This window comes from Bubalus kerabau, chromosome 4 (genome assembly GCF_029407905.1).
Source record: "Bubalus kerabau isolate K-KA32 ecotype Philippines breed swamp buffalo chromosome 4, PCC_UOA_SB_1v2, whole genome shotgun sequence".
Taxonomy (NCBI): domain Eukaryota; kingdom Metazoa; phylum Chordata; class Mammalia; order Artiodactyla; family Bovidae; genus Bubalus; species Bubalus kerabau.
In genome coordinates this window covers 157381513-157452819 of record NC_073627.1, presented here as the reverse complement: position 1 = coordinate 157452819, position 71307 = coordinate 157381513, and the positions used below count along the sequence as shown (strand labels likewise).

The 71307-nt window shown below is 44.5% G+C and overlaps 2 protein-coding genes, 1 long non-coding RNA gene and 1 other non-coding gene across 6 annotated transcripts in view; 1 reads left to right on the top strand and 3 right to left on the bottom strand.

Annotated features, from left to right (window-relative positions):
* Positions 1–15208: 15208 nt before the first annotated feature.
* Positions 15209–51686, bottom strand: FBXW12 (F-box and WD repeat domain containing 12). The gene is made up of 10 exons (XM_055579155.1): positions 51547–51686; positions 46907–46944; positions 42834–42994; positions 42294–42412; positions 38400–38609; positions 23022–23180; positions 21435–21645; positions 20206–20384; positions 19987–20114; positions 15209–15745 (listed from the first exon to the last, which is right to left on the bottom strand). The coding sequence occupies exons 1-10, from the start codon at positions 51634–51636 to the stop codon at positions 15637–15639; spliced, it is 1404 nt and encodes a 467-aa protein (XP_055435130.1). The 5' UTR covers positions 51637–51686; the 3' UTR covers positions 15209–15636.
* TRNAW-CCA (transfer RNA tryptophan (anticodon CCA)) lies at positions 36840–36911 on the bottom strand. Its single transcript has one exon. It is a non-coding gene; the product is annotated as a tRNA-Trp (tRNA).
* A 2628-nt stretch (positions 51687–54314) lies between the features above and the next one.
* On the bottom strand, positions 54315–63239 carry CDK20 (cyclin dependent kinase 20). 3 transcript variants are annotated; one of them, XM_055579151.1, is made up of 8 exons: positions 62827–63239; positions 62355–62468; positions 59658–59846; positions 59302–59423; positions 59041–59103; positions 57791–57914; positions 57175–57330; positions 54315–55303 (listed from the first exon to the last, which is right to left on the bottom strand). In XM_055579151.1, the coding sequence occupies exons 1-8, from the start codon at positions 62899–62901 to the stop codon at positions 55106–55108; spliced, it is 1041 nt and encodes a 346-aa protein (XP_055435126.1). In that variant the 5' UTR covers positions 62902–63239; the 3' UTR covers positions 54315–55105. The 3 variants fall into 3 exon arrangements, with proteins under 3 accessions (XP_055435126.1, XP_055435128.1, XP_055435127.1); XM_055579153.1 differs by lacking the exon at positions 57175–57330; XM_055579152.1 differs by lacking the exon at positions 59041–59103.
* A 6699-nt stretch (positions 63240–69938) lies between these two features.
* Positions 69939–71307, top strand: part of LOC129650540 (uncharacterized) — a 2755-nt gene continuing 1386 nt past the window's right edge. Inside the window, exons 1-2 of the long non-coding RNA XR_008713811.1 lie at positions 69939–70183; positions 71019–71307. The exon at positions 71019–71307 is cut by the window's right edge and continues 103 nt beyond it. This is a non-coding gene — a long non-coding RNA (uncharacterized LOC129650540). The remainder of the gene's footprint in view (positions 70184–71018) is intronic.

The window sequence follows — 71307 nt, the reverse complement described above, 5'->3', positions numbered from 1 at the left end:
TTGGTAAAGAAGTACGTCCAGGCTTTATATTGTCACCCTGCTTATTTAACATATGCAGAGTACATCATGAGAAATCCTGGGCTGGATGAAGCACAAGCTGGGATCAAGATTGCCAGGAGAAATATCAATAACCTCAGATGTGCAGATGACATCACCCTTATGGCAGAAAGCAAAGAGGAATTAAAGAGCCTCTTGATGAAAGTGAAAGAAGAGAGTGAAAAAGTTGGCTTAAAACTCAACATTCAAAAAACAAAGATCATGTCAGCCAGTCTCAGAACTTCATGGCAAATAGATGGGGAAACAATGAAAACAGTGAGACTTTATTTTTTTGGGCTCCAAAATCACTGCAGGTGGTGACTGCAGCCATAAATTAAAAGATGCTTGCTCCTTGGAAGAAAAGCTATGACCAACCTAGACAGCATGCTAAAAAGCAGAGACATTACTTTGCCAACAAAGGTTGGTCTTGTCAAAGCTATGGTTTTTCCAGTAGTCATGTATGGATGTGACAGTTGGACCATAAACAAAGCTGAGTGCCAAAGAACTGATGCTTTTGAACTGCAGTGTTGGAGAAGACTCTTGAGACTCCCTTGGACTGCAAGGAGATCCAACCAGTCAATCCTAAAGGAAATTAGTCCTGAATATTCATTGGAAGGACTGGTGCTGAAGCTGAAACTCCAATACTTTGTCCACCTGATGCGAAGAACTGACTCATTGGAAAAGACCCTGATGCTGGGCAAGATTGAGGGCAGGGGGGGAAGAGGGTGACAGAGGATGAGATGGTTGGATGGCATTACCAACTGAATGGACATGAGTTTGAGCAAGCTCCAGGAGTTCGTGATGGACAGGGAAGGCTGGCATGCTGCAGTCCATGGGGTCACAAAGAGTCAGACAGAACTGAGCAACTGAACTGAACTGAAGTCATTTGAGACTACTGCTGCTGCTATGTCACTTCAGTCGCATCTGACTCTGTGTGACCCCATTGATGTCAGCCCACCAATCTCTCCTGCCCCTGGGATTCTCCAGGCAAGAACACTGGAGTGGGTTGCCATTTCCTTCTCCCTTTTGACTATTGAGACTACTGGATGGACCTTTTGTTAAATGAAGTAAGTCAGAGAAAGACAAATACTATAAAATATCACTTATATGTGGAATCTAAAAATGATACAATACAAAAACAAAAACTGAGCACATAAATTCAGTTCAGTTCAGTGCAGTCACTCAGTCATGTCTGACTCTTTGCGACCCTGTGGACTGAAGCACACCAGGCTTTCTGTCCTTCCCCATTTGCCAGAGCTTGCTCAAACTCATGTTCATTCAGTTGGTGATGATATCCATCCATCTCATCCTTGGTCATCCCCTTCTCCTCCTGCCTGCAATATTTCCCAGCATCAGGATGATCCAAGTATTGGAGCTTCAGCTTCAGCATCAGTCCTTCCAATGAATATTCAGGACTGATTTCCTTTAGGATTGACTGGCTTGATCTCCTTGCAGTCCGAGGGAGTCTCAAGAGTCTTCTTCAACACTACAGTTCAAAAGCATCAGTTTTTTGGGCTCAGCTTTGTTCATGGTCCAACTCTCACATCCATACATGACTACTGGAAAAACCATAGCTTTGACAAGACCAACCTTTGTTGGCAAAGTAATGTCTCTGCTTTTTAGCATGCTGTCTAGGTTGATCATAGCTTTTCTTCCAAGGAGCAAGCATCTTTTAATTTATGGCTGCAGTCACCATCTGCAGTGATTTTGGAGCTCAAAAAAATAAAGTCTCTCACTGTTTTCATTGTTTCCCCATCTATTTGCCATGAAGTTCTGAGACTGGCTGACATGATCTTTGTTTTTTGAATGTTGAGTTTTAAGCCAACTTTTTCACTCTCTTCTTTCACTTTCATCAAGAGGCTCTTTAGTTCTTCTTTGCTTTCTGCCATAAGGGTGGTGGTGTCATTTGCATATCTAAGGTTATTCATATTTCTCCTGGCAATCTTGATCTCAGCTTGTGCTTCATCCAGCCCAGCATTTCTCATGATGTATTCTGTATATAAGTTAAATAAGCAGGGTGACAATATACAGCTTTGATGGACTCCTTTCCTGATTTGGAACCAGTCTGTTGTTCCATGTCTGGTTCTAACTGTTACTTCTTGACCTGCATACAGATTTCTCAGGAGGCAAGTCAGGTGGTCTGGTATTCCCATCTCTTTTTCCACAGTTTTCCACAGTTTGTTGTGATCCACAAAGAACTTGGTGTAATCAATAAAAGCAAAAATAGATATTTTTCTGGAATTCTCTTGCTTTTTCTATGATCCAATGGGTGTTGGCAGTTTGATCTCTGGTTCCTCTGCCTTTTCTAAATTCAGCTTGACCATCTGGAAGTTGTTGGTTCATGTATTGTTGAAGCCTCGCTTGGAGAATTTTGAGCATTACTTTGCTAGCATGTGAGATGAGTGCAATTGTGCAGTAGTTTGAACATTGTTTGGCATTGCTTTTCCTTGGGATTGGAATGAAAACTGACCTTTTCCAATCCAGTAACCACTGCTGAATCTTCCAAATTGCTGGCATACTGAGTTCAGCACCTTAACAGCATCATTTTTTAGGATTTGAAATAGATCAACTGGAATTCCATCACCTCTACTAGCTTTGTTCATAGTGATGCTTCCTCAGGCCCACTTGATTTCACATTCCACGATGTCTGGCTCTGGGTGAGTGGTCACACCATCATGGTTATCTGGGTCCTTAAGATATTTTTTGCACATAAATACAGAACAAAAAATGGTGGCTGGCAGAGTCAGGAAGTTACAGGAGTGAAACTGGTGAAGGGGATCAGAATGTGCAAACCACAGTTATTTAATAAATCATGGGCTTATAACGTTCAGCATGGTGACTATAGTTAATAATACTGTATTGCATATTGGAAAGTTGGTAAGAGAGTAGGTCTTAAAAGTCCTCATCACAAGAGAAAAATATTGTAACTAGTATGGGGATGGATATTAACTAGACTTTTATTGTGTTTCAGTATACACCAATATGAAGTCATTATGTTGTACATCTGAAACTAGTATAATGTTATATGTCAATTATACCTCAATTTTAAAAAGAAAACTAGTAAAATTTTCCTGTTGGGAAAAAATGTGCTTTCTTACTTAGGACCATTCCACATTGTTCAGGTTTTCTGCTCTTGACTAAACAAGTCTGGAAGAATTATGCATGTGTCTGCTCATAACAAGGTTAAAAAGAATAAAATAGTTTATCAAGTCTTAGGTAAAAATCACAGCTAAAACAGAAAGAGAAGGGACATGTAACCTGTTATCTGCAAATTCCAGAATTTTGAGGCTAGGGATAAATGAGGCTCAAGTCATTTTGGAGAGGGTCACAAAGTCCCAAGTCTCTAAGACATGTTTGGAGACCAGAGTTTTTCTACCATGAATTCAGCTAATTCATCAAACCATGAATTCATACTGACAAACAGAAGCATGGATTCATCTGATTCATAGGATCATAAATTCAAACTGAGTGATAGAACCATAATTTTATACTGCCATCTCTAATTCTTAATCCAGCATCACAGAGTACATTATAGCCTTCTTCCCTTATTTTTAGTTTCTCCTACGGAGAGAATGAGGGTTTCTTTATCCATAACATATTCACTTCTTACTCACTCCTAGAATACACATATGTTGGCACCACCCCCAATCCTTTTTAAATTATTTCTGAACACATAAAGTTAACACATTTCTAAATGTAAGAACAATTAAACATATTTAAAGTGCCTCTCTTCCTACTCCTATTCCTCTATTACCATTTCCCCATCCTTTCCACTTACCCCTTCCCATCTCTGTCGCCTCGTTCACTTTTAGTTTATATTTTCTGTGGGGTTTTTTTGTGGCACATATGTATATTTTGCTGTTTCCTGTCCTTATATTAAAAGTAGACAGTTCTTGAGGAAGTTCTTGTCTTTAAGTCTACTCTAATACCTAAACAAATGATAAAATCTCAGTTATTTAGCAACTTCAAGTGGGTATATAAAGAAATGACAAATAGCTTCAGAAACTAAACTGAATTATTGAGTTTTCCTTTTTTTCTTTGTCCATGAACATTATGGTCCTGATGGCGTGTGTGCTAAGTTGCTTCCATTGTGTCTGACTCTGCGACCCTATGGACTGTAGCCCTCAAGGCTCCTCTGTCCATGGGATTCTCCAGGCAAAAATATTATAGTAGGTTGTCATGCCCTCCTCTAGGGACTCTTCCTGACCCAGGGATTGAACCCATGTTTCCTGTAGCTCCTGCATTGGAGAAGGGTTCTTTACCACTGAGCTACTGGGGAAGCCCTAAAGTCCTAATTAGGAAACACCTAATGAGATGGTTCAGAGAAGGCAATGGCACCCCACTCCAGTACTCTTGCCTGGAAAATCCCATGCATGGAGGAGCCTGGTAGGCTGCAGTCCATGGGGTCTCGAAGAGTCGGACACGACTGAAGCAACTTAGCAGCAGCAGCAATGAGATGGTTGGATGGCATCACCAACTCAATGAACATGAGTTTGGGTAAACTCCGGGAGTGGTGATGGACAGGGAAGCCTGGTGTGCTGCAGTCCATGGGATCACAGAGTCAGACACGATGGAGCGACTGAACTGAACTGAACTAAAAGGCACTTACCATTCAACCTAAGTGTAAGCGCAAAATAACAGCAGCCATCCTGTTGCCATTCTGGTCTACTGAAGTATTCATTTGTATTTCTAAATTAAGAATATATGCAAGCTTAAAAACTTATGATCAATAAATATAAGGTTTGAGCTAAGTGTATCTCTGATGCCACTCAGCTCCAAGATTCTGTGAGCCTCTGTTCCCATGGTGCCATGGTTCTAATATTCCAAACCAGAGGAGAATCAATTTACTGAGACATTAACAGGCAGTCCTACTCTCTTGTTTTGGACTTCTTCTACCAAAGTTTGAACATGGGTGGAATGAGCTACACAGTGAAGAAGGGCACAGTAAAAACAGGAGATCCTGTATGCCTGCGGAAGGCCCTTGTGTACAACCTCGGAGAGGAGAAGAGAACCAGGATCCACATTCTAAAACTTCAGCAGGCTTTAAATATGCGGTTCAGGGAGATCGATAAAGAGAAAGCAGCCTTGAAGAAGTTTTTGGTTAAGCTTCAGAAGACAACTGGGTATTTTTCTCAAATGCCCTTCTGGTGACCAATGCCACTGTAGGTGAGGAGTTCCATGAAAAGTCCAATACAAAACACACCTGTGTCTCCTTCTGTTATCGCTGTGACCCAAGAAAGCATTATAAAAAACCACTGGGACAAGTAAAAAAAAAAAAGACTGTACAATTGAACATAAAAATGAAATGCCTAGAAGAAAATCAACAAATATCTCCTACAAAAGAGAGAGACTAGAGCATTATTTTTCCCAGATGATTCCATATATTTACAACTTGAAGTGGTAATATGCAGTGCATATATTATTTCCGTTCAAACTTTTCCTTGAGACCAGAATAAAGCTTAGCCATTGTAGAGATCTTACTGATATTGATGGTAGCATGCATATATTTGTCTTAATTCTGTTTTTTTCTCATTGATGTCATTTTCAATTGTTTTTCTATAGTTTTAATAGCATGAATAAAAGTTAGTTTGAGGAACTTCCTTGATGGACTGCATGCTTCCAATGCAGGGGATGCAGGTTTGATCCCTGGGCACCCCACTCCAGTACTCTTGCCTGGAAAATCCCATGGACAGAGGAGCCTGGTGGGCTGTAGTCCATGGGGTCGTGAAGAGTCGGACACGACTGACCAACTTCACTTTCACTTTTCACTTTCATGCATTGGAGAAGGAAATGGCAACCCACTCCAGTGCTGTTGCCTGGAGAATCCCAGGGACGGCGGAGCCTGGTGGGCTGCCGTCTGTGGGTCACACAGAGTCGGACACGACTGAAGTGACTTAGCAGCAGCAGCAGCAGGGAACTAAGATCCCACATACCACGTGGCAGGGTCAGAAAATAAAATTAAATATGAACAATAAAACAATTTTTTAAAATAATGATATAGTAGGAAAAACTTAGAATCTTGATTCTTTAGTTGTTTGTTGTTCAGTCACTCAGTCATGTTCAGCTCTTTGTGACCCCATGGACTGTAGTAGACCAGGCTTTTTGTCCTTCACCATCTCCTGGAGCTTGCTCAAACTTATATCCATTCAGTTGGTGATGCCATCCAACCATCTCATCCTCTGTCACCTCTTTTCTTCCTGCCTTCAATCTTTCCCACATCAGAGTCTGCTCTTTGCATCAGGTGGCCAAAGTACTGGAGCTTCAGCTTCAGCATCAGTCTTTCCAGTGAATATTCAGAACTGATTTCCTTTAGGATGGACTGGTTTGATCTCCTTGCAGTCCAAGGGACTCTCAAGTGTCTTCTCCAACATCACAGTTTGAAAGCATCAATTCTTCAGTGCTAAGCCTTCTTTATGGTCCAACTTTCACATCCATACATGACTACTGGAAAAGCCATAACTTTGATTACATGGATCTTTGTTGGTAAGGTTTGGCCATGCATTACCTGTGTAATCCTGGATTTAGAAACTTTTCTTGTACCCAAGATAGAGATAATAACACTTATATTAAAACACTGCTTTAAAAAGACAATCTATATATAGGTTAAATAAGACGATATATGTACAGAGGATATTGCAGACACCCCCAAGTGGTAATATATGGCATTGTAGTTAATTTTAAATATTATTTTATGACTATATAATAATTAAATTTGTTTAAATTATTACTCAGATTCTCTTCTTAGCTCTTCTAACATCCTAGGTCTCCAAACAAGTCCGTTTCCATTCCTAGGCCTTGGTTTTTGCAAGGCTATAATGTGAAAACTGGACTAAATCATCTCTAAGGTCCATTTCAACTTTAAATTCTTTGAAACTAAAACTCCATAGTTCTACTTTGAAATGTGCTTATGGGACAGAAAAAGGATCCAGCAATCAGAAAACATATCAAGATGACTTCATGACCTTGGATCTATTTTCCTATTTAACCCTGACTTATCTACCAATCCTATGTTTAAAGATACATGCTATTCAAATGTGATATATTCACTGGGTGAGGGCAGAGCAAATGCACCTCACTTCTTGAAAGCTCTTGGGGTTAAGTTGCATGTCTTTATTACTTCTTTAGGCTCTACAGTGAAATAGACATAGATTCTGCCAGATATTACTGTTTAATACTAGGCAAATTCAGTTCAGTTGTTCAGTCATGTCCGACTCTTTACGACCCCATGAACCACTGCATGCCAGGCCTCCCTGTCCATCACCAACTGCTGGAGTCTACCCAAACCCATGTCTATTGAGTCGGTGATCCCATCCAACCATCTCATCCTCTGTTGTCCCCTTCTTCTCCTGCCCTCAATCATTCACAGCATCAGGATCTTTTCAAATGAGTCAGCTCTTTGCATCAGGTGGCCAAAGTATTGGAGTTTCAGCTTCAACATCAATCCTTCCAATGAACACCAAGGATTGATCTCCCTTAGGATGGACTGGTTGGATCTCCTTGAAGTCCAAGGGACTCTCAAGAGTCTTCTCCACTACCACAGTTCAAAAGCATCAGTTCTTCAGCGCTCAGCCTTCTTTATAGTCCAACTCTCACATCCATACATGACTACTGGAAAAACCATAGCCTTGACTAAATGGAACTTTGTTGACAAAGTAATGTCTCTGCTTTTTAATATGCCGTCTAGGTTGGCCATAACTTAAGGAGTAAGCGTCTCTTAATTTCATGGCTGCAATCACCATTTGCAGTGTTTTTGGAGCCCCCCAAAATAAAGTCTGACGTGTTTCCCCATCTATTTGCCATGAAGGGATGGGACCCGATGCCATGATCTTAGTTTTCTGAATGTTGAGCTTTAAGCCAACTTTTTCACTCTCCTCTTTCACTTTCATAAAGAGGCTCTTTAGTTCTTCTTCACTTTCTGCCATAAGGGTGGTGTCACCTGCATATCTGAGGTGATTGATATTTCTCCGGCAATCTTGATTCCAGCTCGTGCTTCCCCCAGCCCAGCGTTTCTCATGATGTACTCTGCATATCAATTAAATAAGCAGGGTGACAATATACGCCTTGACGTACTCCTTTACCAACTTGGAACCAGTCTGTTTTTCCATGTCCAGTTCTAACTGTTGCTTCCTGACCTGCATACAGGTTTCTCAAGAGGCAGGTCATGTGGTCTGGTATTCCCATCTCTGAGAATTTCCCAGTTTATGGTGATCCACACAGTCAAAGGCTTTGGCATAGTCAATAAAGCAGAAATAGATGTTTTTCTGGAAATCTCTTGTGTTTTCAATGATCCAGCAGATGTTGGCAATTTGATCTTGGGTTCCTCTGCCTTTTCTAAAACCAGATTGAACATCTGAAAGTTCACGGTTCATGTATTGGTGAAGCCCGGCTTGGAGAATTTTGAGCATCACCTTACTAGCGTGTGAGATGAGTGCAATTGTGCGGTAGTTTGAGCATTCTTTGGCATTGCCTTTCTTTGGGATTGGAATGAAAACTGACCTTTTCCAGTTCTGTGGCCACTGCTGAGTTTTCCATTTGCTGGCATATTGAGTGCAGCACTTTCACCTCACCATCTTTCAGGATTTGAAATAGCTCAACTGGAATTCCATCACCTCCACTAGCTTTGTCTGTAGTGATACTTCCTAAGGCCCACTTTTCACATTCCAGGATGTCTGGCTCTAGGTGAGTTTGAGTGATCCACCATCGTGATTATCTGGGTTGTGAAGATCTTTTTTGTACAGTTCTTCTGTGTATTCTTGCCACCTTTTCTTAAATCTTCTGCTTCTGTTAGGTCCATACCATTTCTGTCCTTTATTGAGCCTATCTTTGCATGAAATGTTCCCTTGGTATCTCTAATTTTCTTGAAGAGATTCTCTAGTCTTTCCCATTCTGTTGTTTTCCTCTATTTCTGTGCACTGATCACTGAGGAATGCTTTCTTATCTCTCCTTGCTATTCTCTGGAACTCTGCATTCAAATGGGTATATCCTTCCTTTTCTCCTTTGCTTTTCACTTCTCTTCTTTTCACAGCTATTTGTAAGGCCTCCCGACAGCCATTTTGCTTTTTTCCATTTCTTTTTCTTTTGGGGATAGTCTTGATTCCTGTCTCCTGTACAATGTCACAAACCTCCGTCCATAGTTCATCAGGCACTCTGTCTATCAGATCTAGTCCCTTAAGTCTATTTCTCACTTCCACTGTATAATCATAAGGGATTTGATGTAGGTCATACCTGAATGGTCTAGTGATTTTCCCCACTTTCTTCAATTTAAGTCTGAATTTGGCAATAAGGAGTTTATGATCTGAGCCACAGTCAGCTATTTGTATACCTTCATGTATACTTTAAGTTGCTTATATTTTTAAGTTGTACCTATGTCCATGGGGTCGTAGAGTCGGACACGACTGAAATGAGTTAGCACACATCTTTCCTCCATTTTACTGCCTTTGTATTTCATCAAGATCAGTGATATTTTCACAGAAATACAGTGATATTTATGTGAGTCTCTTTCAGGGTTCTTGATTCTGTTCCAATTATCTATATGACCGTTTTTTCATCCAATACCACACTTGGTTACTGTAGCTTTATTTTAAGTCATGAAGTCAGGCAGTGTCAGTCCTCCAACGTCAGTACTGGCAATTCTGGGTGTTTTGTCACTTCAGATATACTTTAGTATCACTTGGTTGACATCCACAAAATAACATGCTGGCATTTTAATAGGAATTGCATTGAACCTATAAATCGTTGTGAAGAATGACCATCTTGACAAAATTGAATTTTCGCATCCATGAACATCTTATAGTTCTTTTTAAATTTCTTTCATCAGAGTTTTGTAGTTTTCCCCATATAGATCTTATATGCATTTTCTTAGATTTACATATAACTAAATTTCTTGAGTGTTAATGTAAATGGTAACACATTCTAAATTTAAAATTCTGCATGTTTATTGCTGGCATAATAGAAGTGTTAATAACCTTTTGTACATTAACCTTGTATCCTGTAAACTTGCTGTAATAACTTTATTAGTTCCAGAAATTTTTTGTTAATTCTATATAGACCATCATGTAATAAATGAACGTTTTATTTCCTCTTTTCCACCCTGTGTAACTTTTATTTCCCTTTTTTGTTGTTACCACATTACCTAGATCTTCTGGTACGATGTTGAAAAGGAATGGTGAGAGGACATTGGCCTTGTTCCTGCTTTTGGTGGAAAAGCTTCTATTTTCTTGCATTAAGTATGATGTTAGCTGTAGATGTTATCAAGTTGCGAGTTCCCCTCTATGCCTAGTTTGCTAGTTTTATAAAAAATGAGTGATGGATTTTGTCAAATACTTTTTCTGTATCTATTGATATAATCATGTGATTTTTGTTAGCCTGTTGATGTGGTAGATTAATGGATTTCCAGATGGTAAACCAAACTTGCATACCTGGAATACATTCTTTGCATACATTTTGGTTTTGATTTGCTAATATTTTGTTGAGAACTTTTGCATTTGTATTCATGAGAGAGACTGCTCTATAGTTTTAAAGACTATCTGGTTTTGGTTTTAGAATAATGCTGGCCTCATATAAAGAGTTAGGAGGTTCCCTTCTGCATCTTATCTTCTGGAAGAGATTGTATAGAATTGGCATAAATTCTTCCTTAAATGTTTTAATTCACCAGTGAACCTATCTGGGCCTGCTGCTGTTCTGAAAGGTTTTTAATTATTGACTCCATTTCTTTATTAGATACAGGCCTATTCAGTCTTTCTCTTCTTGTGTAAGTTTTGGCAGATGTATTTTTAAAGGAATTGCTCCATTTAATCTAGGTTACCAAATCTGTGGACATATGGTTGTTCATAGTATTTCCTGATTATCCTTCTAATATCCATGGGATCTGTAGTAATGTCCCTCTTTTATTTTGGATCTTACTAATTTGTATTTTCTTTCAGTTAGCTTGACTAGAGGCTTATCAATTCTATTGATTTTCAAAGAACTATCTTTTTTTTTTAACTGAAGCATAACTGACCTGTAATAATATGTTAATTCCAGGGGTACAACATAGTGACTCAATATTTCTATACACTACAAAATGTTTACTATGGTAAGTCTAGTTATCTGTCACCATACAAAGATATTACAGTATTACTGAGTATATTCCACATGTTGTATATTTCATCTGCATGACTCATTTATATTGTAATTGGAAGTCTGTACCTCTTACTCTCCACCTATGGCATTCAACCCACCACTCCCTCCCTTAAGGCAATCACTATTTCTTCTCTGTATCTATTGTTTTCCTTTTTTCATTTGCTGTTTTTTAGATTCCACATATAAGTTAAAATCACACTTCATTTTTCTTTCTGACTTATTTCACTTAGCATAATAACCTCTAGGACCATTCATGCTGTCACATTGAAATCACAAAATTTTTTTTTTATGGCTAATATTCCACTATGTATAATATACCACATCTTCATCCATTCATCTATTGCTGGACATTCAGGTGGTTTCCATATGTTGCCCATTGTAAGTAATGCTGCAATAAACATAGGAATGCATACATCTTTTCTAATCAGTGTTTTTTTTTTTCCTTTGTAAAAAATATGCGAAGTGGAATTGCTAGATCTTACAAAAGTTATGACCAACCTAGATAGAATATTAAAAAGCAGAGATATTACTTTGCCAACAAAGGTCCATCTAGTCAAGGCTATGGTTTTACCAGTGGTCATGTATGGATGTGAGTTGGACTGTGAAGAAAGCTGAGTGCTGAATAATTGATGCTTTTGAACTGTGGTGTTGAAGACTCTTGAGAGTCCGTTGGACTGCAAGGAGATCCAACCAGTCCATCCTAAAGGAGACCACTCCTGGGATTTCTTTGGAAGGAATGATGCTAAGGCTGAAACTCCAGTACTTTGGCCACCTCAAGCGAAGAGTTGACTCACTGGAAAGACTCTGATGCTGGGAGCGGTTGGGGGCAGGAGAAGGGGATGACAGAGGATGAGATGGTTGGATGGCATCACCAACACGATGCACTTGAGTTTGGGTGAACTCTGGGAGTTGGCGATGGACAGGGAGGCCTGGCATGCTGCGATTCATGGGATCACAAAGAGTCAGACACGACTGAGCGACTGAACTGAACTGATGGTAGTTCTACTTTTAAGGACTCTCCATACTGTTTTCCATAATGCTTGAGCCAATTTGTACCACCAACAGTGCACAAGGGTTTTCTCTATATCCTCACCAACACTTGTTATTTCTTATTTTTTTGTAATAGCTATTCTGACATGTGTGAGGTGTTATCTCATTGTGATTTTCAGTTGCATTCCCCTGATGTTTGGTAATGGGAGCTTTTTTATGTTGAGCATCTTTTCATGTGTCTTAGTCATATGTACCTATATCTTTGGAAAAATGTCTATTCAGATCCTTGGTGGGACTGTTAGTCCTTTTGGTGTTGTTGAGTTCTATGAGTTCTTTGTATATTTTGGATATTAACCCCTTATCTGATGTATTATTTGCAAATAAATGCCTTCTCCCGTTCAGCATGCGGTTTTTCATTTTGTTAAGTTTCCTTTGTGGTACAAAAGCTTTTTGGTTTGATGTAGTTCTGTTTGTTTATTTTTGCTTTTCTCTTGCCTAAAGACACATATTAAAAAAAATATTGCTAAGACCAATGTCAAAGAAGGTACTATGCTTTTCTAGAAGTTTTATGTTTTCAAGTCTTAGACTTAAGCTTTAATCCATTTTGAGGTTTTTAGTGATGAGGGAAAGTAGTTGTTTCTTTGGCATGAAACTGTCCAGTTTACCCAACACCAATTATTGACAACACTGTCTTTTCCCCATTCTATATTCTTGCCTACTTTGTCATAATTGCCCACAGTTCTGTCAGCATCATCTCCCAAACTTGCTGAATGTCTTATCCAGACATCCTGGACAACACTGCCTCAGAATGAAGGACCTATTTTACACCAGAGGGGTGACAATGAGCTCATGACTGTGCAATGCATTGATCTTGTCATGTATCCATCATCCAGAAGTAACTGGCCTGATACAATACAGGATGGCCTACTGAAGGCTCAGGTAAGGTGCTGGCTGGGGAGACAATACTTAGTGAGGTTTGGATACAATCTTCTAATACAAGATATGGTGTGTGCTCTGAACCAATGACCGATAATGTGACTATAGGGAAAATACATGGTTAGCAATTAGTATTTTGCAGTTTAAGACTTGACTTGTAGCCAATGACTAGGGAACTTTATGATTGAGTGTGACTATAGCCACACTCAAGAATACACGGTTAGCAGTCAGTATTTTGTAGTTTGTTAAGACTTGACCTGTAGCCAATAATTAGGGGAATTTTTTAAAAAGTAATACAGAATACATATGCCTACACCAGGAGTTAATGGAAGGTCTCACAGAGATCTGCATGCTTCTGTAGGACTCGAGGAGGACCACTCACGCTCCTTAACTGGAACAGTGCCCACTGCACATTGTAAAACAAGCCGTCAGGACTTGGACTTAGAGGACTTTAGAGCATGACATACTAAGTGCCTATTCCGGGGCCATGGCACCACACCCCAGTAGACCATGTTTTCCTGACAAAAGCCCATCTGCTAAACTCAGGACCTACCGTTGTCAAGACTCAACAGAAATCCCCAGAGCTCCCTATGTTCCCATAGACTCCCTTACAAACTTCCTACGCACAACCAAAGCAGGGACCCCTAGAACTGCCCTTGTTCTTAGGTAGGGCTGCCCTTCCCAGACATGATACCTAATTAGCAGCTGAGGACAGAGTGCCTGGACCTGATTAGCTGGCCTCCCCTAAGAAATGACCAGGACCGCTTTCCTAGACATCACGTGTCCAAGTTTCTTAGGTGGATCCACAGACTCAAGAGTTCCCCTGTCTGATCTCCAGTCTCTTGCTGACCCCTTTCCTGTGTCTTTCCTAACCCCTTTCCCTGTGTCTTCAGAAAACCTTCCTATATCTCAATTTATCTGAAGTTTTCCCTTCATCTCTGAACAGCTATTTCCTTTCCTGCTGTGTTGCATGTGTGTGTGTGTGTGTATTTATTTCAGCTAATTTCTCATCTCCTTCCCCTTTCCCCACTGCTGTATATATGATGCATTAGTACTTAGTTCATGAGTTTTGGAACATCAAGCAAAATCGTGATAGAACTACAAGAGAGATTCACAGCCCTAAGAGTTCTGACTTGAAACCAGTTCACACAGCTAACAAAGACCTTGGGTTTTTAAGTGTACCAGTTATGCAAGATTTAATGCATTAGGAAAGCTGGGTAAAGGGCATATGGGAACCCTCTGTACTATCTCTGCAAATGTTCTGTAAATTTAAAAGAACTCCAAAATAAACCTTACCTTAAGATTAAAAAAGAGAAAAACCTTAGATTTTCTCCTCTGGGTGGAATGATTGCATGTGGTCTTGGCTACATAGTATATAGGTGCTGTGTTAGGCCAAAAAACTATTATTAAAAGGCAAATATAGGAAGTAGGGTATATTGGGTACTAGGCAGCCACAAGAGCAGAATGTAGTAGAGAACCTTTTAATCTTTATTTTCTATTTTTGAGGAGTTCTTCACTGTATGAATCTTGGTTGTGAGTACCTACTATTAAAGCTGAATGGGCCAGACTCTCCCATCCTGAACTTGATGGTGTGGGCGTGTGACCCAGGCCAGTAAATCCCATACGCACACTCCACTGAGTCGCAAAGAGTCACATTTCCTTAGGGAAGTTTTCAGATAATGGCAGTGATGCCTGTTCAGTGACAGCAATGGGAACATGGTGGCAGCGATGTGGTAGAGCTGGAGGGGAAATAGGGATATGAGCAGCAGAGCCGGGGAGCCAGGCCTTGCTGGAGCCGGCCCTGGTTGTCACCTGCTGCCAGCTTCCATGGTGCCAGGCCTACTTCTCAAGCCTGCACACTGCCCCTCTATGCTACTCTATATCTTTCTAATAAATTCCTTTTTTGGTGTTAGTGATCCAGCCTGCTGTTCCTATTGCCTGCAATTAAGAACGCTCAAGACAGACCTGCTAACCCAGTCAGGGCTTCCATGTGGACCAGCTCCAGAGGCATCCCTGTCACAAGGCACAGAGTGCTGCCCTGCAGCCATGCAACGCTGTGCCACAGAGCATCTGTAGGACGTCCAGAGCTATTTATTAATGTGTGTCTAAAGCACGTAACACAGACTAGGAAGATAAAAATGTTTACTCCGTTAATTACATATTTGGACAACAAAAAACAATTATGTTACAATCTGAGTACTTTAAACCTGGGTTTTCTAGCACCCAAGGTCTTGCACTCATTCTTCTTGGCTACTTACTATCTGAATAACCTTGGACAGTTTGTTTGATAGCTGGAAAATGGACCAACAGTGGGTTAACTACTCTTCTACTACATTTCAACTTCTTTGAAAAATACAGACAGTAATATCTACACTTCAGGGCTTCTGCTGAGGATTTAAAAATAAGGTCACCTCACACACTTGTGTGGCCCACAGTAGGTCTTTGAGAATCATTACTTCTTTTCCCGATGTTGATACAATAATTACTTTAGGCTCTGTATGCAGACAAGCCCCTCAACAGCTGTGGTGACAATCTTCAGTTGATGCCGTCATCTTAGCCACACTGCACTTGGAAGTAATATGACCTCAGAATACTAGTTCCGATGTTTCTGGCTTCCACGCCTACGATGCTCATACTGTCACTCTCCACATGAGTGAATCCACTGTGAAGGAAGGGACACGCTATATGTTAACTTTGGAAAAGGACAAACGTTTAAGTCATAAAGCTTTTACACGAAGATGGAGCTCAGCCTTGTACGTTCTCCACCCAGTCCACCCCATCTGTGAGTATGCTGGGCTTTGACTTGAGGACCTACGTTCATTTATATCAAGTAGCAAAAATCATCACATTCTTGAGTATGATCAGTCTGAGGTCTTCCTGATGGTAGCTGCCTGAATCACAATGACTCCAGCTACTCTAGAAACTTCTGATACAGGAGTGGGGCGTACCTCATCCAATCTGGGCAGGTCAGAGTCATTTCTCCAGAATTTAGAATTACTATCAATTCCTAACCAGTCTCAGTGAAGGAGATGTAACCGCAGGAGCCAATGGGGCCTTCGGTTTCCACAAAAACACAATGCTGCTCTGTTGCACTATAGAAAAATGGAGCAAGTGTGTAGAGAACCAAACCAACAACCAAAAATAGAACTAACCAACAAACAAAAACAGAAGGAACTTGCTGAGTTTCCCACAGAAGCCCAGTTTTTGTCTATAGATTGCTTCTGAAATGAGCTTTGGCTTTCATGAGCTACTTTCAGCTTAGAGTAAATGCCATGCTGACTTACTCAACTTAAGAGATTAATAAACCATTACAGTACGAGCGACTTCACTTTCACTTTTCACTTTCATGCACTGGAGAAGGAAGTGGCAACCCACTCCAGTGTTCTTGCCTGGAGAATCCCAGGGATAGGGGAGCCTGGTGGGCTGCCGTCTTTGGGGTTGCACAGAGTCGGACACGACTGAAGCGACTTAGCAGCAGCAGCAGCACAGTATTGCAAAGTAATTAGCCTCCAATTACAATAAATTAATTTTAAAAAACGCATCTCGTGCAAACAACAACAACAAAGAGATTAATAACAAGAGTGGAATGTGGCAGTTTGCAGACTGTGTCAGAAAACTGCAAGATTGGGTTGGAAAATTGCAGGACTGGCTGGTCTGCGTGGGGTGAGCAGGGCAACAACTGCTCCCTGATACAAGCAGTCAGCCAGCAGTCTCCTTGGTTTGTTAGCAAATAAGGTTGGACAAGCACCTATCTTCTTTTTTTCTCTTTATAGACTTCCTCTTCATCTCCCCCCCCCCCTCATCTTTAGTAAATTTGCAGAACTCTGTAACTATCACTAAAACCCAGTTTTAAGAACATTTCCATTGGCCCCAAACGATCTGTTGTAGCCATCTGCAGTAAATCCCATCCTACCCCCAACCCGGGGCAGCAGTAATTAACCTTCTGTTCCTACAGACTTGCCTTTTCTATATGTACCATATTAAAGGAATCATTCAATATGTGACCTTACACATTTGGCTTCTTTCACCAGCACAGCGTGTTGGCAGTTCACCGCATGTATGTCATAGGCCATTCCTCTTTACGGCTGAATAACATTCCCCTGTATGGATGCACCACAGTGGATTTATCCATTTACCAGTTGATGGGCATCTGCACTGTTTGCAGCTTTAGGGTTTTCTGAATAAATCTGCTAAGAACATTCAAGTACAAGTCTCTGTAGACATGTTTTATTTCTCCTAGGGGTATGCTGCTAGGTTTGCTATTAAATTTTTATTTACCACACCCGTTTTCTTTGGAGAATCAGAGTATGTGTTCACAGATTGTAACATTTTAGGAAACTGAAAAGCTCCTAAAAAGTAATGAAAAGATAGATCAGATGCAGTCCACAGCTGCCCATCCTGTGGGGATCAGCATGGAGCAAGGTTGCTGGGTTTATGATTGCCAATGAAGCCCTCAAAGAGAAAAATTACCACTTGCATCAACTAAGGATTTCTGAGGAATCTGTTATGAATTAGGAAAGAGCAGAATTCAAGGTTGTAATACATTCCAGGGTTCTGATTAAAGCACATTTATGTTACTAAGTGTGCTATGCTCATTGAGAAAATGTCATTTCAGTGAAAGGTTTACCATCCTATAAAATGAGTGTGTCATTTCAGTGAATGGATGTGTTTACCATTCTATAAAATGGGTGTGTTAGTCACTCAGTCGTGTCTGACTCTTGAGACCTCATGGACTGTAGCCCCCCAGGGTCCTCTATCCATAGAATCCTCCAGGCAAGAATAGCCATTCCCTTCTCCAGGAAATCTTCCTGATCCAGGGACCAAATCTGGGTCTCCTGTACTGCAGGTGAATTCTTTACCATCTGAGCTACCAGGGAAGCCTCAGAATAGCACAGTTTAAAAACACATAAAAAACAGAAGTTTCTGGAACTTCCCTGGTGGCTCGGTGGTTAAGAATATGCCTGCCAACAATATAGGGGACACATGTTTGATCCCTGGTCCAGGAAGATCCAACATGCCACAGGGCAACAAAGCCCATGTGCCACAATTACTAAGCCCATACTCTAGAGCCTGAGCTCGGCAACGAGAAGCCACCGCAACTGGAAAAAGCCTGCATGCAACAATGAAGACCCAGCACAGAGGTAAGTAAATAAATAGTAATTTAAAAAATAAGTTTCTAATCGTGCACAATGAATATTTCAGTGAATGAATGTGTTCTGCTTTGTGTGATGCATGTAGAGCAGGGTTTAAAAATGTGTAAAAAAGAAGTTTCTAGAAGTGCTACTTGCTTACTAAGTTGACAACAGTGTTATTTCAGTGAAAAGATGTTCTAACCATTCAGTAATGATACCGGGAATTCTTTAAAGGCACATATAAAAAAGGAAAGGAAAAAAAAGCACATCTTGGGAGACCAACATCACTGGCAAGCTCTTCAGTGGCCTCCTTCCAGTGGCAACAAGTGTCTATTCGCACATACATCTCCTGCCACTGGAGGGAAAAAATCATTACTGAGGGGTCATGAGTGGATGTGGGGCGTGTAATCAGGGCCTCCATCGGCCTGAGGGGCTTGCTTCACTATGGCTGGCCTGCGGCCCAGGTACAGACAGAACAGAGCAAGGCCACCTCTCCTGAGCACAGGGTAGGGTAGATAACAACATATTAGGGTCTTAGTAGGAAATATACAGCCCCTCATGGCCTGCAGTGTGGAGATGGAATGTTATGGCTCTCAAATTCAGCAACTAGGTAGGTTTGTTATACTGGAGTGGGTTGCCATTTCCTTCTCCAGGGGATCTTCCTGATCCAGGGATCAAACCTGGGTCTCCTGCATTGCAGGCAGAAGCTTTACCATCTGAGCTGCTAGGGAAGCAGGTTTGTTAATAGAAATCTTTAATTGTAAAAATATTTAGTTTGGGGCATTGCATTTTTTTAAATTAACACTGGAAGATGTTTGCCACAGGAGGCTGAATTAATCCCATAACTCATGACAAGTAACTGATGATTATGAAGTAGGAGGTGTTACCATAAGTAACCCAGTGAAACAGACAATCTGGAAGCCCTGTCCTTACTTTGCAGGACTTAGATAAGAAAAAACATGTCATCCCCCAATTCTGGGCTACCCTGGTAGGTCAGCTGGTGAAGAATCCACCTGCAATGCAGGAGACCCCAGTTCCATTCCTGGGTCTGGAAGATCCCCTGGGGAAGGGATAGGCTACCCACTCCAGTATTCTTGGGCTTCCCTGGTGGCTCAGGCAGTGAAGAATTCACCTGCAATGTGGGTGACCTAGGTTTGATCCCTGGGTTGAAAGATCCCCTGGAGGAGGGCATGGCAACCCACTCCAGTATTCTTGCCTGGAGAATCACCAGGGACAGAAGAGCCTGGTGGGCTACAGTCCGTGGGGTTGCAAAGAGTCAGACACGACTGAGTGACTAAGCATAGCATCCCCAATTCTAATTGTAAATCAGAGCACAAAAATCATATTCTCTTCAACTTTTACAGTCTTGCCCCTATGGCCACCTAGGTTTGGTAAATGGACCTGGCATTGTGCAGGTTACAGAGATGGGGTAAGGGCTGCATCCAGGCTGACCTCAGCTTCACTGTGCATCCCTGTGGGCCTTTGGGCAAAACCCACATCGCTGATTTCATCTGGGAAATGTGGGTGATGCTAACTGCAGGTGGTGGCTTTGTATATTAAAGGAGATAATGCAAATGATGCGCAGTGTAGCATTTTTTTTAAAACCAGAGGATAAATATGAACAGTGACTTGCCACAGGTCCCCATATAGGGAGGGGCAGGCTGGGCTAAGACCCCAAGTCCCATTCACATTCTTGCCAATGGTATCCTCTTGCTGGGAGGCCAGGAGAGGCCATTGTGTAGCTAACATTTAACAAGTCAGAAGCAATTACCTGGCCCATCTGTGGGACCCACCAAGCAAATGATAGCAGCTCTTGAGGACTGGAAATTTATTTTCCTTGTTCCACATGTAGACTCGCAGGGAGAGATCAAAGGAAGAGGTGATGACTCGAGTCTGGTCCTTGAAACGAAAAACCAAGTGAGACAGGAATGTGGGTTCCAAGGCATGGAGCCCTGAGGCTGGCAGCAGGTGGGCAAGGGGCCACACTCACCACCCACATGGACGTGATGGGCCTCTGGTGGTCCTGAAAGGCCACCAGCTGCAGGCCGTGAATGGTGAAGAGCACCAGCTCTGAGCCGGACACCAGCAGGATCACTTGGGAGCCGTGGCCCTTCATGAGGTGAGGAGGCATCATGGTGTCTGGCAGCAGGAAACTCGCAATCTGTTGTACTTTTTGAAATAAAGGCACACAGATTGTCATGTCTTAGTAGCAGCTGGGGGTCTGGAATAGACATGCCTCGCCTACAAGGATGTGGAATAATGAAAAGAGCAACGGCTTTGTGCTGCATCTACAATCAATCCTGACCCATGCATTTACTCCCCTAGTCTACTGGTCATCAGCTGTTGGACGCTGATCATGCTGCTTTATAGGGAGACTGCGAGGTTCAAGGCGATATGCACATGGCAGTGACAGTATCTGGCCCATGGTACTATCCAGGGGTGCGGCTTCCACCCTGCTTTCTACCCTTCCCCATCTAAGACAGGGGGATGTAAGACCACAAGAGAACTATGACATTTATGACATCTGCTGAAAACTACTGTTGAAGATTCTTTTATACAGTACAGCATTCCTTGTTAAAAAAAAAATTAATTCGATCATTTCCTTATGGAATTTAGTTAGCACCAGGAAAACAAAATTACCTCTTTTGAAGAGTTCATGCGTTTTCTCGTATCAGACAAGGGATTATATTACACATCCTGTTTCCCTTTTTTTCCTCGGCTGCCAGGAAGCTCAGAGTAAAATTTATGGTCAAATGATGATAGGAAAACAAATGAATATAATACAAGGGAAAAAATGCTAAGGAACAAAGAAAAGGCCTATCAGGGTGATGTGGGGTTTGGAAAACAAGAGACAGGAAAAGACAAAAATGTGGGTCTTATTTTCCTACTGGACTAGGAGCTCCTTAGGGAACAGCTCCTTATTCATCTCTGTGGGCACTCAGTGCTGAGAGTGGTGACCCTGACACAGTTATAAAAGGAGACGTGGGGATGAATGGACGCAGAGAAGGGAGAAGAATGGACAGCAGTTAACCTCTGAATCCCACGGCCATGCAGAGGGCCCCAACACACAGCAAATGTTCAACTACTCCACCAGCAAACAAAAGCACAACTAGAAAACATCTGTGGGGTCACTATGATTCACTGAGAGGAAAGAAAAAGTGCCCCAAAGGAAACATGAGGAAGCACTATAAGGCAGTGGGGTGACATGGGGATCCTTACCGAGAATCTCCACTCTATCCCGGGACTTCCTGCTCCCTAGCTCGTAGGTGGTGATGACCAACTGCAGGCCGCTGTCATTTCTGTGCATCACCATCAGCCTGGCTGCCTCGTCGGGGGTCCAGCAGGCTCTGGACATCAGCCAGATGGGGAGAGTGGTGGAGGCAGGAGTCTCATCTTCTGACCGGCAGAGCAAGGACTGAGTGTAGAACACCTGGGGAACAGCACCGCACGTCTCATCGCTGGCGAGGGAGGAGACTTCTCCAACCAGGAGCACTCCGAAAGACCACATCCACGGTGACTGTACTGGGTCTCACAGGGTGCCTCATGTGGACCCGCCTTTCTCAAACACCCTTACCAAGGAAAAGAGGTTAACCCCACACCATGTCTGGCCCTGCTGGAAAGATCTTGGCACACCAGTCCCAGTGAGGTCAGCATAATGGGTGAATCAAATAAATGGATTTTCTTTTCCTGAGCGCCTGTCACCATCTTGCTTTTGCCTCCAATGTCTTCCTCCATATTCCTTTCCTATTTTCTTGCAGTCTGGCTACAAACCCCTTCTTGGTCCCTGGAACTGATTTGAGGCTGCCCACCGATCCTATGGCCTTTCTCCTTTGGCTGCCCTCCCTGACCCCTGGCCTCCCCTGACTCCCAGGTCTCGGCACTGCCACTTCTGTCCAGCTCGGCCACTGCTTCTCTTTTTCTGTCCTTCCTTGCTCACCGACCCCAGTATGTCTCAAGACCCACTCCAGCTGCCTGCTTTTTACTCTGGTCTAATTTTCCAATTCAGGCTTTCCGGGTGGCTCAGTGGTAAAGAATCCGCCTGCCAATGCAGGAGACACAGAAGATGCAGGTTTGATCCCTGGGTTGGGTAAATCCTCTGGAGTAGGAAATGACAACCCACTCCAGTATTCTTGCCTGGGAAATCCCATGAACAGAGGCGCCTGGCAGGCTACAATCCACGGTGTCACAAAGAGTTGGACATGACTGAATGACAGAGCTCATGGGTGCACCTGCGCGTGCGCACCCACCCACACACACACACTTTTCCAGTTCACACCCTGGCACTCAGCCTGAGCATCTCTGAGCCCATGAATCACTGGCAGAGGCAGCCATTCTCACAGGCAAGCTGTGTATGGGCCTCAAGGTAATGGATACAGTCCCTACGCTGTCAGCATCTCCTCCATGCTGGCCCAGACACTGTCTTCCTTAATCTTGTTGAAGCATGTTCTCAGGCCACCAATAGCTCATGAGCATTTCCACCAGGAAGTCCCAAACCTTTTCAAAACTGAATTCTGTCATCTCCAGTCAGGTAGCTGACCCCCTCCAGCCTGTGGGCAACACGAGAGCCTGGAAAGAACAGAGGCTCCTGGGTGAAGCTGCCATGGCCATCAGCTCAGCTGGTGGCCCTGAGAAGGCAGTCCCTGCTGTGAAAGGTCACAGATGACTCATCATCACCCATGCATACAGGTTTGGTCCTACATGAGAAGCTGCCCCCACAGATGCACCCCAAAAGCCTAGGGCATAGGATCCACCACCCTTGTGCACAAAGCCAGCCACCTGAGGCAAGGGACACAGCCCACCACTGACCTCCGGGCTCAGGTCTGAGTTCTGGGTTGACGCGAACACCCACTGCTGGTCAGGTGAGCAGAGAAGACTGGTGGGGTTGCCGGGAAACACGTTGACTCTGGAGAGCAGCTGCAGCCAGGGCACCGTAAGTGTGTAGAGTGCCCCTTCAGCACAGGCGGCCTGCAAGCGACGGGACAAAAATGGGATCAAGAGCCAAAAAGAATCAGAAAGTGTCCAAGGAGATAAGCAAAGGTCTAAGAAACACAGAAATGAAGTTCCTACAGAAGAAAAGTCAAATAATTAACAGACTAACACTGAAAATCCATGTTCAAGGACTTCCCTGGTGGTCCAGTGGTAAAGAATCCGCCTTCCAATCCGCAGGGGACGTGGGTTTGAACCCTGACCGGGGAACTATGATCCCACACGCCACTGAGCGACTACGCCTGAGCGCCGAAACTACTGAGTCCACGTGCTGCAACAAACACGTGGTGCAGTCAAAACAAACAAACAAAATTCATGTAAAAACTTTCTGGCAATAAATCCTGGGGAAGTTGAGCTGGGATGGTCACCACAGACACATCACAATACAACTAACTACTAGGCTTTAAATCTTTCAAAAAATCCTTTAGGCCTTTGATTTTTAAAACTCCAGTATTTAACAAGAGAAATAAGGGTGGCAGTAGACATTGCCAACAGAAACACTGTGGCATAATATTTTCACAAAATTCAAGGAAAGCAGGAGCCAGGGATGCAGTAGCCAGCCAGGTCACTCTTCAAGCCCCCAGACTACAGAACCACAATGCTAATGCAAGAATTGCATTCGTGGGCCCTTCCTCGGGACCTGACCAGGGGATGGGCTTCATCAAATCACAAGATACAATGAAAATGTCACCAAAAGAACTAGTGTTGTTATGAAATACATTAAACCGTAAATCAAAGAGCTAATTAAAAAAAAAGGTAGACACAAGAGAACAGGGTGTAAATATTTTATGTTCTCAAAAAGCTGGAAATAATACATCTTTAAAAAGTGAGGAGGATCAAAATAGAATAACTCACTGACTGCCATGGGAGTAAAGGAGTAAAGACAACAAATAAAACAGGTGACAGGCCTAAATAAGGAAAAAGGAGAAAGAAAGTGTTAAGGTAAAGAAAACTGGGGCTTCCTTGGTGGTCCAGTGGCTAAGAATCCCCATTCCCCATGCAGAGGGCCTGGCTTTGATCCCGTTCAGGGAACTAGATCCCGCATGCCTCAACCAGGAGTCCACAGGCTGCAACTGAAGATCTGAAGTGCCTCAACTCAGACTTGGTGCAGCCAAGTAAGGGCTTCCCAGGTGGTGCAGCGGTAAAGAATCCATTTGCCAATGCAGGAGACACAAGAGACTTGGGTTTGATCCCTGGGTTGGGAAGATCCCCTGGAATAGGAAGTGGCAACCCACTCCAGTATTCTTGCCTGAGAATCCCATGAACAGAGGAGCCTGGCAGGCTACAGTCCATGGGGTCACAAAGAGTTGGACATGACTGAACACATGGCAGCCAAATAAAAGAGAAAACTGCATTCTACTGATGACCTGACGGTGTGGAACGTCTCTCCATGTGCTAATGACCATCTGATTATATTCTTTTGAGAATGCTCAAACGACCGCACAACTGCACTTATCACACACGCTAGCAAAGTAATGCTCAAAATTCTTCAAGCCAGGCTTCAACAGTACATAAACCGTGAACGTCCAGATGTTCAAGCTGGATTTAGAAAAGGCAGAGAAACCAGAGATCAAATTGCCAACATCCGCTGGATCAAGAAAGCAAGAGAGTTCCACAAAAACATCTAGTTCTGCTTAACTGACTATGCCAAAGTCTTTGTGTGGATCACAACAAACTGGAAAATTCTTAAAAGAATGGGAATACCAGACCACCTGACCTGCCTCCTGAGAAATCTGTATGCAGGTCAAGAAGTAACAGTTAGAACTGGACATGGAACAATAGACTGGTTCCAAATAGGAAAAGGAGTACATCAAGGGTGTATATTGTCACCCTGCTTATTTAACTTATATGCAGAGTACATCATGAGAAACGCTGGGCTGGATAACGCAGAAGCTGGAATCAAGACTGCTGGGAGAAATATCAATAACCTCAGATATGCAAATGACACCAACCTTATGGCAGAAAGTGAAAAAGAACTAAAGAGCCTTTTGATGAAAGTGAAAGAAGACAGTGAAAAAGCTGGTTTAAAATCCAACATTCAGAAAACTGAGATCATGGCATCCTGTTCCATCACTTCATGGCAGATAGATGGGGAAACAATGGAAATAGTGAGAGACTTTATTTTGGGGGGCTCCAAAATCACTGCAGATGGTGACTGCAGCCATGAAATTAAAAGGCACTTGTTCCTTGGAAGAAAAGTTACGACCAACTTAGATGGCATGCTAAAAAGGAGAGACATTACTTTGCCAACAAACGTCCGTCTGGTCAAAGCTATGGTTTTCCCAGTAGTCATGTATGGTTGTGAGAGTTGGACTATAAAGAAAGCTGAACACTGAAGAATTGATGCTTTTGAACTGTGGTACTGGAGAAGACTCTTGAGAGTCGCCTGGACAGTAAGGAGATCCAACCAGTCCATCTTAAAGGAAATCAGTCCTGAATATTCACTGGAAGGACTGATGCTGAAGCTGAAACTCCAATTCTATGGCCACATGATGTGAAGAACTGACTCACTGAAAAAGACCCTGATGCTGGAAAAGACTGAAGGCGGGAGAAGGGGACAACAGAGGATGAGATGGCTGGATGGCATCACTGACTTGATGGACATGAGTTTGAATAAGCTCCAGGAGTTGGTGATGGACAGGGGAGCCTGGCGTGCTACAGTCCATGGGGTCGCAAAGAGTTGGACACGACTGAGCAACTGAACTGAACTGAGTATTCAAATCATTTGCGTAATTTAAAAGCTGCGTTATGTCCTTTTTCCTGAGTAGTACCAGTTCTTTATATATTCTGGACACAGTCCTGTGTCATGTTTATATATGGGAAATACATTATTCCAGTTTGAAGCTTGCCTTTTATTTTTCTTAACAAAGTCTTCTAAAGAGTAAAAGTTCTGAACTTGATGAAATCGAATTTGTTCATTTTTTATTACACAGCTAGTCCTTTGTGTGCCCTAAGAAATTGTTACCTTTGAAAAATTTCTACTAATCTACTCCCCCCAAAACCAGTTAGAATTAATAGGTTGAACTTCCCTGGCGAGCCAGTGGTTAAGACTCTGCACTGCTAGTACAAGGGGCATAGGTTTAACCCCTGGTTGGAGAAGGTCCCACAGGTTGCACAGTGCAGGCAAAAAATAATTAAAAATTTTTGTCTTTTTTACCAAAGAATTAATAGGTAAATTTAGCAAGGCTGTTGGATACAGTAACTATACAAAAGTCAAATGCACTTCTATGTATATTTATACAGAAGTTATTTCTATGTATGCTACATAGTGATGCATGGCAATTTCTTTATAAATACAAGACCATACATTCTCCTATTACTCTTGGTCTGCACCTTACCCACGTAACAGCCTCAAGACAGAAAAGTCTGGAGTCAACAACAGTTTAATGGATGGGGGAGCTTATGTCTGAAGCAAGGCCCTTAAGTGACATTCTACCATATGCAGCAGGGAGCAGGCAGGACACAGCAGCAGTCTTCACTGTTGAGGAGGCAGTTGGTGTCGTTCAGTCGCTCAGTTGTGTCCAACTCTTTGTGACCCCATGGACTGCAGTATGCCAGGATTCCCTGTCCTTCGCCATCTCCTGGAGTTTGCTCAAACTCATGTCCATTGAATCAGTGATGCAATCCAACGATCTCGTCCTCTGTCATCCCCGTCTCCTCCTGCCTTCAATCCTTCCCAGCATCAGGGTCTTTTCTAATGAGTCAGTTCTTTGCATCAGGTGGCCAAAGTATTGGAGCTTCAGCTTTAACATCAGTCCTTCTACTGAATATTCAAGATTAATGTCCTTTAGGACTGACTGGTTTGATCCCCTTGCAGTCCAAGGGACTCTCAAGAGTCTTTTCCAACACCACAGTTCAAAAACATCAATCTCTGGAGTTCAGCCTTTATGGTCCAACTCTCATATGGCATGACTACTGGAAAAAATCATACTTTTGACTACACAGACCACTGTTGGCAAAGTAATGTCTCTGCTTTTTAATATGCTGTCTAGGTTGGTCACAGCTTTTCTTCCAAGGAACAAGTGTCTATTAATTTCGTGGCTACAGTCACCATCTGTGGTGATTTTGGAGCCCAAGAAACTAAAGTCTCTCACTGTTTCCCCATCTATTTGCCATGAAGTGATGGGACCGGATGCCATGATCTTAGTGTTTTGAATGTTGAGTTTTAAGCCAGCTTTTTCACTCTCTTCTTTCACTTTCATCAAGAGGCTCTTTAGTTCCTCTTCGCTATCTCCATAACGGTGGTGTCATCTGCATATCTGAGGTTACTGATATTTCTCTCAGCAATCTTGATTCCAGCATTTGCTTCATCTAGCCCGCATTTCGCATGATGTACTCTGCATATGTTAAATAAGCAGGGTGACAACATACAGCCTCGATGTACTCCTTTTCCCATTTGGAACCAGTCTGTTGTTCCATGTCCAGTTCTAACTGTTGCTTCTTGACCTACATACAGATTTCTCAGGAGGCAGGTCAGGTAGTTTGGTATTCCCATCTCTTGAAAAATTTTCCACAGTTTGTTGTGATCCACACAGCCAAAGGCTTTAGCATAGTCAAAGAAGCAGAAGTATGTTTTCCTGGAATTCTCTATGATCCAGCATCTGTTGGCAATTTGATCTCTGGTTCCTCTGCCTTTTCTAAATCCAGCTTGAACATCTGGAAGTTCTCAGTTCATGTACTGCTGAAACCTAGGTTGGAGAATTTTGAGCATTACTTCGCTAGCATATGAGATGAATGCAATTGTGGGGTAGTTTGAACATTCTTTGATACTGCCCTTCTTTGGGATTGGAATGAAAACTGATCTTTTCCAGTCCTGTGGCCACTGCTGAATTTTCCGCATTTGCTGGCATACTGAATGCAGTTCTTTAACAGTATCATCTTTTAGGATTTTAAATAGCTCAGCTGGAATTCCATCACATCCACTAGCTTTGTTCATAGTAATGCTTCCTAAGGCCCACTTGACTTCACACTCCAGGATGCCTAGATCTAGATGAGTAACCAGATCATCATGGTTATCTGGGTGATTAGGATCTTTTTTATATAGTTCTTCTGTGTATTCTTGCCACCTCTTCTTAGTATCTTCAGCTTCTGTTAGGTTCATACAATTTCTGTCCTTTATTATGCCCATCTTTGCATGAAATGTTCCCTTGGTATCTCTAATTATCTTGAAGAGATCTCTAGTCTTTCCCATTCTATTGTTTTCCTCTATTTCTTTGCAATGTTCATAGAGAAAGGCTTTCTTATCTCTCCTTGCTATTGTTTGAAACTCTGCATTCAGATGGGTACGTCCTCCCTTTTCTCCTTTGCCTTTTGCTTTTGTTCTTTTCTCAGCTATTTGTAAGACCTCCTCAGACAACCATTGTGCCTTTTTGCACTTCTTTTTCTTGGGGATGGTGTTGATCACTGCTTTCTGTACAATGTTACAAACCTCTGTCCATAGCGCTTCAGGTACTCTATCAGCTCTAATCCCTTGAATCTATTTGTCACTTCCCACTGTATAATCGTAAGGGATTTTATTTAAAGTGTAAGTGTTAGACTCTTGGTAATGTCAGACTCTTGGCGACCTCATGGACTGTAGCCTGCCAGACTCCTCTCTCCATGGGGTTCTCCAGGCAAGAATACTGGAGTGAATTGCTACTTCCCACTCCAGGGGATGTTCCTGACCCAGGGATTGAACTCGCATCTCCCACACTGAAGGCAGATTCTTTACTGTCTGAGCCACCAGGGAAGCCCAGGATTATCTTTATTCAGACTAAATAATACAGTTTACTCATTTCCCTGCTTTCCAGCCCTCTTGCATCCCACTTCTTGCTCTTTCCTTCCCCCTTCTTTTTTTCTCCCGGCTGCAGACTGTGCTTTCCCAGGAAGGGCTTTATTATCAGCCTGGGTGCTCTCTGCTCAGGAGGCTCATGCTTCCTTCAAGCCTGTTTCTGTCCCTCGATACTCCTGTAACTCCTCCTGTCTGTGGTCCAGTTTATGGTTAGAGTTATGGAATTGATTTAGATCATACCCTTATGGCCTAGTGGTTTTCCCTACTTTCTTCAATTTAAGTCTAAATTTTGCAATTAGGAGTTCATAAACTGAGCCACAGTCAGCTCCTGGTCTTGTTTTTGCTGACTATATAGAGCTTCTCCATCTTTGGCTGCAAAGAATATAATCAATCTGATTTCGGTATTGACTATCTGGTGACGTCCATGTATAGGAGGGAGACCAATTACAGAGGTAACTGACATCAGGTTGGCTTGTCAGTTAACAGGGAAACCAGCAGAGGAGCCCGTCCCTCACCACCCCTTTGATAAGCTATCATGGAGAAAATGTTCTGATCTAAAGATTAGAATAATCACTAACTGGAGGTGGGGGCAAGTATGTATTAGCGGGGAGTAGGTATTAAGGGTTGGTCATGTAAGTAAGGGTTGGTCATGTGAGTAGGGTGTAGGTGAAGAAGGGACCGGTCGAGCAAAGGATGTACAGAAAGCAAGAGAAGAGCCATCTTGGGAGCATGATCACACAATTATTTATGTTCTATATATGCTGTATACTAGCAATGGAAAAAACTGGAAAAGTACATTTTAAAATAACATTAAGGGACTTGCCTCATGGTTCAGTCATTAAAAATCTGCCTCCCCATGCAGGGGATGTGAGTTCAATCCCGGTTGGGGAAGATCTTACGATCCCACATGCATGTGTGCTCAGTAACATCCAACTCTTTGGGAAGCGATTAGATGGTAGCCTGGTAGTTTCCTCTGTCCATGGAATTTCCCAGGCAGTAATATTCGAGTGTCCATTTCCTGCTCCAGAGGATCTTCCTGAACCTAAGATCGAACCCATGTCTCCTGCATTGGGATGTGGATTCTTAACCACTGCATCACCAGGGGAGCCATAAGATCCCATGTGCCTCGGGGCAACTAAGTCCGTGCCCCACAACTGAGCTGGCAAGCTCTGGAGCCTGTGCACCACAAGTACTAACAGAGAGCAGCCCCTGTGCCACAACAAAGAGCCCGTGCCCAGCAATGATGATCGATCCCGAGTGCGGCAACTAAGACCTGATGCAGGCAAAAATAAATGAGTATTTTAAAATAATATTTAAACAGCATGAAAATGCTGGTAGCAGACTATGTGCAAGTGCTGTTCACTTAAAACCACAAAACTCTGTTGAGAAAAATAAATGAAGGCGTATGTATATATATGGACATATATGCTTGATGAAAGTCAAAGAGGAGAGTGCAAAAGTTGGCTTAAAGCTCAACATTCAGAAAACTAAGACCATGGCATCTGGTCCCATCACTTCATGGGAAACAGATGGGGAAACAGTGTCAGACTTTATTTTTGGGGGCTCCAAAATCACTGCAGATGGTGACTGCAGCCATGAAATTAAAAGACGCTTACTCCTTTGAAGAAAAGTTAGGGTTAGTTATGACCGACCTAGACAGCACATTAAAAAGCAGAGATATTACTTTGCCAACAGTGGTCATGTATGGATGTGAGAGTTGGACTGTGAAGAAACTGAGCGCCAAAGAATTGATGCTTTTGAACTGTGGTGCTGGAGAAGACTCTTGCAAGTCCCTTGGACTGCAAGGAGATCCAACCAGTCCATCCTAAAGGAGACCAGTCCTGGGTGCTCATTGGAAGGACTGGTGTGAGGCTGAAACTCGAATACTTTGGCCACTTCATGCGAAGAGTTGACTCACTGGAAAAGACCCTGATGCTGGAAGGGATTGGGAGCAGGAGGAGAAGGGGACGACAGAGGATGAGATGGCTGGATGGCATCACCAACTCGATGCACATGAATCTGGGTGAACTCTGGGAGTTGGTGATGGACAGGGAGGCCTGGTGTGCTGCGATTCATGGGGTCGCAAAGAGTCGGACACGACTGAGCAACTGAACTGAACTGATGCCATATTTATGGCTTAGAAGACTGAATACTAAGGTGTCAGTTGTCCCCAAATCAATGTACAGATTCAAGTAACCAAAAACCTAGGAAGTAGTGTTACAGAAATTGATGAGCTCACTGGAAAAATTTGATGGAAATAGATATATTTTCAAAGAAAGGAAATGTGGGAGGTCATGACTTAACTAAAATCTGTGGGAAACAAGACCCCGTGTGACTGTCACCAGGACAGACATACAGATCAGTGGAGACTAACCAAAAGTTTGACATAGAACACCCATGACACATTTGGTCAGTTGATATTTTGACAAAACGAAGGTGATAATGTAATTCGATGAAGAAAGTATGGTCTTTTCTGTAAGTTTTGGATGACCATTTGTAAGTAAAAATGAACCCTGATGCTGACCTTGCACACAAATGTAATTTAACTTGAAACGAGCCAATGACCTAACAACTTCCAAATAACCCATGGAATGCATAAAAAGTCACACAAAGCTGAGTCAAGGTGTCAGGTGCTGGGTTCTCATTTGAGAGCCCATTCAGGTCACTGTGGCTGCAGGACTGAGGTTTCCCTGCCCACTGGCTGGCAGCAGAGACCATCCCTGTTCCAGGCCCACCAACAACCTGGCAGCCAGCACAGGAGGCCCCCATGCCCTCACCCTCTGTGTCTCTGACTTCCTCTTCTGTGACCAGCCAGAGAAAATGCTCTGCCTTTAAAGCGCCCACGGAACTACAGTGGGCCCACCCAGATCATCTCTCTTTAACCAGGTAACAGAAATGTCTCATGATGCATGTAGCTTTGATCATTTCTCCTTGAAATTCTACACATTATTTTTCAATATATATTTTAGACCATATTCTAAAATGCATTCAAAATTACCCCCGGGATTTTCCTGGTGGTCTAGTAGTTAAGATTTTGCCCTCCTAATGCAAGGGGCACAGGTCTGATCCCTGGTCAGGGAACTAAGATCCCAAAAGCCACACCAAAAACACGAGGCCAAAAAAAAAAAAAAAAAAAAAATTAGTCTTGTTGTATCTTCCCAGGAGGCTTACCTAATTATTGTTCTGATATAAGACCCCTAAGATCCAGGAGAGACTTTCATCTTCCAGTCTTCTCGTCTAACATTATTAGCTGTATCAGCTTGCTTCTGGTAACATCTCTAATGCCTATCATTTTCCCATCATTTTAATTCCAACCCTTCCTTAAGTGTTCTGTTTTAGAGGAGTCTTGTATTAGTTTCCTTTGGCTGCAGTAGTAAGACAGGGTGGCTTATAAAAACAAAAAATGTATTCTCTCACAGTTCTGGAGGGCAGAGGCCCCAAATCAAGATGCCAGCAGGGCTCTGCTTCCTCTGAAGGAAGACCAGAGCCAGTCATTCCTCCCTACTCCTGCAAGCCATTTCCAGAGCTGATTCCTAGAAGCCCACCCTGCTCTCTCAGGGAGGTCTGATAATGAAACCAATGAATCTTTTCACATCCCCTCAGAGCATGTGTGGCATCATGAGTTTTGATAATGAGAACTAAAAATGCTGCCTGCCATATCTGTAAACAAAGGATATTGCAGCCATTAAGTCAGCACATTACCGCCACCCCCAATGGTGAGCCCTGAGGGGACTCGGGATGTGAAAACACAGGATACTGGCCCCAGACAGTGAAGGTTCATAAAATCAAAGTGTAAGTCGCTCAGTCACGTCCGACTCTTTGCGACCCCATGGACTATACAGTCCCTTCTCCAGGGGATCTTCCCAACCCAGGGATCGAACCCAGGTCTCCCACATTACAGGCGGATTCTTTACCAGCTGAGCCACAAGGGAAGCCTGCATCAAAGGAAGGTACATATCAAAGGAACAATTCAGTAAGCCCAGGCTCTTGCATTTTCCCATACATAGAAGAGTGCTAAATTCCTTAACTTGAGATACCATATCTGGTTTTAATTAACAGTAATCTTTTGCTGTTCCAACCACCTGGTCATTTATTGCAAAAAAAATCCTATATATCCTGGGTCCCCACCCTTGTCTCTTCGGAACAGTTTTCTTAAGGTCATCTGAAATTTTCTATCTTCAGAAAGTCTGCTGCATAAAACAAAACTCTCAGCTTCTGGTTGTGCTTTTTTTTTTTTCCAGTTGACAATAACCAAGCCAAACTTTGGGTCGGGTTGATCCTGCCCCTAGAGGGGAAACCACAAGACACAGTGATCTTCCTCTTATGAGTTAGCAGCTATTTGCTGTATACTATTTTGGGAGTTAGGTGAGAGATAACTGTTTGCAAAATGCCTTATAAAGTATATGACTAATTCCCATCACTTCATGGGAAATAGATGGGGAAACAGTGGAAATAGTGTCAGACCTTATTTTTGGGGGCTCCAAAATCACTGCAGATGGTGACTGCAGCCATGAAATTAAAAGATGCTTACTCCTTGGAAGAAAAGTTATGACCAACCTAGATAGCATATTCAAAAGCAGAGACATTACTTTGCCAACAAAGGTTCGTCTAGTCAAGGCTATGGTTTTTCCTGTGGTCATGTATGGATGTGAGAGGTGGACTGTGAAGAAGGCTGAGCGCTGAAGAATTGATGCTTTTGAACTGTGGTGTTGGCAAGACTCTTGAGAGTCCCTTGGACTGCAAGGAGATCCAACCAGTCCATTCTGAAGGAGATCAGCCCTGGGATTTCTTTGGAAGGAATGATGCTAAAGCTGAAACTCCAGTACTTTGGCCACCTCATGCGAAGAGTTGACTCATTGGAAAAGACTCTGATGCTGGGAGGGATTGGGGGCAGGAGGAGAAGGGGATGACAGAGGATGAGATGGCTGGATGGTATCACAGACTCGATGGACGTGAGTTTGAGTGAACTCCAGGAGTTGGTGATGGACAGGGAGGCCTGGCGTGCTGCAATTCATGGGGTCGCAAAGAGTTGGACACAACTGAGTGACTGAACTGAACTGAATCTCGGACAGTTCAAGGAGCTTAGTAGACCTAGTTCCTCATAACCTTCTCCTAACCTAAATGGTGAAGTCATTCATTTTATTTCTACATATAAAATCCACAAGGCATTGTTGCTGCTGCTTTATACAGGATATTCGTTTAGATTTCCTAAGATTTACCATGGTTCTTGCTCAACAATCTTTCCTGCTCCTTCTGAAAATTCACCTGTGATCATTCTCCCACTGCCTGAAGCAGTCTCATTACACTTAAGGTAGTTTTATTTCCCCTTACTGCTATTAAATAGATCTGTCTTAGTCTTCAATTAGCTCACTCTGATAGGTCTGTGTGCAAATTTATTTTTATTTACCTTATTCGGGGTTTGCAGGACCTTCTTGACCTTCATGGATTAATGTCCTCAGTCTATTTTGGAAAAACATCTACCATCTCGTCAGTTTCTTATGGTCCCACCCCCCTCCCCCCCCTCCCCCACCCCAGCTTGATAGGGAAAGAGTAAAGGAACAAAGTAGGTCATAAAATAGTTAATTCCCACTAGGGGATTGTAAGTTTTAAAAATTGGGGAGACCCCTGGGAGTTAATGATCACTCAAGAAAGCAAATTTGGTTAACCTCAAAACCAAGTTGGCTTGCTTAGCGACAGAAGCATGAGACATGCCCCCAAACTGCAAACCAATGGTGGCACGAGACCACTTCACCCTTGGCTGGATTCTTTCCACGTGGAGACATAAAAGATCAGGGCTCTTTGGAGCCCCATGAAATGACACTACATGGTTTCACTCTGACTCACCTACTCCTAAGATATCAAATAAACAAATACTAAAATTTTTCATGGGTCCTTTATGGCCTTGCTACTCCAAGTGTGGTCTGTGACCTGACGGCATCAATATCCTCAAGAAGCTCCTAAAAAACTCAGAATCTCAGGTATTCCCAGGGACCCACTGAATCAGAATCTTCATTTCAACGAGGTCCACAGGCAAATAACATCCCATTCAAGTCTGAGTAGCACTGGTCTCTGTCTCTCAGCCTCTCTTCCACATTTACCACTCCTGATATTCCCATTGCATTCTACAGAATTACTTTTATCTTCCAGTTCACTAATTCTTCTATAATCTTAACTTCTTAATTGATGTATATAACACACACAGAAAATTGCACAAAACATAAACATAAGAGCTCAGTAAATTATTACAAAGTAAATACTCATATCACCACCCATGGCTTCCATGTCTTGGCTATTGTAAACAGTGCTGCAGTGAACATTAGGATACATGTATTCTTTTGGATAATGGTTTTCTCCAGGTGTATGCCCAAGAGTGGAATTGCTCGATCATATTTTGTAAGTTTCTTAAGGAACCTCCATACTGTTCTCCATAGTGGTTGTGACAATTTACATTCCCACCAATACTGTAAGAGGGTTCCCTTTTCTCCACACGCTCTCCAGCATGTACTGTTAGTAGGCTTTTTGATGATGGCTATTTTGACTGGTTTGAGGTGATATGTCACTACTTTTGATTTATATTTCTCTGATAATTAGTGATACTGAGTACCTTATCATGTGCTTTTTGGCCTTTAGAATGTCTTCTTTGGAGAAATGTCTATTCAGGTCTTCTGCTCATTTTCTGATTGTTTTATATATATATTGTTTATATATATATATATGAGAGAGAGAGAGAGCGCGCGCGCGCTCCATGAGCTGTTTGCATATTTGAGGGATTATTCTCCCATTCTCTGGGCTCTTTGCTCATTTTGTTGATAATTTCCTTTGTTGTGCAGAAGCTTTTAAGTTTAATTACGTCCCATTTGTTTACTGTTTTTATTTTCATTACTCTAGAAGGTGAATCCAAAAGGATCTTGCTGCAATTTATGTCAGAGTGTTCTGCCTGTTTTCCTCTTAAGAATTTTATAGAGTCTGGCCTTACAGTTAGGTCTTTGATTCATTTTCAGTTTATTTTTGTGAATGGTGTTAGGGACTGTTTTAATTTCATTATTTTACATGTAGCTGTCTAGTTTTCCCAACACCACTTATTGAAGAGACTGTCTTTTTTCCACTGTATATTCTTGCCTGCTTTGTCACAGATTAATTGACCATTGGTGCATGGGTTTATCTCTGGCTTTCTATTTTGTTCCATTAATCTATATTCCTGTTTCTGTGCAAGTCCCATACTATTTTGATTACTGTTGCTTTGCAGTATAGGCTGAAGTCAGGGAATCTGATTCCTCCAGCTCCCTTTTTCTTTCTCAAGATTACTTTGACTATTCCAAGATCTTCTGTGTTTCTACATAAATTAAAAAATTTTTGCTCTAGTTTTGTGAAAAACTGGTAGTTTGCTAAGGATTGTACCAAATCTGTAGATTGCCTTGGTAGGTCATATTATCTTATCTCTATTTATCTCTGAAAGTGAAAGTTGCTCAGTCATGTCCCACTCTTTGCCCATGAACTATCCAGTCCACAGAATTCTCTAGGCCAGAATGCTGGAGTGGGTAGCCTTTCCCTTCTTCAGGGGATCTTCCCAACCCAGGGATAGAACCCAGGTCTCCCACATTGCAGGTGGATTCTTTACTAGCTGAGCCACAAAGGAAGCCCAAGAATATACACCATTAGTAGTTTGGTAAGGACTGGACTGAAGCTGTAGATTACCTTGGGTAGGTCCTGTTATCTTATCACTACTTATCTCTAAGGTGAAGGTGAAGTCGCTCAGTCGTGTCCAACTCTTTGCAACCCGTGGACTATAGCCTACCAGGCTTCTCCATCCATGGGATTCTCCAAGCAAGAATACTGGAGTGGGTTACCATTTCCTTCTCCAGGGGATCTTCCCGACCCAGGGATCGAACCCGGATCTCCTGCATTGGAGGCAGACGCTTTAACCTCTGAGCCACCAGGGAAGCCCATTGTCTTAACCACTCCCTTATCTCTAAGGGAGTGCTAAACACTGTATTTGAAAAGAGAGGCATGGGGAGTCTTATTTTTCTCTAGAAAGAATTTTCATTTAGTGAAGTGAAGAAGTGAAGTCGCTCAGTCGTGTCTGACTCTTTGCGACCCCATGGACTGTAGCCTACCAGGCTCCTCTGTCCATGGAATTTTCCAGGCAAGAATACTGGAGTGGGGTGCCATTTCCTTCTCCAATTTAGTACCACCAGGTAACTGGGCAGCCGCAGCCACTGCAGGCACTGTTTATTTTCAGACCCTCCCCCACAACTCTCAGGGTCCAACATTCGATAACACATCCAATGTAAGAGGATTCACAGGGCTCCAACCCTTGATGGCCCTGCACTCCAACCTTTATCCACTTGGCTATCTCCCTGCTCAGCTCCTTGGCCTTGGAGTAAACATCTCCAGAACAAAAGCAGCCCCAGTGTTAGGCTCAGCACTTTGCTTTCTGCCATCTTCTGAATCTTGGCCTAGAAACCGTTTGCTATTTTTAGCTCTCTGATTTGATATATATTCTAACTTTCCTAACTGTCCTTCACCAACAATGAAGTGTGAGTCATGTGGCCTATCATTCCCCGGAGAGAACTACAGTGGCTTCCTCTTCCTCTCTACAATATATTCTCAAATTGCTCTGGAGGTATTAATTACACTTATTCCAAAGTCTCTTTTAAATAACTACAGAGCTATTTATATGAAATATGTTTCATCGGGTCTTACTGTTTTTGTTCATGAGCTTAGTTCCTTTACAGAATTAGTCCTGTTTACATATGAAGCTGTTCCTGGGGGTGTGCTCATCTTGGTATTTGGGAGGCCAGCTTGTCCACACTCTCAAAGACCTCCTTCCCTCCAGGAGGAGGATACTGCTGCCAGGTGAGAGCCACATCCTCGACCTGCCAACTTACACCCACTTTCACCCTCTCTCTGGCCAAATGCTCCCTCGCAATACTCAAGAATCACCTCCAAACCAAATGTCCTGGCAACAGAAGGCCTTCATCATCTCAGGCAAATGCTTGCATTCTGTCGAACATGCCTCAGTTTTCCCTTGAGTTGGGTCCTTGCTGAGACTTGAAAGGGGGAGAGAAGAGTGAGAATGCAGTAATGAGAAGCAACCAGAAGGGAAAGAAAGACTATGAGCAGGACGAGGAGACAGGAAAGCAGGGGCATGTGGACAAGAAAGCACCGGCAGCCCATGGGGCTGGCCCTCACTGTGAGTGCGCGAGAGGCTGCAGAGACAGGTCCAGGGAGCAGGCTGTGGCATGTTAGAACTGAAGGGGGATGTGCAGCCTGCCCTCCACACAGCAGGCAAGGAGAAGCGGGGGGGACCAAGCAGTAGGTCTGCCACATGGAAGGCCTGGCTTGAGGTGCCACCTGACACGGTGGTCTGGTGCCAGGCCCACAGATGCTGGGAAACAGGAGAGGCTCCTAGGAGCCGGGTTACTCACCAGCAAGAGGGGACCCTCCGGAATGTCACAGGCCTCCAATGCAGATGAATACATGGGCAGCAAGAAGGCGGCTTGCTCACACCCATTCTCTGCTTCCCATACTTTGATCAGTCCTCGCTCGTCCACAGTGACCACCAGTTGCAGTCGAGGGTAGGTCACCAGATTCACCAGAGCAGCAGACTGCACAGGGCTCGACCAGAGCTCCATGCCCTGGGTAACAACAAAATGAACATAACAACTCACACAGGGCTCATTTATTTCCTAAACACTTACTGGTTTCATTCATTCAACCATCACCCAGGGCACACTGGGGACATGCAGGATGAGGGGTGTGATCCCCATCCTCACAGGATGCACAGCACGATATGGGATACAACACAAAAGCAATGCTCCCCTGGACTTCCCTGGTGGCCCAGTGGTTAAGAATCTGCCTGCCAATGCAGAGGAGATGGGTTTGATTCCTGGTCCAGGAAGATTCCACATAGAGAAACTAAGCTCATATGCCCCAACTACTGAAGCCTGTGCACCCTTAGAGCCTGCCTGGCAACAAGAGAAAATCATGCAGCACTGAAGACCCAGCATAGCCAAAAACCAAATAAATAATAAATAAAATTCATTAAAAAAAAAAAAAGTAATGTTCTACCACAAAGGACACATTTGTCCTAGAGGAGAGCAGTGGCTGAGCGTGGGTGCAGAGGCTGCCTGGGGCTAGAGCCATGGCCAGAAGGACTGAAGGTGGGGTCTGGGGTGCACACTGGGATGTCTGAAGCACTACCAGTGGTCAACTATGGCTTAGCTGAGGAAAGCTGGGCAGGGAGGCAGGACCAACGCTACCCTCCACCCTGCCCTGGACTGGAGCTGTACTCAGGACCTGAGTTCCAGAGGGCTGCATACAGAGAACTTCCACACAGAGCATCCCATTCGGTCCCCAGGAAGCCCGTTTACAGATAAGCTAATTTAGGCTCATGGATGCAAACAGTTTCTGTTGAGTAACTGCAGCTGCCCTGCTCAGAACATGCCCTTCCCATTGGGGTGCCCAGTGGAGCTACCACAGGCCGGGCCTGGCCAAGGTCCATGCCCTGTCATGGCCATTAGCACAGAGGAGAACAACTGGTCTGAGATGGGCTGACTCCCAGCTCCACAGTCTTTTCCAGGATTCTGAAAGCTAGAAGAGTGAGGTAAAGAGCAGGCCCATGGCACATTAACAAAGGGCATCAGAGAACCAATCCTCTAGCCACTGTTTCAGAGTTTTCCAGAGCTGTGACAAAGTTTTTTTTTTTTCTTTCAATTTGTAGTTATTATGGTCCTTTTTGTATCAGATGTTATCTTGTTAGCACAATCTTTTCCCAGTCATGATATCCCAGTATTCTTCCTTTCTTTTCTTTCTTCCCCCTCATGTCAACATATCAACAGTTGATTTCTGTTGCTAGAACAGCTAATAAGACCATCACTAGTAGAAACTCTGCACCGGTGACTGGCTCATGTCAAATAGGTCTCAGAGACCACACATCACTCCCAAGTGGCCAGTGGTATGGAAGTAGGCAAAGTAGCAGTGAAACTCCCCTTCTCATGTCAGAATCGAAAGCAGTGACCAGGGGAAGAGAGCATAGGAACAGGCTACATATTGCATGACTCCAACGGAATGACTGAACTTTTAAAAAATAAAGTAAGATTGGAGATGTGCTCACAAGAGGGATTAAGATAGGGAATCAGGAAGAATGGATGCAGAGTGGTCTAGCCCTATAATAAACAGACCACAGTAGAGTTCAACCACGGCCTGTACCCAAACCCATTTTTGAATTTTAGTTAAAAGAATAAAACAAAGAGCATTTCATGACACTTGAAAACAACATGAAACTCACATTTGAGTGTCCGTAAAAAGTTATATTGGAACACAGCCACTCCCTTTTGTTTATTTGTTATCTATGGCTGCTTTTGCATTACAGCCACAGAGTTAAGTTGTTGCAGAATCACATGCTTTACAATGCTTGAAATATTTGCTCTCTGGTCTGCTGGCCAGAGAAAGAAAAGGTCTTACAGAAAGGTCTGCCGACCCCTGCACCAAAGCTCTTTCAAGTCAAGATCTTTTTGTTTTGGCAACTATGGAACCTCCCAGCCTTTGGGTCTCATTCCTGCCCAAGATCCCTAACCTACTAAGCCTGCAAGGTCTCCTGTCCACAGCCTGAGGCAGGCCTCTTTCAGGGCAACACAACTGCAGTGAGACAGAAACCAGCTACATGCACCCATGGTCACCAGAGACCTTCACTTGGAATTATGTCAAACATCATGGCATATATATGAGGAAAAAAAGCACATGGAAGAGAAAAATCCATGATAAACAACTGAAAAACTGACTATGGAGGAAAGACATACGATGCAAATAACTGTATCCTTTAAACAAACAAAAATAATAATTATAATCAGAGAATATGAAAGGGTTCCTAGTAATTAAAAATGTTTCTGTAAAGCAGTCAACAGATACTCTCTAAAGTATACAGACCAAGAAACAGAATCTATTAATAAAATATAAAATTCAGTAAGACCAGAAATCAATAAAAAAGTGGTTACCTTTGGAAGGAAGGGCAATTTTTTTTACTTCTTATGAATTATCTTTTAGTCCCATTTTTCCTTTCATATAAAAGCCTTGATAGTGTTTTATGAAAATCAAAGCAAATTGTAACTACCCAAAACTCATTCCCAAATTGCTCTGCCCCTTTGCCCTCTCACTGCTCCCATCCAGTGCCCCCAACCTTCCTCCCTTTCTGAGTTCCTATCCCAGTTTCTAAAGTCCCTCAGACGGCCTAGTTTGTCATCTGGCATCTGTCAGAATCCTGGGCTGGAGCCCAACTAGGGCTTTTGGACTTACTCATTCACTGGCAGCCAAGCACTCCCATCGCCTAACACGGTTCACACCATTCTCTCTCATGGCTTCTACCATGAAGTCTGGGCAGAGGAGCAACCCCCAAGGCAGGCACAGGGACTCAAAAATGCAACTACAACACAGACTGAGAAGTCAAGCCCACAGATCACAGTCAGGTCTCTGACCACCGTGCCCTGTTCATGGGGGCAATCTGCAGGACGTTAGGTAGGGCTTCCTGGTGCCCTTCTCAGGAGCTTGCCCTCTGCTCGCTCTGCACTAAGTTCACGTGGAAGCAAACTGTCATGTCCAGCAAACCCGAACAACAGCACAAGATGAGCAACCACCTCACCAAGTCTGTCTACCAATAATGCAAGGCCCTAAAGGGACCTCCTTGTCTAGGGTGTTTGAAAACATCAAGTTATCTAGTTTTCCAGGAAAAGATCCATGGGCCCAGGCAGAAGCCCTGGATCTGCAAGTGACCACGTGGTTCAACTCAGATGCCTTTCCTCTCTGTCTCAGTCTAAACCTGTATAAAATTAGAATGATAATAATAATGAATACTGTGAATAATAACGGCTACTGTGGCCATCAAATGAGAAAATGGATAGGAAAGCTTTGTAAGTGCCAACCAAGTCTGAAATTACTAATAGTTATCAAAGTTTTTAACACTTAGTTTGCAAATGGGTGAGTAAAGGTTGCGTTATCTGGGCAAAACTGGCATCAGCTCTAATATGGACATCACAAAACTGGGCAAGCCAGCTGCCATCCCCTTGCATGAACAGCCTCCATCAGGGACTGTAAAAATGCCCATCTCCTTGAGGCGGGGCAGGACAGTCAAGGGCATTTGCGATCAATCAGACTCAAGCTTGAAGAGTGACCTGGCCCAGTGACTGGGCCACTTTCCACTGTACAATGGGACTCCCACACTTCACTAGTTGACTGTGATGGTTAAAGAGAATAAAGGCAAAGGGCTGCAAGACTGAGGTCACAGCATAATCCACAGCGCTCATCCTGGCCCCTCCCAGGCAGCTCACCTCATGCAGATCCCAGGCACGCACGGTGCCATCTGAGGACACGGTGCACACCACAGACTTGTCCTGACCATCAAACCGGCACTCGCTGGTTGAGATGTAGGCCAGATCATCTATCTCTCCTGAAAGAGAACACAGACTTGCCTTGAGCACACACATGGGTGCTCAGGATATGAACACTCAGCTTGGTAGGTGGGACAGTCATCCCTCTTTCTCTCTCAGGAGCAGTGCTGATTCAGGGCACAGCGGTGGACACACAGAGTTAGGGCTTCAGACTTACAACCCGGGTATCAAGCCCAGGACTGCCTACCATCCCACTGGTCATGTACCTGTGAACAACTTCCTTATGTTAGTTTCCTTCTACTCTGAAACAGATGTAATGATCTCTGTGAGGGTGAAATTATACAGAACAAGTATAGAAACCAGCAAGGGCATATCCTCATTAAGTGGCCCTTTCCAACTAACTGGCTGAAAGACCAAATCCCTGGAGACATGACCAGGGAAGCCGTGGGAATGTAGAGTTACCACTTTGTCACCCCATACCTTTGTGCCCTGCAAGGGCTCTGCAGGTAAAGTCCTCTGGTCGCCCAGATGCCATTCGGAACTCGAGCTCAGATCGGCGGAGATAGTACTGTTTCCATGTCTGTGTGCCCAGGGTCATCTGGGAGGCTTTACAGGAGGACCAGCGTCTCAGACACAGCTGCCTGAAACACAAGCCCCAGTCCCAGGCAGAAGAGGAGTCATTACAAAGTGCTTTGGCATCAGGAGGCCTAGTTTCAATTCCCAGTTTCAGCATCTATTAACATTAGCCTGGACAGACAACTCACTCTGTCTACGTAGGCCTCAATTTCCTTTGAGGGATCCAGTGCTGAGGTGGGATGCAGGTTTTCCTATACTCACTGAAACTCTGCTTATTCTACCAGAAGTAGCATATCACAGCCTGTGGGCAGAATGGGCATCCAGATTGCCTTGTCTGGTCTGCTTAGGACTGAAAGCGAAAGTGAAGTTACTCAGTCATGTCCAATTCTTTGTAACCCCATGGACTGCCAGGCTCCTTTGTCTGCAAGATTTTCCAGGCAAGAGTACTGGATCGGGTTGCCATTTCCTTCTCCAAGGGATCTTCCCAACCCAGGGATTGAACCTGGGTCTTCTGCATTGCAGGCAGACTCTTTACCATCTGAGCCACTAGGGAATCCCTTTGCATAGGACTGGCCTACATGAAGTAGTTGTGCACACTTAAAAATCAAATTTCACACACAAATCAGGTAAAAGAAGATGATTTAGCTATATTGAAATCAAATTACCACCTGATAAAACTTGTCTGGGGCCACAGAGAACTGTCCCCTTCAGACAAGAATGGGCTTTCAGGAAATTCCCTAGCAGTCCAGAGGTTAGGACTTTGCACTTTCACTGCTGAGGACCTTAGTTCAGTCTCTGGTTGGGGAACGAGGATCCCGCAAGCTAAATGGCACTGTCAAAAAAAAAAGAATCAGCTCCGCCACAGCCTTCACCATTTGCATCATTTCCTGGACTAACAAGCTGAGTATCAGCTGCCTCACATCATTACTCTCATGTTGTTGATTTTCATTTAGGTGAAATAAGCAGAAAAGGGACTTTCTTGTACACATATGTCAACTTAAACAGTTTGAAAATAAAAACTAGACCAAGAAGACAACCTAGTTTTAAGAGAAAAAGGGAGAAAGCATGTTTCTTTGTGGAAGTGAAGCCTGTTTCTACATCGTTAAGGCCATTATGCATCAAACCGTAAGTAGGAACCATGATGAATATTCAGAAGAAATAAAACCAAATGATCTGACTAAAAAAGGGGACACTGTCAATACAGTTGAAGTGTGCGTATAAAGTATATACATCTCTGAAATACAAAGATGTATCAAGTGAAAAAATCAAAACCCTTGGCATCAAAACCTTTCAGATACCAACTGGTAGCAAAACAATCTAATGTACACAACAGAAATTATGTACCTTAAACAAAAGGAAATGTCTGCAGTTTTACTTTTAACCAAAAAACTAATGCTTAGTGTGTTAAACAAATAGCACAATTAAAAGGTCAAAGGGGAAAAAAAGGTCATGAAGCATTTTAAAGAAATAACATGAAGTATTTTAAATTAGAATTAGAGTACATATTAAAAACACATGATCAGTTAATCACGTTCATTTACTGTGTCCATAAAAATTTCAATGGGCTTGAGGAATTTTTGGGTCTGGTACCCACACAGGCACAGCATCCGAAATGTTATGTGCATGTGACAATGCTCCTGGAATGTGTTATCCCAGAAACAGAAACCCAGTGTTTTTACATGAACATAGGTACAGTCTTAAGCAATGACTTTATGCTAAAAAGAGTTAACACCAGATACTGTAAAATAATAATCAACTGAAAACCCATTTGTGACTTGGCTTGCAGAAGGCTGCAATCTGCTTCAGGAACCTGGAGGTGCATACAATATGGTGACACACGACACGTATGTGGGGTTAGGTGATGAGCTGCTGCAGAGATTTTTTGAATTGCTGCAAGAAATATACTTGTGTTACTCAAAGGGAAATTCCTACCCCAGCTTATCAGTAAAAATGAAAACAAAAACTAGGGCTTAGGGTTGGCATTCTACCCATTTTAATTGGGAGCACTGTCCTACAAGTTCAGCTCAGTTCAGTCGCTCAGTCTTGGCCGACTCTTTGTGACCCAATGGGCTGCAGCACGCCAGGCCCCCCTGTCCATCACCAACTCCTGGAGTTTACCCAAACTCATGTCCATTGAGTTGGTGATGCCATCCAACCATCTCATCCTCTGTCGTTGCCTTCTCGTCCTACCTTCAATCTTTCCCAGCATCAGGATCTTTTCAAATGAGTCAATTCTTCACATCAGATGGCCAAAGTATTGGAGTTTCAGCTTCAGCATCAGGCCTACCAATGAATATTTAGGACTGATTTCCTTTAGGATGGACTGGATGGATCTCCCTGCAGTCCAAGGGACTCTCAAGAGTCTTCTCCAACACCACAGTTCAAAAACATCAAGTCTCTGGAGCTCAGCTTTCTTTATAGTCCAACTCTCACATCCATACATGACTACCGGAAAGACCATAGCCTTGACCAGACAGACCTTTGTTGACAAAATAATGTTTCTGCTTTTTAATATGCTGTCTAGGTTGGTAATAACTTTCCTTCCAAGGAGTAAGCATCTTTTAATTTCATGGCTGGATTCACCATCTGCAGTGATTTTGGAGCCCCAAAAAATAAAGTCTGACACTGTTTCCCCATCTATTTGCCGTGAAGTGATGGGACCGGATACCGTGATCTTAGTTTTCTGAATGTTGAGCTTTAAGCCAACTTTTTCACTCTCCCATTTCACTTTCATCAAGAGGCTCTTTAGTCCTTCTTCACTTTCTGACATAAGGGTGGTGTCATCTGCATATCTGAGGTGATTGATATTTCTCCTAGCAATCTTGATTCTAGCTTGTGCTTCTTCCAGCCCATTGTTTCTCATGATGTACTCTGCATATAAGTTAAATAAGCATGGTGACAATATACAGCCTTGACGTACTCCTTTTCCCATTTGGAACCAGTCTGTTGTTTCATGTCCAGTTCTAACTGTTGCTTCCTGACCTGCATACAGGTTTCTCAAGAGGCAGGTCAGGTGGTCTGGTATTCCCATTTCTTGAAGAATTTTCCACAGTTTATTGTGATCCACACACAATAAACCACACACAATTCTGGCCTTGGAGTACAGAATGAAGCAGGGCAAAGGCTAATAAGGGTTTTACCAAGAGAACGCACTGGTCATATAAAACACCCTCTTTCGACAACACAAGAGAAGACTCTACACATGGACATGACCAGATGGTCAACACCGAAATCAGATGGATTATATTCTTTGCAGCCAAAGATGGAGAAGCTCTATATAGTCAGCAAAAACAAGACCGGGAGCTGACTGTGGCTCAGATCATGAACTCCTTATTGCTAAATTCAGACTTAAATTGAAGAATGTGGGGAAAACCACTAGACCATTCAGGTATGACCTAAATCAAATCCCTTATGACTATAGAGCAGAAGTGAGAAATAGATTTAAGGGACTACATCTGATAGACAGAGTGCCTGATGAATTATGGACGGAAATTCGTGACATTGTACAGGAGACAGGAATGATGACCACCCCAAGAAAAAGAAATGGAAAAAAGCAAAATGGCTGTCTGAGGAGGCCTTACAAATAGCTGTGAAAAGAAGAGAAGTGAAAAGCAAAGGAGAAAAGGAAAGATACACCCATGTGAACAATACCGTTACAGCAAAGATGAAATCAAAATGGCTTATCTGTCCATCAATTTGTCTATCAGCATTCAGTCTGCTATACACTTCTTCCCCTGAGTTTGGTACCCCCACCCACAAGATCAACCTCCACTTGATTAATAAAGTCTCTTTTATTTCAATATACTATTAAAGAAAAGTCTTATTCCTCCAAGTAGGGAGGAGTTTCCTGCTGGTAGGGGCTGTGGATTGTCTGTTCCTGTCTCCTTAACACAAACACAGTGAGTGCTAAAAAGGGCCATCCCTCTTTCCTTCAAGCCATACTCTCTCCTGAGAGGCCTGGTTTTTCCTTCACTCACCTCCACAGTTCCTTGGTCCTTGAAGCCTCATTCCAGACCTAGAAAAGGAGGGGAGAGAAGACAGTCATCTGTTCAGCCAGCAAGCCATCAGTGACTAGCCTGCCAGGCCCTGTGGAGGTAACAGAGTGCTGAATGAGATCCAGTGCTGGCATTCAAGAACACTCACCCCCAGGTGACACATTCAGACAATCAAATAAAACCCACCAAACAAGGAAAGAGGAAGGAAAAAGAATGACCAACTCAACTGGGGCCAAGAGGTTCAGAAGAAATGACGGATCAAACCCTGAGGATGAGTGGCTGTCCTCTAAGAAAATCTCTGAAGAAATTTCAGGGAGAGATATCCACCTTGGCAAAGATTCACAAGTGTGAAAAAGATGATGAGCAGGTTGCCTTAATCAGAACACAGAGAAAGGAGCTGGAGACAGGCTTAGACCAACTCTTGGAAGGGCAAAAACAGTGAGAAGTCACTTGAGAATTGTGAACAGCAGAGTGACAAGCCAAACAGTGTTTCAGGAAGGTCACCTAATGCTATGAGAAGGAAGAAGTGGAGAAGGCAGAGCAGCAGGACCCATAAGAAGGCTGCTGCAATGGAGTAAATTAAGGCTCTGGCTAAAGAGATGTCCCAGAGATGTCAAGGTGGCAGAAAGGAACTCCTATCTGGGGAGGGTACATAGGTCCTATTCCCACAAACTGCTCTCTGCAGAAATGTCTGGAAGAAATGTCTCAGGTGGCCCTGGGACAGGATCAGAGTGCCATGCCTTCCTCTCCCTCAGGCCACACCTGCATCCTGGAACCTCTTGGCCTCTCTATCTGGGCCACCCTGGATTCAGGAGCCTACGCATCCTCATGAAAAGCACTCGGGAGCTTTCTGTGGCCCAGACCTACTGAGGCTCCCATCCAGATATGTGGCTTACCAGGCCCTGGTAGAAGTAACAACCATCCTGTCTGAGCTCAGGCTCCTACTTTTGCAGCCCTCACTCATCCAAGTTCAAAATATTTCAGCCTTTAAGAAGTCTTTTTGGGTACTGGCACAAAGACAGAAATATTGATCAATGGAACAAAATAGAAAACTCAGAGATAAATCCATGCACATATGGACACCTTATCTTTGACAAAGGAGGCAAGAATATACAATGGATTAAAGACAATCTCTTTAACAAGTGGTGCTGGGAAATCTGGTCAACCACTTGTAAAAGAATGAAACTAGAACACTTTCTAACACCATACACAAAAATAAACTCAAAATGGATTAAAGATCTAAACGTAAGACCAGAAACTATAAAACTCCTAGAGGAGAACATAGGCAAAACACTCTCTGACATACATCACAGCAGGATCCTCTATGACCCACCTCCCAGAATACTGGAAATAAAAGCAAAAATAAACAAATGGGACCTAATTAACCTTAAAAGCTTCTGCACATCAAAGGAAACTATTAGCAAGGTGAAAAGGCAGCCTTCAGAATGGGAGAAGATAATAGCAAATGAAGCAACTGACAAACAACTAATCTCAAAAATATACAAGCAACTCCTACAGCTCAACTCCAGAAAAATAAATGACCCAATCAAAAAATGGGCCAAAGAACTAAACAGACATTTCTCCAAAGAAGACATACAGATGGCTAACAAACACATGAAAAGATGCTCAACATCACTCATTATCAGAGAAATGCAAATCAAAACCACTATGAGGTACCATTTCACACCAGTCAGAATGGCTGCGATCCAAAAGTCTACAAGCAATAAATGCTGCAGAGGGTGTGGAGAAAAGGGAACCCTCTTACACTGTTGGTGGGAATGCAAACTAGTACAGCCACTATGGAGAACAGTGTGGAGATTCCTTAAAAAACTGGAAATAGACATGCCTTATGATCCAGCAATCCCACTGCTGGGCATACACACTGAGGAAACCAGAAGGGAAAGAGACACGTGTACCCCAATGTTCATCGCAGCACTGTTTATAATAGCCAGGACATGGAAGCAACCTAGATGTCCATCAGCAGATGAATGGATAAGAAAGCTGTGGTACATATACACAATGGAGTATTATTCAGCCATTAAAAAGAATACATTTGAATCAGTTCTAATGAGGTGGATGAAACTGGAGCCTATTATACAGAGTGAAGTAAGCCAAAAAGAAAAACACCAATACAGTATACTAACGCATATATATGGAATTTAGAAAGATGGTAACAATAACCCTGTGTACGAGACAGCAAAAGAGACACTGATGTATAGAACAGTCTTATGGACTCTGTGGGAGAGGGAGAGGGTGGGAAGATTTGGGAGAATGGCATTGAAACATGTAAAATATCATGTATGAAACGAGTTGCCAGTCCAGGTTCAATGCATGATACTGGATGCTTGGGGCTGGTGCACTGGGACGACCCAGAGGGATGGTATGGGGAGGGAGGAGGGAGGAGGGTTCAGGATGGGGAACACATGTATACCTGTGGCGGATTCATTTTGATGTTTGGCAAAACTAATACAATTATGTAAAGTTTAAAAATAAAATAAAATTAAAAAAAAAAAAAAGAGTAAGAAAGATGTAGACAGAGGAAGAAAGTTTATTAAAAAAAAAAAAAAAAGAAGAAGTCTTTTTGGAGACCTCCCTGGTAGTTCAGGCGCTAAGACACTGTACTGCCAATGCAGGGGCCTGGGTTTGATCCCTAATCAGGGAACTAGATCCTGCATGCTGCAATGAAAACTGAAGATTCTGTGTGTGACAACTGAGAACCAGTATAGCCAAATTAAAAAAAAAAAAAAAGGAAGCTTTTTGGCTGGAAGGAATGTAAAGTTGATATTTTGCAAAGATCAAACCTGACAAGATTATCCATTCTCCTCTTACACAGTTCCCAGTTCAAAACCCAACTGAGATCTTATTTCCCTAATATTTATAATCCCTAATAATTATAAAATGTAATGAAACCTACAAAATAGATGCTACCCACCTTTGGGCTTCCCTGGTGGCTCAGATGGTAAAGAATCTACCTGCAATGCAGGAGATCTGGGTTTGATCCCTTGGTCAGGAAGATTCCCTGGAGAAGGGAATGGCTATCCACTCCAGTATTCTTGCCTGGAGAACTCCATGGACAGAGGAGTCTGGCAGGCTACAGTCCATAGGGTCACAGAAGAGTAGACAAAACTGAGCAACTAACATTTTCACTTTCAAGTACTCTGAGAATCTCTCTGTTAGAACCTGACCTTCATGATGACACTGTGAGGCAGGGTTTACTGACCTCATTTTACCTAACAGGGGAACCAGAACCTAGAGAATCTGCTACTATCAAGGGTAAAAGGCACCTCCCTTTCTAAATCCGTTGGGGGACTACCTGGGTGACCTCAGCCAATGTGCTCACTACCTGATACTCATTTTCCTTACTGGTGTGCGTGCATGCTAAGTTGCTTCAGTCGCGTCTGACTCTTTGTGACCCCATGGACCATAGCCCACTAGGCTCCTTCCTCCATGGGATTCTCCCCGAAAGAATACTGGAGTGGGTTGCCATTTCCTCCTCCAGGGGATCTTCCTGACCCAGGGATGAAACCCACGTCCCTGACCAAGTACCGTCACTTGCACTGTTAGGCGGGTTCTTTACCACTAGCGCCACCTGGGAAGCCCTAATACCTTACTGGTACAACTGGGGATAACCACCCAGGATTTTACTCTACACATTTAAATTGTAATTACACAAAGAGGTAAAGGTCTGTCTGTTTACCTTTTGTAAAGTGATACAATAATGTATTTTTAAAAGTGGAGAAATTATTTCATTCAACAAACATTTACTGAGGACCCTAAATATCAAGGGGGTTGAGATGGTTGGATGGCATCACCGATTCAATGGACATGAATTTAGGCAAACTCTGGGAGATGGTCAGCAACAGAGATGCCTGGCGTGTTGCAGTCCATGGGGTCGTAAAGAGTGGGACACGACTTGGCGTGACTGAACAACAATTAAATATCAAGCCATATACTGAGTGTATACACACAATGATTATACAATGATTTTATACACAGTGATGCAAGAAACAAGTTCCCCACTCTTAGAAATGAGCTAGTGGGGGTGGGGGGTGAGAAGCAGATATTTAACAAATAACACTGTACGATCATGTGGTTACAGCTGTGCTGATGGAGCGCACAGAGGAGAAAGCCCTCAGAACACGTTTAACATGCGCAGAAGCGCAGACCAGACAACCACATTCAACAGGCACTTAGGGACACAGCCAAAATGGGAGTTCGACTGGCTGAGAAGGGGTAGCTCGAGCCTGCAGGAGGAGGTGCCCCTTACAGGGAGAGCAAGGATTTCCGGGCAGGCCCCATAAGGGAACTTTCAGAACATTCCAGAAGAAGCGGGATCTCTAAGTGAATCTTGGGGTGAACTCGGTTCACAGGTACCCAGCGCAGGTCAACCCAACAGGAGCTCTGGACACACTATAGACAGAGGGAGGGACGAAGGAGTAACGCTGAGGAGGTCATCACCCCGGGGGCCACGAGCGTCCTGCGCTAATTCCGGGCGGATTCAGGGCCGCCGCACGCCCCCTCCCAGATTTGGGAAACTGAGGCCTAGAAAGAACGGACCAACCGTAGACACGCCAGTGACCATTAGCTTAGCCCTGCCTCCCACCTGGGACGGGACTCACTACCTTGTCCACTTGGGCGGCGCAGAGCAGGTCGCGAGCCTCCAAGAAGGAAAAGACGTGCAAGAGTTCATGCAAACCCAACTGCGGTTCCATGGCGCCCGCCGCCCAGGACGCCGGGGTTGGGCCACGCCTTCGCTGTGCTTCCGCCCCCGACGGCCGAGCCCCGCCCCCCAAGGCCGAGCCCCGCCCCTCAAGCTGATCCTCTTTCCGCAGGCCGCGCCCCGCCCAGCCCTCCGGCTTCCGCCCGGCTGGCATAATTCTTGCCGAGCAGCGGTGCTGTTGCTCCTTACAGTAATAGCACGCCGGATCCGCTTCTGTTCGTCTTCAACTGGCTTTTGAGCTTCCCCTGGGCACTTGCTCTTGTCCTGACAGTAGCCCAGAACCTCGCTCACCTTCTTATACTGAATTCATCCTCGTTCTGACCTTCGTCCTTGCACTGACCCTTACACTGGAACTTGTGGTGCCCCTGCACCAAGTACCTCCTGAGCCCTTGCCCTGGTGCTGGCCCTTATCCAGACCTCGTACCTTTTCTTCAGCCTCACCCTAATCATCGCCCTTGACCTCATTAGCATCTGACATCTACCCCACCCCTATTCTTACCCTCACTTGACCCTGACACACCCTAACATTCCTTCACCCCGAATTTTGCCCTAGCCATGACTCTTGCCTTCACAATCACCTTCACAGAGACCCCCAGCCTCCCTCTTACCCTGGCACTGGCCCTCACCTAATGTTTCCTTTGTCATGACCCCTGCCTTGGCCCTGACCCCGGAGCTCACTCTGGACTTGGTCATGACCATACCAAAGATCTAGCTCAGTGTCAGAGCAGTTAGGGTCACAGTCAGGATGAGGGTAAGGTCAGGGACAGATTGATGAAGATCAGAAATTGGGGTGAGTGTCCAGTTCAAGGTAAAATTCTATGTCAGGTTAAGGGTTAAGATAAGAAAAAGGTCAGGGTTGTGTCATTGGAATCAGGTTCAAGGACAAGATCAGTGTGAGGGAAATTTTAGATTCAGGGTTAGGTTCAAGATCCAGTTCAAGTTTGAGATCAGTGTGAGAGTCAAGATCAAGTTGTGCCTCCATTGCAGAGGGTCAGTGAGAGGATGAATGTCAGGATAAGAAAGATGGTATTTTGGGGATGAAAGTAAAAGTTGGGTTCAGGTTGACAGTGCATGGCCAGTTCTGAGTAGGATTCAGGGTCAAGTTGAGGGTGAGGTTGATGTTCAGAATTAGAATCAGTGTTGGATTCAGGGTCAAGATCAATGTGAGGATAATGTCAGTGTCAAGGTTGGCATGAAAGTCAAGGTCAATTAAAAGTCAAGGTGGGGTTCCATTTCTACTCCTGCTGGCAGGAATTAAGTTTTCTTCCAACTCTCCCTCCCCTCCCCCCATTACATTGTCCCAATCTGCATAATCCAGGACACTCTTTACATCTCACTCCTTTAATTACATTTGCAAAATCCCTTCTGTGTGTAAAACAGCATATTCATAGCTTAGGACATGGGCATTTTAAAGGAAACATTAGTCTGCTTACCACAGAGGGTCAGCGTTTGGCTTGTAGTAAAAATCAGGCTTAAGTTTCAACGTGAGAATAGGTCAAGATGGAGGTGATGATCAGGCTGAGGATCAGAGTCATCATAATCATGAAGGGCTATGTCACCCTGAAGTTCAATTTTAGGGTTAAGGTCTAGGTCAAGTTCAAGGTCATGATGGGATTAGGGTGTCAGTGGTGTCAGCCAAGTGTGAGTCTATGGCAAGATGAGTGTCAGAACCAGAGTCATGATCAGGTTTGGGGTGCAGACTAGTTTCAGTTTCAGCTTGAGTACAGTGGCTCAGACAGTAAAGTATCTGCCTGCAATGCAGGAGACCCAAGTTCGATCCCAGGGTCAACATGAGAAACAAAGATAAATATCAGTTAGACAGTCATGGTTAAGGTGAAAATGAGAGCCAAGTTCAAGGACAAGGTTAAGTTCTAAGTCAAATGAGGTCAGAGTTTGGATGAGGGTCAGAGTCAATGCTAAGATCAAAGCCAGGCCAGTGGTCGGGGGGTGCGGGGGGATGGGGAAGGGGCTGCCAAAGAACTGAGTGAAGGTGAGAGTGAGGGTATGTACCAGGGTCAGGGTAATAGGGTCAGGTTAAATGTCAGGCTCAAGGTCAAGGCCAGGGTCTGTGTCGGGGGTGGGGGTAAGGTTTATAGAGTCTTTGTGAGCAGAACTGGCTGAGTGTCAGTGATCAGGGTTTGGGTCCAGACCCACATTCATATGGAGGTGAGAGATACCAGAAATTGAGCTAGACTGAAGCTTAGTCTTCAGATGTGGCTGGACAAACAGGCAGAGGCCAGATGCTTAAAACACCTTTAGAGTCACATGAGACACTTAAACTTATCCCTGCAAGCAACAACTGAGTTTACTGTATTTTACCCTCAAAGAGCCTAGAGGGCAGTGATGGCGGCAGTCAGTCACCTCTGTAACCTCGGTGCTTGCAGAGGTTTATACATAAGGGCACAAAATGTGTATTTTGAATAACATACTGCTAGTATTTTAAGTTCCTCTCACTCGTCCGATTTTAATCTATCCATGAACAAACAGCACACCGTCTTGTTCACTGCAGCCCTACAGTACGTCTTGGTATGTACCTGACACGGTAAATCCTTTCATTGCTTTTCTCCTTTTCTTCTGCTTCTCCCTCCTCTTAACCTTTTCATTTCCACATATATATTTTAGAATTGGCTTACCAAGTTATTAAATAAGAAAGACAAGAGCAAGTTCAGATTGTTTTGGTATTTACTGAATTAACAAATGAATTCCAGGAATGTCTGTCTTATTTGCAAGATATCTCTGAGTGAAGAGGAGGTTCGTGTGATCCAGCCTACCCTTATCCTGAGGGTGATGCTGGTAAACCAGTTTAAGGTGTGGAGGGTCACTACCGGGTCCCCCACTTGAGCCATCCCTGGCCCTTGACTTCTGCCACCTTACCTCTAAATGGGAGCTCTGTTACATGAAGAACCTAGGAAGCCCCCAAGACTATAAAGTAGCCATGAGTGGGGCCACTTTCCAAGTGACCAGAAACAAGGGCCAAGAGATGATGCCACCTCAGCCACTTCTCTCTATATGAACTACAGAAGAGGGGCTTACATCACATAGAACTACTCAGGGTTTTTATAATAAATCTCAAAATTGAACTAGTGTTTAATGTCTGAGAACAAAATCAAACCAAACTTTCCTTCTCACTTGGGTTTCCAACATGAGGACATCTTAAACTCAGTGCTCCCTTAGATGGTTCAACTGGGACAATCCCTGACTGGTGGAATCCCTGATGATGGCAGGCATGGTGGTGGAACTCACTGCCCCCTGCTGATGGATCCCTCAGCAGCACACAAAATTGGAGGCTGATAGCACAGGTTGACGGCGCCCTCTGCTGGGGCTGGATGGCCTCATCGTCTGGCCAGGACCAGGGCCACTGTGGTTGAAATCAGGCTGGAGTAGAGGAACAAGTGGCTTGGGTTGTCCTTGGGAGGGGCAGGAAGTTGGGGGGACAAGCCAACTGGGCCTGGCCCTGCATCTCAGCCCTCCGGGATGAAAGGCCGAATCAGCTCCGGGTTCAACAGTGACTCCTCGAGAGGCCGGTCCACATGGAAGTCATGGACGTGGGGGGGTCCTGGGTGGGCCTTGGGGGCAGGTCCCCCTGGGCGCTGGGGGATCGGCAGCTCCGAGGGGTGGACAGGCAGGGGAGCCGTGAAGAAGTAGTGGTGCAGGAGGGCCTGAGAGGAGCAAGCAAGAGACAGCAAAAGGAAACCAGTCACTGCAGCCTTCCAGGTTCAGCTCACTTCCCTCTGGGGGGCAGCAGGGGATGTGAATACCCGAGAATACCCTGGAAGAAATTTTCTCATTCATGCATTCTCCATTCAAGATGATCCCAACAGCTCTGAGTGTTCACTGTTTCAGCACTGCTCCAAAGACAGGAGATGTAGCAGTGAACTAACAAAGAGCTCTGCCTTCAAGTCTTCCATATAGTCAGGGGTTGGACACGACTGAGCGACTAAGCACAGCACAGCACAGGGGGCGATAAACAAGATAAAGTAAGATAAACAGAGCACCAGATGATTGGTGCTGTGGGAAAGAGAAAGTCAGAGCGTGGACAAGGAAAACGAGGGTAGCTGCAGGCCTGAAGAACGGGAGGGTAGGCCCCGAGAGGTAGCACTCGAGCAGAGATCTGGAAGCTGAATGAGCGAGGCTCTGGGACGGAAGTGCACAGACCTTAGGACCTGGAGGAGGCCTGGCATCCCAGGGAGTGAGCAAGGGGAAGGGAGCTGCAGGGCCACAGATGTGATGGCCCCACGTGTGTGGTGCCTGTGCGCCACTAGGACCTGGGCTTCTCAGCTGACGAGAGAGCCCTGCAGGGGAACATGTGACAGCCTGCCTGGACAAGGTCCCTCTCTCTGCCGGGTGGAGGAGAGATTGAATGGGCAGGAGGAGAAGCAAACTCTGGGAGGCAACTGGGGACTTGCAGGGAGGCAGGAGGCGCTTAGACTGGAGGCAGCAGTGGGGGGCTGAGAAGTGGTCGGTTGGCTTTGTGCATGCGTGCTAAGTCGCTTCAGGCATGTCCAACTCTTTGCCCACCAGGCTCCTCTGTCCTTAGGATTTCCCAGGCAAGAATACTGGAGTGAGGTACCATTCCCTTCTCCAGAGGATCTTCCTGACCCAGGGATCGAACCTGCATCTTTTTTTTTAATGTCTCCTGCACTGACAGGCAGATTCTTTATCACTAGCGCTACCTGGGAAGCCTCGGTTGGCTTCAGTACATCCTAAAGACATTGTATGGGGAGGGAGGAGGGAGGAGGGTTCAGGATGGGGAACACATTGTATACCTGTGGCGGATTCATTTTGATATTTGGCAAAACTAATACAATTTTGTAAAGTTTAAAAATAAAATAAAATTAAAAAAAAAAAAAAAGACCACTAAAGGCATTGCTGACTTTGGAACTCACAGGGGGTGTATGTAAACACACAATGCTTGTTCCAAGGGCAGGGAGGTGAGGCTGCCATGAGGCCAGATGGACATGGGACAGAGGCCTGACACCATAAGCCATCAGCCCATGGTTCTCCCCTCCTCCCTCGCCTGCAGCCACAACCCCTTCCGGGTCCTCCTCTCCAGGCCACTGCTCATCATTTCTCTTGGGATAATAAACCCAGCCCCCCTCCCCTCGCCCTTCTCCAGAAGACCTGCATGACCCCAGAGTCAGTCCCAACATCCCTCCCCTTGATGCCCACAGACTGGCTGCCCTGTCCCACCACAGGGTGGAGAGCCCAGAGGAACAAGTCACGTCTGTTCACGCGGGATCAGGACCCAAGACAATGCTGGGCGCGTGCCAGATGCTAGTAAATTCTTCTTGAAGGAATGAAGGGATGAAGAAGTGAGATGCACTCTTCAGCGAGGTGGGCAAGCCCTTTTAATATGGCCACTCCTAGCCACCTGCTGCCTCTCCAGGGTCTGCTCAGGAGAGGTACACCTTCTCCATGCCCCCTGTCTCCGGGGGTGCTGTTCCCAGTCCATCACAGGTTCTGAGGACCTCAACCTGCTGGGTCACAGGGGCACGAACAAGGAGGGTCAGGGCAATAGGTGTCTCCCTACCTGGGAGGCAGAGATGCGCTGTTGTGGTGGGTAGAGGAGGAACCGCCCTAGCAGGTCCAAGGCCTGGGGAGAGGCATCGGGCAGCACCTCCTCCAGGGGCACAGGCGCCTGCTCCTTGAAGGAGATCTTGTTGTAGTCGGGCAGCTCAGTGATCTCCTGGAGGAGAAGGGGGCTCATCAGGGCTGGCGCCCACCCTGTCAGCCCCCTCAGGAGTCAGTTCTTGCTTCCTGTCACCCACCTGCTGCCATTCACTCACAGAGCCCCCATCCACCTGCCCCTGCTCGCACCACATCACTCATGACATCATGCGCTCACAGCACGATGTGAGTGAACACGTGCACATCTCAGGCGCCTGCTCCATGCCCAGCTTGGTAAGGGCTGCATGTGTGCTGGGGATTAGCAGGAAGGGGTAGGGGCTGGGCCCTGGTCCTCCCCTCTCCAGCAGATCAGGGATGGAGGAGATCCCATGCTGGGCCAGGACCAAGGTCTGGGAGGGTCTAGGAGGTGTGGGGGCCATGAGGCAGAAGACAGAAGATGCAAGGCAGGGGAGTTATGAGCTGCTGGGGGAAGAGAGGACACCCACCCCCACCCCTCCAAATGGTAGGCCCCTGCGAACCGGCCAGACTTGAGGACTGGGGGTGCCCAAGATTCGAAGCACACAGCAAAGCTGTTCGATGTCATTCTCTCCTGGGAAAAGGGGGGACCCGTTCAGCAGCTCCCCCAGGATGCAGCCCACAGCCCTGCAGGTACAGAAGCCAAACATCTCAGAGATCACACACGAGGGACACAGGTTTCCCCACACCAGCACCCACACCTCCCCCTGCAGTCAAGACACCCACAAAGTAGCCTACAGATCCCCAGCTTCACATAGTCCAAAGCTTCAAGCCTAGAATACAGAGCATAGCCCCTTCTCTAAATAGGTCTTGGGCCTCAACTTTGAAACACACATCGACCCAATAGTTCGGGGAACTTCTCAGAACCTCATACTCTGGGACACACAGCCACCCCCTCCCATTCTGGGGCAGACGTCCAAAACAGCCCCCAGACCTCGAACTCTTGTGAAGTGAAAGTTGCTCAGTCGTGTCTGACTCTTTGCGACTCCAAGGATTGTAGCCTGCCAGGCTCCTCTGCCCATGGAATTCTCCAGGCAAGAATACTGGAGTGGGTAGCCTTTCCCTTCTCCAGGAGATCTTCCCAACCCAGGGATCAAGCCCAGGTCTCCCGCACTGCAGGAGGATTCTTTATCATCTAAGTCACCAGGGAAGCCCAAGAATACTGGAATGGGTAGCCTATCCCTTCTCCAGGGGATCTTCCTGACCCAGGAATCAAACCAGGGTCTCCTGCATTGCAGGCGGATTCTTTACCAACTGAGCTACTAGGTGAGTCAGTCATGTCTGACTCTGCGATCCTATGGCCTGTAGCCCACAAGGCTCCTATGTTCGTGGAATTCTCCAGGCAAGAATACTAGAGTGAGTTGCCATGCATCCAACTCCAAATAAAGGTCCAAGGCCTTCATATCCAGGGACCCAGGCCTCTGCATAACTCAGGGACATTACATCCTGGATGTCACCGCCTGCATACCGGCTTAGACATCCCATGCCTCGGACCACCTTCCCAACCTCAGCCCAGAAGCTTCCTACAGGGACAATCACTCCAATGCCACTTGACCCCTCCCAGCTCAAAACTCATGGGGAGGATCACTGATTCCAAACTCCTCAGAAATACTCTAACCAGAGGAGACACTCCCAAGGCAACCTAGAGCTCACAGCAGGGAAAACCCCCAAATGGCTTAGAGACCTCAATGTCCAGGAGGAGAGGTGACTCAGCTACCCACATCCCCCCTTGTCTAGCCCGTAGGAGTCTCACCAGAGGTCGACACCCTGATCGTACTGGCGGGCACCATACAGGAGCTCGGGGGCTCGGTACCACCTATGAGAGGAGGGCAGGGGGTCACAGGTATGTCACTGGTCTGTCAGGAAGCTGCCCTGGAAGGTCACCCTGACCCTCACACCAGCCCCAGTAGCACTTGTTTGGACAGAACATCTCTTCCAAAATCATCTCTTCCCCAATAGGTAGGCTGGGGGCCTATCCTTTGCCATATCCTGCCCAGAAACTGGTCCTCCCTACCTGGTGGCCACCTGGTGTGTGTAGAGGCGGTTGCCATCTGGGGCAAAGACCCGGGCCAGGCCAAAGTCTGCTATCTTGAGCTGGCCTGAAGCACTGATAAGGAGGTTGGCTGGCTTCAGGTCCTGAGGGCACCAAAAGAAGCATCAGTTCCTCTAGCGGACCTCGGGACAGGAGGGCTCGGCAGGCTGGGCACCCGAGTGAGCTCAGGACCTGGTCTCTTCCAGGGCCACAACTCCAATCACTTGTCCCCAGGCCCTGCCCGTTCTGTCCCCTCCCAAACCATGCCCTTTATCAAGGGCTGGCCTACTCCCAGCCTAGCCATCCACAGGCCCACCCCAGCCCAGGGTGGTACTGACCCGATGCACGATGTTGTTGGCATGGCAGAAGGCGACGCCCTTGAGCAGCATCTGTAAGTAGCTCTTGACCTGCGCCTGGGCCAGTGGCCTCTGGGTGCGGCGCACCACCTCAGCCAGATCTGACAGCATGAACTCGAAGGCCAGCACAAAGCCTGCGCCATGTGGGAACACGGCCTTCAGCTGCACAACCTGCAATGGGTACCCCGTCAGCCTCCAGACTCTCACGGCTCAGACTCTCTCGGATCTTCAGCCCCTGCGCCAACAGAGGACCAGGCAGGCAGAGAAGGTGACAAGAGACCTGAGCTCAGGATCAGGGAGCTGGGTGCTCTCTTGCTCCCTTCTCCCAGAAGAAGGCAAGTCCCTACTGGAATCCTGTAGTAAACACTCAGGGGGCACTAGTATAAAGAACCCGCCTGCCAATGCAAGAGACCTAAGAGATGTGGGTTTGATCCCTGGGTTGGGAAGATCCCCTGGAGGAGGACATGGCGGCCCACTCCAGTATTCTTGCCTGGAGAATCCCATGGACAAGAAGCCTGGTGGGTCACAGTCCATGAGGTCGCAAAGAGTCAGACACGACTGAAGTGATTTAGCTCTAGCAAACCCTCAGGGGAAAGGAGGTCTAAGAAAGGCCATATAGGGCAGTGTCTGATCCCCCACCCAGCCCACAAACTGGAAAGTCATCTGGAAACACACATCCACACAGGTGATCGCAGCTCCCAGCACTGGGCGCAGGAGACATGCCATATAAACCAAGGGCCCACAAGGGCTGGTTACACAGCAATGAGCAGGAGGGAGGGCCAGTGGGTTCTCAAGGAGGGGACAAATGACAGAAACTAACAAACCTATAGGGTATTCTGATGAAAACAGAAGAGAACATATGGGCCAAGGTCTGTTATACAGGGATCTGGGAAGGAGCTGTGGGCAGGGGTCAGCAAACACAAGGCCCAAAGGCAAGAATAGGAAGGAGGCTGCTCTGTTCTATACTCCTGGAGTCTCGATAGTGCTGTTTTCGGAGAGACATGGAAGAAATTTTGCTGGATGAATGAAGAGGCTGGCATGAGACAGAGCGATAGAGATAGTTCTTTCAGAGTGAAGAGAAGCCACTGGAGCTTTTCAAGCTGGGGAGTGGATTCATCTACAGTTTTTGACTGTGGAGTGGGAGTAGTGGCAGGGAAGCTGGAGGAGGGAAGGGGGAGCTGTTGCAGTAGTTCTGATGAGAGGTGAGGATGGCCTGGGCCAGGGGAATACCTGCAGTGTTTTAAAGATAGACCCTTCAGGCCCGCTACACAGGACATGGGACTGTATCACCAGCTTCCCATGGGCCCTCCAACCAGCTCACACAAGCTGTTTGTAAGCCCTTTTACTGTCCTCAAAAAACAAGAATGGCCGTAGTGCTGTTTTTCTGATTTTGATGGTAGCAGACAGTCATTTTACAAATTGGGACAAATATAGATTCAGATAATACACAAAATTATAACAAAAAACCCCAGCAAAAGTAAAATCCTACCACCTACAGTCAACAGTAGGAGTCTATCCCACCAGACTTTACAAGAGACATGGTATACACAGACACATATTCATACATGTGTGTGTGTGTTGTATGTGTTAGTCGCTCAGTCATGTCTGACTCTTTGGGAACCCATGGACTGTAGCCCACCAGGCTTCTCTGTCCATGGGATTCTCCAGGCAAGAATACTGGAGTGGGTTGCCATGCCCTTCTCCAGCAGATCTTCCCGACCCAGGGATCAAACCCAGGTCCCAGGTATTGCAGGCAGATTCTTTACCATCTTAGCCACCTGGGAAGCCTATATATATATACACACACACACACACACACACACTACATATTCTTATACAAAACCAGGATGACACATGCAGTTCTAAAACATGCTTTTGTCACCAAAATATCAGGGACATCTTTAGAGAATAAGAAGCAAGTCAGGGTACTGCCTACTCTTGGGTGGGTGGGCCTCGCCTTGTCACTCCCCAGGAAGTTAGGTACATCCTCTACTCAGGAAGGACATGGACAAGACAGAAAACCACGTAATGAGCCTGGGTGTGTGAGGTGTCTCTCCCCATGTGCCCACAGCCCCTCTTATGCCTGTCACATACAAATCACGCCAAGTGGACCCTGTAGCCTTTGTCTGTCTCCCCTACCACATTTCAGTTCTCAAAAGCAGGTTAGGGGCTATGTCGCCAGTGCCCAGCAGAGGGCAAAGCCTATGGGAGACCCTAATGTTAAAACGTTGATTCTGCAATCAGGCCAAAGCCTCCACAGACAAGCTGAGCCAACTGAGTGCCCATGAGCAGGCCCTGGCCTGAGAGAAGGAGAGCCTGAAACCCGCCTTGCAGTGTGGAGGAGAAAACTCAGAAGGACAGTGTACATAAAGCAGTTAACCCAGCCTGCAGAATGTAACAGGAGCTCAACAGGTGGCAGTAATCATTATCATTAGAAATCATTATATGATTTGAGAAAAAGGATAAGTCAGTCAATGAATGAACAAGTAGGCAAGAAATAAATGCGTGAACAAGAGGGAATGAGTGAGGAATGAAATAACTGGGTGAATGAATGTGGACAAGAAAGGCAGTGAGTTGAGGGGTGAGGATGCAAATAAGGAAACACTGTGACCGCAGGCCCTCCGAGTGGGAGTAAGCAAGGAGGGTGGGACAGCCCCTCAGAACACCAGCCCCACTCACATACTGACTGTCTTCGATCTCCTGCAGGGCCTTGATCTCCCGTAGGACCTGGTTGGGGATGCCATCCTCCAGCCGCCGCAGGGCCACCTTCTTGAGGGCAACGATCTCTCCAGTCTGTTTGGGACAAAACGCAGACACTGCCAGCCCGTCCCAGCTGGGAAAAGGGGTGCGACGCCGGGGGTTGAGGTCCTCGTGGGGGTGGAACGCGCCCCCCAGCCCGTGCTGGAGGGAAATCAGGGCCAACCGGCGCAGAGCCGGGCAAACAACTCAGATATCCACGCCCGGCTCCTAGGGGAACTCGCTGAAAGCGCCGTTGGTAGCTGGCCGCAAATTGGAAGCCCTCCCCTCCGCGGGCAAAAGAGGCGGGCGCACGCCAGGATGAACTACCGGGAGGCAAAAGCTACGGCCCAAGCAAGGGTCAGGAAGACGGGGAGATCTCAATGGAACCGAAGAGGAAGGGCTGGATGCTCACCTCCACGTGCTTGGCTTTGAAGACGATGCCGTGCGCACCCTCCCCTATGCGCCCCAAGATGCAGTACTGCTCCATGGCCCTCTGCCCGGCACCCTGACCCTCCGCAGTTACAGCCCCTCCCTGGCACCGGACCCTTCCGCGTTAGCCCGCCCCGGCTCCCGCCCCAGACGCGGCTGCCTAGCAACGACGCAGAAACGAGCGCCCGGGCCTGGAGGCCGAGGGCAGCTAGGGGTGGCGTCCGGGCCTCTCAGTGCCTTTCCCTAGGACCTCGCCATCACGCCTCAGTGCGCTTCACTCAGCAGAAGTCATCCGTGTGGGCGGGAACGATGGTCACCGCCGATCCCTCTCGCCTCTGCCGAGCACCACGTGACCAGTGATGCCAGGTTACGCAACGGGGCGGGGCCACTTAGCCCGAGGGCAAAGCCGAGAGGCGGTGGGAAGGCGCTAAATTGGCGGGAGGGTGGAGCCGCTCTTCAGGGAGGAGGCGAGCACGGGGCGGGGAGGGGCGGGGCCGTCCACCCAGGGGCGTGACTGCGGCGCCGAGGGCGTGGCCGAAAAGTGACAGGGAGGGGCGGGCTCCTCCCCAAGAAGGCCAGGGTCCCTCCGCCCCCTTACCTAGAGGTGCCAGCTTCCACCTAGGAAAACATACAGGTGCCATTTTCCGCCTTTAAGCCCCAGAGTCAATGATGATGGAAGCAAGACGGGTTCCGGTCTGCGTTGTGGAGGGAGCTTGAAATGGCAGCATTTAAAGACAACTTTTAAAAAGTGCAAACTCTGACACAGAAAGACAATGTCTGAGGACTTCTAATGAGGAAACACTGGAGGAATTTGCAGACTGGGGGATTTTAAAGAAGTGCATGCCGTCAAAGGATGTTGATAAAAGCAAGTAGCTTTTTAAAACTTCTGAAAAAGTGTTCAATCTCATACACGATGAGATAAACCGTAAAATAATCTAATCACAACTAAAATAATAATAAAACAATCATATCACAGCTGTATATCCTCTTTGACCCACTTCTAGAACCTCCTCCAACAGATACATTACACTCATATGAAATGACACGTGCAAGGTCAGGCATTGAAGCACAGATGCATTGCAAAAACTTAGAAACGGCATAGATATCCATCAATAGGAGACTGTCTAAATTGTGATACACCCATCAATTCAGTTCAGTTCAGTTCAGTTCAGTCGTTCAGTCGTGTCCGACTCTTTTCGACCCCATGAATTGCAGCACGCCAGGCCTCCCTGTCCATTACCAACTCCCGGAGTTCACTCAGACTCACGTCCATGGAGTCAGTGACACGCATCATTTACGCTACCTTTAAAATGAACCAGGATGCTTTTCTATGTACACTAACGGGAAGGTTTCTAAGATGTATTGTTAAGTCAAAAGGACAAGATGAAGAACAAAGTTTATAGAGTGCCACTAGCTGTGTAAAAAGAAAAGAAAATAATATAAATAATGCTTGTTCATGTATTACAAGGTGTCTGGAAAATACTCAAGATTTCATGATTGTGCTTACCTGGTGAAGGGACCAGAAGGACTGGGGACAAGGTAGGAGGTGTCTTTTCACTGGGCTTCTTTGGATTTTTTTGAAATTGTGAACCGTATAATTTATTAATTCTTCAAAAAAATAAATATTTTTCTGGCTCAGAAATTGTACTCTGCTTTAACAATTTCAGAAGAAGGCCTTGATGTCTATACAGATATATTCATCCTGTTTGATGATGGCAGAGGCCAGAAAATAAGTCAAATATCCCATGGAAGAATGGTGAATAAGTTATGAGAGTGCCTTAGAATGGAATGCTTTACAGCTATTACAAATGGTGTGGGTAAATACAGCAGTGGAATGGGAAAGGATGGTCTTCAGAAAATGATACTGGGTCATTTGGAAAGTCATATGAGGAAGAACTGTCTATTGACGCAGATCTCAAATTATACACAAAAATTGATTCCAGATGGACTGCAGACCTAAATATAAAAGATAAACAATGAAGCTCTTAGAAAAAAACATATTTTAATGACTTTGGGTTCAGTTCAGTTCAGTCGCTCAGTCGTGTCCGACTCTTTGCGACTCCATGAATCACAGCACGCCAGGCCTCCCTGTCCATCACCAACTCCCGGAATTCACTCAAACTCACGTCCATTGAGTCAGTGATGCCATCCAGCCATCTCATCCTTTGTCGTCCCCTTCTCCTCCTGCCCCCAATCCCTCCCAGCATCAGAGTCTTTTCCAATGAGTCAGCTCTTCCCATGAGGTGGCCAAAGTATTGCAGTTTCAGCTTTGGCATCATTCCTTCCAAAGAACACCCAGGACTGATCTCCTTTAGAATGGACTGGTTGGATCTCCTTGCAGTCCAAGGGACTCTCAAGAGACTTCTCCAACACCACAGTTCAAAAGCATCAATTCCTCAGTGCTCAGCTTTCTTCATAATCCAACTCTCACATCTGTACATAACCACTGGAAAAACCATAGCCTTGACTAGCCGGACCTTTTTTGGCAAAGTAATGTCTCTGCTTTTCAATATGCTATCTAGGTTGGTCATAACTTTCCTTCCAAGGAAAGCGTCTTTTAATTTCATGGCTGCAGTCACCATCTGCAGTGATTTTGGAGCACCCAAAAGTAAAGTCTGACACTGTTTCCACTGTTTCCCCATCTATTTCCCATGAAGTGATGGGACCAGATGCCATGATCTTAGTTTTCTGAATGTTGAGCTTTAAGCCAACTTTTTCACTCTCCTCTTTCACTTTCATCAAGAGGCTTTTTAGTTAGGATTTTCTAAATGAGGTTACAGAAAATGTTAAAAGACAAATAAAAATGAAAAGTTGAACTCTGTCAATAGTAAGAACATCGGTTTATCATAAGAAACTACATTTAGAGAGTGAAGAACAAAGCCACAAAAAGGAGAAGATATTGTAACACTTGTATCTGACAAAGAACTCATATGCAGAACTTATTAAGAACTCTTGCAAAATCATAAGAAGCAAGCTTTCAGAAAAGTGGGCAAAATATAGGATAGACACTTCACAAAAGAGATACACAAATGGCCCATAAACATTTGAAAAGTTCTGTGCTAATTCCACTAGTCATCAGGAAATTTTAAGTCAAAATCATAATATAATAATCACCAGAATATCATTCCACTCCTAGGAATTTGACTTGGCAGAAATGTGTATACATACTTTTGTGTTTTTTTTTTTTGAGGAGGGCATGGCAACTTATTCTAGTATTCTTGCCTGGAGAATCTCATGGACAGAGGAGCCTGGCAGGCTACAGTCCATAGGGTGGCACAGAGTCGGACATGAATGAAATGACTTAGCACTCACGCACATATTTTTTTTAACACCAGAAACACAGAAGAATGTTGATAACAGCACTCTTTTTAATAGCTCAAACCTGGAAACAACCCCAAAGTCTATAGTAGAATAAATAAATTGCAGGATTTTTCACCTAATGGAGTGCTACATAGTAATGAGAATAAACAAAACATTATTATTTGCAACAACATGGATGAATCTCAAGCACAATGTTCAAAGAAACTAGACCCAAAATAATGTGAAACAGTGCCGCTGCTATGGAGAACAGTATGGGAGTTCCTCAAAAATTAAAAATAGAATTACTATGTGATCCAGCAATTCTACTTCTGAATATATATCAAAAGAATTAACAGCAAGACTTTGAAGAAATGTTCACACTTCCATATTCATAGTAGCACTGTTCACAGTAGGCAAGAGGAATAAGCAACCCAAGTGTCCATAGAGAGATAAATGGATAAACAAAATACAATAGATACATACAATGGAATATTACTCTTTTTTTTGTTGTTGTTAACTCAACGGCGTGGTATGCAGGATCTTAGTTCCCTGACCAAGGATAGAACCTGTGCCCCTAGCTTTGGAAAAACAGAATCCTAACCACTGGACCACCAAGGAAGTCCTGGAATACTATTCATTCTTAAAAAGGAAGAAAATTCTGCCACATGATACAATGTGAGTGAACCTTGAGGACATTATGCTAAGTGAAATAAGCTGGTCACAAAAACAAAAATACTGTATGATTCCACTTATATGAAGTATGTAGAGAAATCAAATTCATATCAACAGACAGTAGACTGATGGTTGCTGGGGCATGGGTGGAGGAAGAAATGGGGTGCTGTTGTTTGCTGGGTATAGAGTTTGTTTTCCCATATGAAAACTTCTGGATATTGGTTTCACAGCACTGTAAATATGCTTAACACTACTGAACTGTACAGTTAGAAATGGTTCAGATGGTAAATTGTTTAAATGGTAAATTGTATGTTATTTTCCACAATTAAGCCTTTTTAAATTAAAAAAAAAAAGGAATTTTTAAATAAACATCTGAAAGGCTGGTAAGACATTAAGAGTAGATCTAAAATTTAGGAGAGGTGGAAGAGGGCAGGGCTGAAAAAAATATTTGAAAAGATAATGACTGAAAGCTTCACAAATTTGGGGAAGGTATAACCTACGGTTTGAAGAAGTTGAGTCAATCCCAAAAGAATAGGCCCCAAACTATCATAATGCCCAAAACATCATAAATCAAATTACTGAAAACTAAAAGAAAAAACAAAAAACCAACTCTTGAATGTGCCCAGCAGTCCTAGAAAAATGATACATTGCCTACTGGGGCAGAATGTCTCTAATTCTTGTGATTTCTCATTAGAACCCATAGAGGCCAGAAGGAAACAACACATTTTTCAAGTGCTAAGAGAAAGGAACTGTTAACAGAATTATATATCCAGTGAGAATATACTTTAGGAATGAAAATGAAATGAAGCCATTCTCAGATGAAGGAAAATTGAGTGAATTTGTTCTTAGTGAACTTAATTTAAAAAATTGCTAAAGGAAGTTCTTGAAAGGAGAAGGGGAATGATAACAGAAGGAAACATGGAATGTCAGGAGCAAAAAAGAGGAATAGAAAGGGTTAATATTTGGACTTGACTTGTTGGTGAAGAGGATAAGAGTCCTCTGGCCAATGCAGGGGATTTAGGTTTGATCCCTAGCCAGGAAGATTCCACATGAAGAGGAGCAATTAAGCCTATGAGCCACAGCTTCTGCGGCTACTGAGCCCAAGCGCCCTAGAGCCCACGCTCCACGGCGAGAGAGGCCTGTGCAGGGCAACAGAAAGGAGTTCCAGTTCGCCAAAGCTAGAAAAAAGCCCTCACAGAAATGAAGACCCAGAGCAGCCAAAAATAAATTAAAAAATACATAAATGAGTAAGAGAAGCGGTTAGTTTTTGGTGAGGATAATAGATTATCCTCCCACTGGGGTTTTATCAAGAAATTATGCTTGATATTTAAAAACAAAAAAATTATAGTGTTATTTGAAGTGTTTCTCAATGTATTCACAAATAATATTTAAAGCAGAAAACAAGAAACTGCTAAAAAAAAAAGAAAGAAAAAATAAGGTGCACATGAGCCAACAGAAAGAGCTTCCAATTTCCAAAGCTGAAACAATTTGACCAGGAAAACAAGGATGTAGTATTGGGTTATAACCAAAAGTATAAAATAAATATCCATGAATTACTATTAATAAATAAATGATAAATAAATAAAGGGTAATAGAAAGTATCATGTTCAGAAGAATTCCAGATAACTTATGCAAGTACTCTGCTCTCAGGAGATGCAGCATAACCCCCCACTTTTTTTTGGAATTAAGTTTCAATTTATTAAATTATCTAAAAGATAAAACTATGAAAGTTCATTTTCTTAACCTTGTATACATCAGTAATGATTGTGATTAATTTCTCTCAAATACCTTGGGCTTCCCTGGTGACTCAGATGGTTAAGACTCTGCCTGCAATACAGGAGACCTGGGTTTGATCCCTGGGTTGGGAAGATCCCCTGGAAAAAGGAATAGCAACCCACTCAGGTATTCTTACCTGGAGAATCCCATGGGCAGAGGAGCCTGGAAGGCTATAGTCCATGGGGTAGCAAAGAGTTGGACTATGAAAGTTCATTTTCTTAAACGTGTAAACATCAGTAATGATTCCAGTTAATTTCTCTCAAGTAACTTATATGGCAACAACACATTTACAAAAGACCTTAAACAACATATAAAACATAAACAATTGCAATAATTATAAAATTTTATCATGAAATTTAAATTCATTCATGTTTAAATTCTATTCTAAAAATATCAATGCCATAGTGTTACTCTATTCCTTATTTCTGCACAATTTGGTATACCTTCCTTCAGTTCAGTTCAATTCAGTTCAGTTGCTCAGTCGTGTCCGACTCTTTTCGACCCCATGGACTGCAGCACACCAGGCTTCCCTGTCCATCACCAACTCCCGGAACTTGCTCAAACTAGTTTCCATCGAGTCGATGATGCCATCCAACCATCTCATTCTCTGTCATCCCCTTCTCCTCCTGCCTTCAATCATTCCCAGCATCAGGGTCTTTTCCAATAAGTCAGTTATTGGAATCAGGTGGCCAAAGTATTGGAGCTTCAACTTCAACATCTGTCCTTCCAATGAATATTCAGGACTGATTTCCTTTAGGATTAATTGGTTGGATCTCCTTGCAGTCCAAGGGACTCTCAAGAGTCTTCTCCAACACCGCAGTTCAAAAGTATCAATTCTTCAGCACTCAGTTTTGTTTATGGTTCAACTCTCACACCCATACGTGACTACTGGAAAAACCATAGCTTTGACTAGACGAACTTTTGTTGGCAAAGCAATGTCTCTGCTTTTTAATATGCTGTCTGCTAAGTCACTTCAGTTGTGTCCGACTCTGTGCGACCCCATAGACGGCAGCCTACCAGGCTCCTCCCTCTGTCCATGAGATTTTCCAGGCAAGAGTACTGGAGTGGGTTTCCATTGCCTTCTCCAATATGCTGTCTAGGTGGGTTATAGCTTTTCTTCCAAGGAGCAGGCGTCTTTTAATTTCATGGCTGCAATCACCATCTGTAGTGATTTTGGAGCCCAAGAAAAGAAAGTCTCTCACTGTTTCCATTGTTTCCCTATCTGTTTGCCATGAAGTGATGGGACCAGATGCCATATCTTAGTTTTCTGAATGCTGAATTTTAAGCCAGCCTTTCCACTCTCTTCTTTCACTTTGGTCAAGAGGCTCTTTAATTCTTCTCCGCTTTCTCCCATAAGGGTGCTGTTATCTGCATATCTGAGGTTATTGGTGTTTCTCCTGGCAATCTTGATCCCAGCTTGTGCTTTATCCAGCCCAGCATTTCTCATGATTTACTCTGCATAGAAGTTAAATAAGCAGGGTGACAATATACAGCGTTGACGTACTCCTTTCCCAATTTGGAACCAGTCTGTTGTTCCATGTCCAGTACTAACTGTTGTTTCCTGACCTGCATACAGATTTCTCAGGAGGCAGGTAAGGTGGTCTGGTATTCCTATCTCTTTAAGAATTTTCCACAGTTTGTTGTCAGCCACACACTCACAATATTAGTGATAACAAAATAACCCTAATATTAGGGTTATTTTAATGCTTCTTTTGATGTTTTTTTGTAGCTTCAGAAAATTTCACATTAATTCTTTCCAGGAATTTTGTTGAAATTTACAGATGCCTCTTCCCCTCAGAACAGCAGGTTTTGCAGGATCTAGGCTATCAATCAATTCCTAAGTATCTTTTCTGACCCTACAATTAAAGGGAATTAAACTTTAGTGATATATTGTGTGGCTGAGTCCCTGTAATACATGTGGACTTTTCTCTCCCTTCCTCTCTCCCTCTCCCTGTTACATATTTTCATTTCTGTAAGTTGTCGTCTTTCCAGTACATGAATAGCTCCCCACTTTTTAACTGCTGACTGTGTCGTGTCATACTGTCAAAGAGGACAATATGAAAAGTTAATAAAAAGACTATATTGTTGTTGTTCAGTGGCCCAGTCATGTCCAATTCTTTGTGACCCCATGGACTGCAGCATGCCAGGCCTCCCTGTCCCTCACTATCTCCCGAAGTTTGCCCAAGTTCATGTTCATTGCATTGGTGATGCCATTCACCCATCTCATCTGAAATGAAAATCAAGTGAAATCAAATGAAAAATACTATACAGGGAAGAAATCTGAGAAGACTCCACCTCAGTCAGGAGATAAGGTCATTACTAGTGATAAGCCTGATAAGCCGTGCTGATAGTATGTACTACTAGTATGTGGAGAGAATGGCACTTTACCTTGTTGTCTTCCTTCCCAAATCCCATAATCTCTATCAGATCATGAGGAAACATGACGCAAATCCCGAACGTGGGCCATTCTACAAAAAGGTGAACAACACTCCTCAAAACTGGCAAGGTCATCAAGAACAAGGAAGGTCTGAGAAACTGCCATAGCCAAGTGAAAGTCATTCAGTTGTGTCTGATTCTTTGTGACCCCATGAACTATACAGTCCATGGAATTCTCCAGGGCAGAATACTGGAGTGGGTAGGCTTTCCCTTCTCCAGGGGATCTCCCAACCCAGGGATCGATCCCAGGTCTCCTGCATTGCAGGCTGATTCTTTACCA

Coding starts and splice junctions, on each gene's coding strand:
- FBXW12 (XM_055579155.1), bottom strand. CDS start 51,636: ATGGAACCGCAGTTGGGTTTGCATGAACTCTTGCACGTCTTTTCCTTC. Junction 42,995..46,906: donor AGGACCAAGGAACTGTGGAG/GTGAGTGAAGGA, acceptor CTTGTGTTTCAG/GCAGCTGTGTCTGAGACGCT. Junction 20,115..20,205: donor CCATCACGTCCATGTGGGTG/GTGAGTGTGGCC, acceptor TTTCGTTTCAAG/GACCAGACTCGAGTCATCAC.
- CDK20 (XM_055579151.1), bottom strand. CDS start 62,901: ATGGAGCAGTACTGCATCTTGGGGCGCATAGGGGAGGGTGCGCACGGC. Junction 59,847..62,354: donor AGATCGAAGACAGTCAGTAT/GTGAGTGGGGCT, acceptor TACCCATTGCAG/GTTGTGCAGCTGAAGGCCGT. Junction 59,424..59,657: donor CCAACAACATCGTGCATCGG/GTCAGTACCACC, acceptor TGGTGCCCTCAG/GACCTGAAGCCAGCCAACCT.